The sequence below is a fragment of the Psittacula echo genome, assembly GCF_963264785.1.
Source record: "Psittacula echo genome assembly, chromosome: 4".
Classification (NCBI taxonomy): domain Eukaryota; kingdom Metazoa; phylum Chordata; class Aves; order Psittaciformes; family Psittacidae; genus Psittacula; species Psittacula echo.
In genome coordinates this window covers 111,797,649-111,854,278 of record NC_137738.1, presented here as the reverse complement: position 1 = coordinate 111,854,278, position 56,630 = coordinate 111,797,649, and the positions used below count along the sequence as shown (strand labels likewise).

The window sequence follows — 56,630 nt, the reverse complement described above, 5'->3', positions numbered from 1 at the left end:
GGCAGCTGAACAAATGAAGCATATAAAGCAGGATTAATAAAGAACAGAGGGAAAACTACAGTGACATCTATTTTAGTGCTAACATTGAAGTGCAGAGCAATGAGCTTCAGTGCCAGCAGCTGGGCAGCTTCAGAGCTTTATCATTTGGTTGCTTTTCTGGATAGAGCGGAAGGATTTAGCCCAAGAAAAAGCTCAACTAGACATTGCACTTCTCCTTTCTGGCCACACGATGTACCCATCACACCACGAACAGCCTGGATGGACTGCCAGCAGCAAGAGACCCGGCTACAAAGGCAGGTGTTTGAAGGTTGAAGGACAAAGCCTCTCCTCGCCTCTATCCAGCCCCTCTATAGCACCCCACAGCCGCAGATCAGGGCTAGGGGATGAAGGGGATGGAGTTCGTGTGGTCCGGGTGCTTCAGCTTTCCTCTTGTTGGATGAAGGTGACACATTGCTGTGAAAGCAATAGGAGCCAGATGGTCGGGAGTTGGTGGCAGCGTTTGATCAATGTGAATTATAATGGAAAATGAATAATTGGAATTATTTTTGCTTTGTAAACGTGAGGTTTTACTGTGGAGGATGTGAGGGACTTATTTTTCACTTTTAATTACTGGAACGTTTTGGTCCTTTGTCATTTGTATGTGGTCATGAGCAAAATCCAGGGGTTCTTCAGAACCAGAGCTGGGATCTGCAGGACCCAGTTGTCAGTGATGAGATTTGTAAAAGCGGTATTGGGATTGGTATGAATGAAGACCCGTTTCTGTAAGTATCAGAAGAAATAGCAGGGCAGGGAGGTTAAGGACAACTTGTGTCCGTAACTAATGACACCATTCCCAGCAAAACCAATTGAGACTATGTTGGTTTTGTCAAGCCCAGAAGGACTGCACACTGATAAGCCCATAGTACACACAACTCATTCGTGAAAGACGCTCTGTATCACATCTCCCATTCCTTCTCCTGGCAGCCCAGCAGGAGCAGAGACTGCAGCCAAGGATCACTACGAAGCAACTGTCAATTCTTAAAGATTATTTAAGAACTGTCCCAAAATTGAGAGGTTTAGTGAAGAGCTGACAGCTGTCATCCCTTGTTGTGTGTGTTGCGTGCAAGTGATTGGGGCCAGACCACTTGAACAACCATGTTTCATTGCTTGTGAGCATCGAGTGAATTGTATCTATAAGAGAACAAGTGCAGGCTAGTAAAATCAGCTTAAAATGTAAATAAATACTGCATTCCCTTCTGTAAGATCTCATATTGCGTTTGGCCACACTGGTTTTCTATCTCAGCAAGAATGGTACTGCTAAAAGCTCAAAGCCTGCTGTCTTCAGGATGCTCGGTGAGTCAAATTACTTGAGCTGATTAATGCTGCAGTACCAGGGAAGCTTAATCTTAATGATTTGGTTGCTGTTGTCTTAACCCACTGAGTTGTGAATGCTGGTAGGCCTCCCTCAAACTCTAGTAGCTGTAGGCATTGCCATCTGGTTATCCTCTAGCACAATATGATGAAGAGAATCCAGATCTGCCTCATTGTGTACATGCTTTGGTGACACAGTGATTACAGTCATTTGCATGGCATTGCTGATCGCTATCCTGCAGGGACAGCAAAGTCCTGTTACCCAAGCCTGTGGAGTGGCTTTGCGTTGCATCTCCGGTCCTAGGTTTCAGAGCCAGTTTGTAATATTTTGGCAAACCCAACCCTTACAGTCATGAGGATAACTTTCAAAATGTGGAAATAAATTCCAGCTGCCACCCTGCTTGCCCAGTTTAAAACCACAGGTGTATTCCATAGCACGATGGCTTGACTCTACCACCCATGATGCAAGAACTTGCAAGAACAGCAAGTTAGCCATAAGCTTGTCAAGCTAGTTTCATGCATGTCACAGCTCACAAGACACCTGAGAGGTACAACATACTTGTACATTCACTTGAATGCTCATAATGGGGAGGTAGCAGAGGTCTGATTTTCAATGAGATAACATCCATCCACATGTTTTATAGATGACCTGTTAGCACAGCTCTACCACACTAGCTGTTTGACTCAAACCATTCATTTCACAGCAGAACAAAGTGGTGTTGTCTTCCCTTTAACTAACTCACAAAGCACTTCTCTGTGGTTATATCTATCTTAATCAGACAAACTGGGGATTCAAATAAAAGAACTAATCAAAAAGGGCTAATCTGCTCCTTGGCCGTAATTGGATTTCCTCTGCAAATATTAAGTTACAACAATAGCAGCGGCTTTTGTTATATATTTAGTTTGAAATGCTTCTCTTCGTGTGAACTAGACAAATGTATATTGTCTGCCCAGACATTTTAGAAGGCAGAAATGAGGAGCACATGGCCAAATTGGTAGATGGTGGTAGAAACAACCTCTGGGGGTTGGAACTAGATGATCTTAAGGTCCTTTCCAATCCTAACTATTCTATGATTCTATGAAAACTGAATAAGGTCATTGAGCTGTAATTAGAACTTCTTCCCACTTTTATCTCTGTTGAAATATTGCAAGAAACTTTACCTATTTATCTGTAATGATGCGTAGCAAGCTCGAATAATGTCTGGCTTGAGCCAGCTGGGACTCAGTCTAGGTCTTGACTCAGTTCTCATTAAAGACAAGTGATCATTCCACATTTTTCCACAGGTCTCATGAAGCTTCGTGGGTTTCAAATGGCAAGGCGCTACAGCTCTGACAACCACCGCTTACCTGCTTGGTTCAGGCAACAGCCATCTCTGTATCCAAAACTGACAGAGGCTAAGGTGCAAGAGGACAAGAGGACATGTCTGTCAACTGCTGGTCTAGGATTCCTCCAGGTATCTCCTTGGGGTTTCAGCCAGGAAGTGAGAGGACAAAGATATGACCATGGGTTGAGATAGGCTTTTTGGAAGCCACCACATTGATGGCTTCATAAAAGGTACATACCAAGGCACACCACCAGTCACAATTTGTAAGTCATACATGGGCAGGTCTTCAAATTACACTTCTTTCTTCTGGTGCTTGCAATTCTTGCAACTATTGCACTATTATTAGTTCTGGGACCAGAATTTCATGCTTGAAATTAACCACACTACACTTTGAATAGATTTTCTTCAGGATTTGTGATGTTCTGCTTTGTGCATCTCAGGATAAAATCTATCCTGTGGAGATCTGTAGGCTTTTAATGGAAAAGCTGTATCAAACCCACCTTGATAGCGAACCCAGGCCCTCTAGTCCGGGAACCAGCACGCTGCTCACTGTGTGTGTCGAATGCAGAATTACCCTGACCTTACCACTCCAGTTGCCTATTGCAAAGGAGTTGCTCGATGATTTCTCCCACTCCTCAATCCTCCTCCAGGAAACAAAGTCTGTTTGGTTGGCAGAATAGGCAACAGGTCTGTCAGCCCTGCTGCTCCACTATGGCACACATCAGTACAAATACCTACTGATCTGGGCTCTCCCAAAGCCCCTTGAGAGCTGAGTACCTGTGCAGAGGGCTTGGAGAAATGCTACCCTGGGTAGGCTTGCCCTGGATTCCAGGGGAAGGGGTTAAATGGAGTGGAATGCTGGTAACCAGTGACACCAGCATGCAGGCAAAGGGGGCACGCTGGCAAAGGGCACAGTCTGGGAAACTGAACTTGAGTACTAAGTTACAGTTCTCATTCAGGGGCATTTCCAAAGGAGTCACAGAGAGCTTGCTTGGTGACAGAGCCCAAAAGCCTGGTTCAGCAAGGCAACAGCTGCCTATGGAAGGCTGACCCAGCTAAAACTCTGGATCTTCTCCAAACAAATATGGAAACGTAAATTCTGTTTGGAGTGATTTTTATTTCAGGTTGAGAAGCTACACAAAGAAAGAACAAATATACATTTCCATGAGAGAAGGGAAAGAAGAGAGCATCCTATTGTGTCACCCTTCTAATACAACAAAGCATCTCAACCTCAGCCACAGGACTGCTTTCTTCCTGGGCAGGCAGGGAGAGGTTTTACACCAAAGGGTACACTGCACAATAAACATCTGTAATATCTACCCCAGGGTCACACACCCCCAGACACAGCAATATGGTTTGTTCTTGCATATATGCACATACATCTGTTCTTGGTAGATAATAAAAAGGCTGATACAGAGCCACATGGATCAAACCCATAGCTTTTACAGAGGAATAGTTACAGATGTTCACAAGGATCAATACATCCACATGGCACAAGTACTTATTCAATGGAGTGGTTACTCTAAGCACTAGGGTTTATCTGAAGGCCGATACCTTCGTATCAGTGATAGTGAATTGTACTGGAGCAGATGGCAGCGAATTCCAGAGTTCATCTGTCTGTCAATTTATTAAAGTAATTAATCAAAATGGCTTAGCATATAAAAATACAAGAATCCTCCCTCCTAATTAGAGCAATTTGTGTTCATGTAGAAATAAAAGCACGCACACGCATACACACATCAGAGGCAGGATGGCTGACAGAGAGCTTATGGGATAAAGAAAAGAAACTCACTTTCCCTGTCCCACACCAGGACATCATGTTCTCCCTCCTGTCTCCAGGGATAACGGAGTCTCTCACCTTTGGTGCATAGTTGTATTCCAAAGCCAAGTAGCAACTTGGAATTTGTCCTGAAGGGAACCAGGACAAGGCACCTTTAAGGATAGTAAGGCAGATTGCATACCTCTGCAGCAGAAGGAGACTCCTCATGTCCTAGGGATGGTCCTGCTGTCCCTGACTGTAGAGGGATTAATCAGAACCTGATCAAAATCCTCACCCTCACAAGGTGTGGGTGAGTCAGTCTCAGTTTGCTATAACCATGAAGCTAGTCAGACAAAAGAGGCTCATCTCCCTTTAGCAGAGATACGCTCAGCTGTTTGTAGTGCTACAAGTGGTCTCCATCACCTACAGCATGTGGATGACCTTACGAAAGAGTAGCCAGGATAGCAACGGAGAAAGTCTAAATAAGATTATATTCATACAAGATTGGAATATTCATGGATGGCCAACACATTCCCTCCACTGGTCTTCAGGGAAATAATGCCAACAGAGGGGCAGGGACATGCTGTGGGGCAGCGCAGGGAGGCAGCCAGGGCTGGGTTAGCTTGGCAATAGTTACTTGACTTAACTGTAAAACATCATGAAGGTACTGCCTTAATTAAGCAGGACCTCCTTCAGCCCAGTCCCTCCTCCAAAGTTTAAGCTACATCTTCATCCCCTCGTAACAGGGTGTGAGACAGCCTATGTCCTCACATGGGACTCTAATATCTTTAATGTATGTACTATAGGAGCCTGGTCCTGCTGGGGCCTGGGCAGACTCCCAAGGACCACAGCAGACTCTGTAGGAGGGATACAGAGAAGGAAAACCGATTAAGAAATGAGGAAGCTTTGCTTCCACTTCAACACTATCTAGGAAAGACAATGTGCTTGAGGGCACCACAGCATGAGAATACTGTGAGCATGAAAAATGACTCTAGTTACAGCCAGCGGGTTTTAAACATGTTCCTTTACTGCTGCTTTACTGAACATGACCATCTTAAGAGGACCAGACCAAACCCCTACGCTGCTAAGTAGGTATCATCTCCATCACAAGCCCCCAGGCCATTGAAAGCTCAGGAAATTACATTCATGCACATTAGTGAAGGGCCTGGCCCGTCCATTTTGTAGCATTCCTTCTGGTTCTTAAGCTACAATTCAGTCCAGTTAACTCCTGCAGTATTCTTTTCTGGCTAAGCAGAGTTCTTTCTGTGGGAATGTAATCCAGGGGGATTCAGGCACGTGTAAACAGCTTCCTACGGAGGAGTTTTCCCCTGGTGATTTCTTTCTGCAGCCTGTAACTGCAATTAACTTCAGTCACATCACCATGCCATATGCAGTTTAGCTTCAGCTGCTAAGTTACATGCTTGCAGGAGGGTTTTACTTTCTCTGTGTTATCAGAAGGAGCAAGTGAAAGTCATCCTAAGGATCTGAATCTAATCCAATACCAACTTTCTTGGTTTCTGTGGCTTTAACCCACACTGTTAGCTTTGCATTACAACAGGCTTGGCTCCAGATTCATTTCCTCATTCTGGTTCCTGTTGCAGGCAAACAGCATCTGTGGCCTTGGGAAAGACAAGTACAAATGTTTCTTGAGCAGGACTTCAAGAGCGCTTGGTCTGCTGAGATGCCCACAGTCCTCACCTCCTGCTGGCACCGAGATGAGTGGTTAAACCCAATGAGATTTCATTGCTGGTGAGGATGATGCAACTGCTGACACTGAGACAGGATTTGATAGGGAACCGTACCATGAACTCTCAAATGAAAGAGATTTCCTTTTTCCTTTTCCATTAAAGAAACATCCTAGAAGGAAGACAGCTCTCTTACATCTATACTTCTTCCATTCCTCCAAAAAAGGGAAGGTATTACCCTGCACTAACACTGCTATTACTGCTATGTATCAATACTCAAATGTATTTATAAACCTGCAGACGTTAGTTTTTTTTAGGGAGGTGATAGTTAAAAATGAACTTGGTTTCAGGATTCAAGATTGCTCCTCGCTTGCCTGGCAACTCCTCACGTGACTCAAGGAAGCATTCTTTCACCTTTTTCTGCCTGCATTCACTGCTGCAGCTGTGAAATGGTGCCTGCTGGTCACAAATGTCTGTGAAGACCCCATGCAGAGAATGAATACCACGTTAACATGCATTTCCCAAGCTGGTGCTTGGATGTGAAGACAGAGAGCTACAGGAGCCAAACAGGGCTCTTGATCACTTCTCAACAGACTTAAAGTACTCAATGGCAACTGTCTCAATGTGTTGCCCAATGCCTGGAAAAGGTTGCAGCTCATTTGCCATACCCTTTTCCCTCCTCCCTGACACTGAAGCAGCAAGTGAACATGGCTTTCATCAATATGCTTGCATAGATAACAAGGTCTTTGTCCCCAGAGAACAATGGCTACCATGCATTTATCTGAGGAGCATTTGTCCTAGCTATCCTGCAAGGAGGAATGTGGGTCAATCCCTGATCCAGAACTGTACCGTTATGTCTGTGGTCACGGCAGGCAGCCGCGAGCAGCTTATCAGAGCTCCACGCTGACACGCTGGATGCTTCGTTGTGGCTCAGTGACGATGTGCTTCAGAAACACCAGCACTCGTGTCTGCCTCTCCCTGCAAATCCCTGGGCAGGGATGTGCATCCTCTGCTACATGCTGGACAGATGCCTGCGGTCTTCTTGGTGCTGTCTGTATTGAAATGCCAAGGGAGAGATGCTTCCTTCAGGCCTTAGCTTCTTTATCCATTTCGTTACCCTGCCTTCTGCGATGCTCCCCCTGCGTCCTTCCAGCTCTTCCTTCTTTTCCTCCACTGTTTTCACCAATACTGTCAACAAGACAACTTGTTCTTTTAGTTGAAAAGCACTCTCTCCCACTGGAACTAGACAGAAACTAAGCCGTCAAGGCTCCTAATTAATGTTGAATTCATGGTGAGGTCTGTTAATTTACCTGAACCTGTGCTTTCATGGCACGCGAGGTGAAGATGGAAAGAGGCAGATATACAGGGCACTGTGCCCCTTGACGTAATCACATCTGCCTTTTGAAATGCAGTTCACACTGACACTAGCTCCCCTGCTTCCCCTGAGTTAGCCCAGCAAATGCATACACTGTATCTCCTTTCCATCAGTCCTTCATACTGTAACACAATGCAATCCTGACTTCATGATGCACACTTTAGCTATTTGATTCCCTTCAGTGTTGGAAAGTTCATTATTATTTAAGATTTAGTGCTCTTTGTCTTAGGAGTGCTCTCCAAACACTGCAACTCGCTATCCTCCACACTACTGCCTGTGAGACACAGGTAAAGCATCTGTAAACTTAAATGTCCTGTCTTTTGGTCCTTGGACTTCCTACCTGAGGCTCGTTGCTCACTGCCTGTGGGAGGCTCAGGATTAAAAATGATGATTCCCAACAGGAGGTGCTTTCCAGAGGCTGGTGGAATGTGCTGTGCTAGCAAAGGAGCAGAGCGAAGACTCAGGAGTGGGGACTGCAAATCTCTGCAGAAAGAGGAGGTGGGTTTGTACCTTTTCAAAGCACTCGAGGACATAACCTACAACATACGGCAGAGTGCCCAGTCACAAAGATACCAGGGCCTTCAACTCGACTGAAAGAGGAACTGCCTGAACATCTGTGTTCTTGCTGTAAAATACAAAGGAACCACAGCAGAATGAGTCTAAGAATGGTGACACTGAGTCACATCCATCTCTGGCACTGGCCACAGCAAATGCCCAGGCAAGAGTATAGGAACAGAGCAAGTACATATGAAACCTTCCTGCCCCTCATACTGTCCCTCCAGCCTCTTCAGGCAGCAACAGGGCTGCCTGGAAAAGACAAAGCAGAGGTTATTTCACCAGCTCCTGTGGCACTTTGGCTGGCTCCACATTTCTGTTATGTCCAAAGAGCACAGGCGTTTGTCACATCCCTGCAGGGGAAGCTCTGGGCTTGGCCCTAGACTGTTCTCAACACAAAACCCACCCTGATTGCACAAGACACCCCCAGAAGGGTTTAAAGCCCTTTGTAATTACTGCCTCTTGTAGTGTAATCACCAACACACCAGCGAGACCCAGCTGAAGTTTGGTTCCTAGGAATAATGGGTCTTTACTGAAATACCAAGCACATCATAGCAAGGCAGAATGCAAACTGCTTTTCCAATGACCAGCTGGAGCCCTCAAAACTTTATCCACTCTCCTGTTTATACCTGAGCATCCTATACATAAAACCAGCATCGGGCATGCCAGGAAATGGGATGAGATAAGGCAGTGACAGATAAAGCATGGAGTGGAAAGCCAGTCCTGAAGAAGAATAAATAAAAGATGGTCCAAAATAGTCAAATAAACTTCACTGAAAAAGAGAAGGTAGAAGTGGAAGAATAAACGGCATCAGAGACAAAATGGGAGTGCATATGCCAAAGGCTTGCAAACTCGTCTCTCCCATATACCTGTATCTTTCTCCCCAGAAGCAACTGCTGTACTAGAGTGCAGGACCCCAGCTGTTTGTCTGCTTTCCTAAGGAGAGAATTTGTACCTTAAAGAAACAGACTAAAACCAGAAAGAAAAAAAATTAGTGTTTTCTTGATGGAGTTTATTTCCTCTTGAAAGAAGCAGCAACTGACTAAAGGTTTCCACTGTACAGTCACATTGGGAGAACATAAAACACACGTCCAGTCGAGAGGCATTGGAGTGAAGTACCACACCGGCACCAGGCTCTGGAGTGCTTGGGTGAGAGCAGAGCAGGTACCACCGGCTGTACCTGTACTGCTGCTGAGCACTTTCTGAGCTCAGCCTCTGGAGTGAGGCTGAAATAGGAAGTTCCCAGTGTAACACACTGCACTGCAGGTCAAGGACAGCAGCCGAAACGCACCCCTTTCAACAGCCCTTTCAGTTCTCTCCCAATGGCCTTACCTGAAGACCTTGACCACTTGGAGTGCATAGCAAGTCTTCTATCTCATCGGGCTTTCAATCAGGATTCACATCGTTACAAGGGCAGTTCTTGGAATGTGTCAAATATCTTACAGTCCAATGGAGTGTAATGTTGGATATTTCACATCCGTACCTTAAGAAAAAAACAATGTGAAGCCGGGTGGAGAGCCCTAGGAGATGCAGCATGGCTATCATGAGGAATGGGAACATCACAGAAAACCAAGAAATGCCATTTCTGACACAGATGACACAGAAAAGACAAAGAAGATCTTTTGACAAGCAGTAGCTACCCAGCATTCCTGCTTCCATAGATCCCTCTTGCTGTGCAAGAACAACAGAACTGGCACCTCTATAAGTCTAAAGCACGGCGTACAGCTTCGGTAAGATTACAGACTTCTGGTTAAAACCCAAATACTAGTGATTCATGTAAACCCCACAGCACTTGTTTCCAGGAGAAGGAGTGTTAGGTTTCCTTGGTTAAATTCTTGCTATGAGAAGGATTTGACCTCCTTAAATCTGACTGCTGTAACAAGCTTTACATGGGACTAGTCATTCCCATTGATGCAAAATGTAGCAATCCACTAGTAGGGACTGGGAGAGGCATCCTTCAGCAAAGACTCTGAGATTCTGCATACTGGAAAATACTACAATGACTCTTAGGTATTGGCTTTAATTTACCATTTCCTGGGATCTACTGTCAGAAGGACATGGGTGACATGGTCTAGTGTGAGGCGTCCCTGCCCATGGCAGGGGGTTCGGACTAGATGATCATAAGGTCCTTTCCAACCCAAACCATTCCATGATGATTCTATGATGCAGGAATGTGCCGCAGCCTACGGCACACTATTACAAGTGAGGTGCAATCAAGCTGCAGCACCACAAGGAAGAAAGGTCCACACAGCAATGGGAAGGCGCTGCCTTTGAGGAAGCCCAGCCTTTGGACTTGTCCAGGAGAGTACTTTTAACTGTGGGCAATGACAGCCTTTGGGTTAAAAAAAGTGAAACTTGGGAAATATTCTAGTCTACAATGGTGCTGTGATGCTCCATGGGAAATGTCGTGAGAGTGCTGCCTGCTCTCACGTCCTCATCCCAGCTGCATGTGCCATGGTGAGGGAGAGCATCAGAGGAGCTAAGCTGTCTGATGGGGGATAAAATGCAACTACAGAACCCAGCCCACAAGAACAGTCTTGTTTTTCAGCTTCCTTGAGACAGACACATACTACTTTAAAATCAAAGTATTTGGGGTTCTGGTGCATTCAGATTTTTCAAATAAATACTTGGTTTTGGGTTTTTTTTTTTTTAAAAAGGGATTTGAGACCCATTTTTTCAAACTTCCAACATTTTTCAAAACACTTCTTATTTGTTGACTTTCACTGTCAGCTACAAAGAGCGCTTTTGGTTTCCTGAGTTGAAAGGAGTTGGGATGAATCTAATGGAAGGAAATGCAAAGTTTCAGCAAGTCTTGATCTGCTAAAAATGGAATAATAAATAGTGGGCAATGGACATCCCTAGAGAAAATTGTGTTTGTCTCCTTCCATTCTGAAGATGAGCCAAGGAATGACCAAATTTTGTGGACATGCTTATAAATAAACTGGTTAAAAAGAAAGTCCACCTGCAGTTGCTCAGTGGGCTGACTAATGCTTTCCTACTTCAATTGTTTGCACAGCCCTCCTGCACATGATTCAAGAGCCACGTTTGACGCACTCACTGAGTTTTCCCTCAGAGGCAGCAACATCTCACTCTGAGCATCTTTTTTGCAACGCTCATTGTGTCCCTTTACCAGGAAGGATGCTTTGCAAATTAAGCACATGAAACTGGAGGTGCCTTTTCCTAGTGCCGTGAACATACGCATCAGCAGCTGGGTATCCTTTCAAGACAGCTTCCTCTGAAGCAAAACAGGAGAAAGAAAAAAAGGGAGACTCAGCATTACTTTATATCAAAGCTAAGTGTAAATGCGTATTGCTGAATTAACAGTGTGGAGACTGACTTTACGCAGTCATCTTGCTAAAGTAGCCAAGGGGAAGTGTCGCAAGTCCAGGCAAATCTTGGCATATGCACAGATATAATTTCATGACTATGTGCTGTCCAAAAAGCCCAGATAAATCGACAGGAGTTTTGCAATGAGTTTTGCTGGACTGTGTTCAGGTTCAGGGTGCAAATTCAGGAAGTATGTTGTAAAGGAAAAAAGGAGGAGTCAGAACCCAGAAGCGTTTTGCTCAGCCTCAAGCAAAGGTTGCCATCTGCCACTACATGTTACGCTGGCCCAGCACCACCCAGAAGTACTGAATGTTAAGCTGCTGCCAGAAAAACATTTATAGAAGGACCAGACTCCAGGAACAGGTACGCAGCTGCCCCAACACACACATCACTGACCTACGTGGGGTTATAAACCCACCTCTTTCCCTTTGCAGCTATCACTCAGAGTTCCCTGTCGTCAGTTCCCACATGATGTGTGCTCAGATTTTTTCCTCCCCTGTTCAGTTTTGCTGGAAGAGGGATATGACGTAACTTGTTTGGACTGACCCATTAAATAAACAGGAGCAGCACATAGCGTGCTAGCAAAAGAGTTTTCATGAAGGGAACTGACTTCTTGATCTCTTGATGCTGTCACAGGCAAGCTTCTTTCGGACCTATTTATGCTGGAACAGACTCTACATTTTCTTCAGCCCCTGAGGGATTACTTTAGCAAAATTTGTGTTTCTTCTGGATTTTGTTCCTTAACAGCTTGGTTAAAGGAAAGGAGAAAACCAGTCCTTGATCTGCGTGAAGATCTGCTATGTTTGGTCCCAAAGTTTGGGAGTGACTTACCAAAAGGCAGAAAAGCTGCTATGAGCTGCGCTGCAGGGGGGGAATGGAACAAGCTATTAATTCAGATATGGAAAAAAAAAAAAAAAAAAAGCTATTTTTCAGGACATATTGGATGTTTTCAAGGGATTGGAGAACAGGAGAGGAAGAGGAGGAGGCGAAAAATGTTGCTTCATATCGTGTCAGTAACGGTCAATACGTGTTTCCAGGCCAGAAACTAAGTTCAAGCAACATTTTCTCCCCCTCTGGAGTTTCTAGCCTGCATCTCCATTCGAACAGCAGCACAATAAGCTTACTAATTTTTCCCTATCACAAGCACATACTGGGTTTGTCTACTTCCTCACCTCCAACCCATATGAGCCTTTACTAACAGAAGCCTTGTTAAACCAGAAGTTTCAATGGCAGTTTCCACGTACATGTACATGTGTGTGCGCATGCAGCACATACACGTGTACACACAGGAATTATCAAAATACTACTATAAAGGGAGTGCTCTTTCTCAACACCCCTTCTCTGCCCACCCCACCTCCCTCCCCTTCCCTAGGCCAGCATATCCCAAAACAGACTGGAACTGAAAGCTTTCAAGAGCCATCCAGCCCTTGTTAGCACTGCAAAGGTCTAGGTGCGTTAGCAAGTTCCTGGTCCACCTCTAGGACACGTGTTGACAAACGGCCTCATCACAATACTGATTCCTTGGATTCAGGATCTGCTGTACTGCTCGTGTTGGAGACTTGGTTTTTGTGGGTTACCAAAGGCGATGTTTCCGCTTCCGACTTGCTGTTAGCAACTGCTTCTACGTTGACTTCCTTTAGCTCCTGCTCTTTGTCTTTCTTTTCCTTTTCATTCAGGTAATTGAGGATGCCTGCTCCCAGGGCATCCCCTTCCACATTCACAACTGTGGTGGTTCGGTCCCTGGTTAAGATCAGAAACAAAAAACAAAGCAGCAGGCTTTAAGCTTAAGAGAGTTACAACACAAGAAGGGGAGAGAGCTGATTCAGCCCTGCTGATCCACTGGCTTCAGTGGAGCTACACAAAGGGGATGTTGTCACAACAGGTATTTTCCACAGAAGTATCACCACCATTTCAGAACCAAAACTGTGCACCACAGCTGGTTTAAGGTCAGCCCAACTTTACTATCAGCTGGTTCTGGTCTCTCAGTGGGTTGCAGCAATGGTACTACTCTTTCTCAGGCATCCCGCTTTTCCCAGCCCAACTCCTTCCTCTTCCCCTTCCCCAGGTGAGCAGTTTTCAAATGCAAGTTCAGAGCAGGAACTTAATTTGGGCTTATCCAGAAGGTGACTCAGAGCACCCAGCTCTCTTTTTAACTATAGGGACTTGTACCTTAACCCAAACACCTACTGAAGAGGAGCAGGCAGAAAGACTGCGTTCTCTGGATTTCTTGCCAGTAGTAGCTTTGGTCCTATGTCACAAATCTACTGTGTCCTGGAGTCTAATGGAGGCAGTTTATGGGTCATAAAGAAGAACAATTTCTTCACGTGCCTTCTGAGACTTCCGTTGGTCATTCTGGAGCCTAACTTCAACATGTGCTCAACTGGTAACTGTGGTCCTTTCTGGTGATCACACAGCTACACTAAAACAAGACACGGGACTCTGGGACTCTCCCTCCCTCCTTGCTCCTTTTGTTACCACAAGGCTGAGTTCCTTGATTAGAACACTGTTGACCACAGAGGGATGCTACACATTTTGAAACGAAGGCAGCCAGCACACACAGGCTGAGGGAAGCCAGAATGAAAGGAAGGGGAAGGGTTTCACTCTTGCCTCCGAGCACTTGTGGAAATCAAATCTAATACTGTAACCCCTTAGGAAGATGGGACACAAATGGCTATCCACTGCTTTGCCTGTGTCTCTTGCCCTTTGGAGGTGGCTGATCCCCAAAAGGTGACAGCCGTAGCATTTGATGGCCCTAACGAAGCCATAGGAATATGATTACACTCCACAGACACATGTGGTGTGGGAAGGGAAAGAGAGCTGTTGCCTTCCCCAGCTTCGGGAATTCAAGTGTCCTCAGGCATCCTAATTTCCACATCTGCTGTGGAAGTGCACACCTATACAGAGAGGCTGGTGTTTCCAAAAAGCAACGCAGAGGGATTATGTACAGTCTAAACCAGGAACTGCCCAGTAACCCACCAACTGGAAAAGACCCCAATGGGATTCACATCACTTGACCCACGCTGACCAGTCATTTCAGCCCACTGCTCAACTTCAACCAGATGGCTTGAAAGCAGATTCTGTGCTTACATTATCAGATTATGCTTACTCCACTAGCATTCAAACTCCAAGCATGCTGCAATTCATGAGTGCTCAGAGAATCCTTCCAGTTTGATTTCCTGGTATTTGAAGAACAGCAGCCAGCCAGGCCTGCTCAAGGAAAAGCAGATAACCCTTTTCCATGGGGCTCATCTAACATAGAAGAGATCATCCCCATGTGGCATTCACATTCACCATGCACTTGCGGCTGGGTCCTCAATATTTAAAGTCAAACAATTTTTCTAAGCTTTCCTTAATCTAATTTAGGTGGTACAGAAGGTAAATTTAATCCTTAACAAGGACCTAAGTACAGTAAGTGGTGAGATAAGCTCTTCCAAGCAGAGCTGAGCAAGGAGATAATCTCCCATGTTTCAAGGAGAGGGAATGGGGTTTGGAAAGAAGAGAAGGAGGTGAGCAAAATCCTGACCTTTTACCCCTTTCCCAGAAGATGGAAAGGAAAGGTGGCAATACTGTGTATTAAACTTGGGACTCCAGCAGCATGTTCCAGCTGTGACACTGTGATGAGTGTCATGAACCCTCTGTGTCCCTACCCTGCCAATGGATGGCACCTCTCTGTGACGTTCTGGTTGTTGCTTTGACCAGTCTTGAACTCTAAAAATAGTTCAAACAACAGCTGACAACCGCTTCTGATGGAAACTGCTTCCCATCTGTGACAAACAAAGCTTGCCACCACCATGCAGACTCAATTTCCTTTTCCCCCTTTCCACCTGAATTTCCAACTAATTTCCAGCAATACCAACACTTTCTGAACAAACTTTTAACGATCTTCCTAAGGAAATTGAGACCAGGAAGAAATACGTTTTGATTTTGCAAAGTGCTTGCAGGGGAATGTTTAGCAATGCCCATCCAGTTCCAGCTGCATAAGGAACTGCCTGCTCAAAGGCACCACTGTGAAAGCAGAACAGAGTGTGCAACCACATTTAACTCACTGGAGGGCTTCAGAACTGGCAAGGCCAGGTTGGATGGGGCTTGTAGCAACCTGCTCTTGTGAGGTGTCCCGGCCTATGGCAGGAGGCTGGAACTGGACGGACTTTAAGGTCCCTTCCAACACAAACCATTCTGTGACTCTGTGATTTTAGCATACTGCTTTAATTGAGAAGGGACTCCCTTTTCCATTACCTATCAAGAGTTATCTGTCCTGTAGGCAACCATATATTGTATGGTTTTATTTTATACTGCACTATTTTGACTACAAAGCTCCATGTTTCCAGCTACACATCATTAACAGCAGATACGTGTGGCCTGAAGTACTTACACAATCCAGTCCACCGCTAATATCAAGGAGAGATCGTTGGTCGGAAGTCCAATGGCCTCCAAGATGATGGCGATGGTGAGGACTCCTCCGGCTGGGATCCCAGCTGCACCCACACTGGATGCAGTAGCTGTCACACTGCAGATCAATTTGCACACCCCGTTAGCAGCAGCTCCTCTTCCACACTTGCGTCCCACGCTTCCCCACTATGGGAATTGTAAACAAACTCTCCAGCATGGGATATGCAGGTCATTCGCTTCCCAGGCAAATCTTTTCCTGCCTGCTGATGCAAAGTAATGGGTGCAGAGCACAGTGGCTCAGCAGGCATCCACAGCAGCTACCAAGGCAATGGCTCTGTGTTTAATACAGTGATTGCCCTTTCAGAAAAAAGCAAAAAAACCCAACGCACATGATATCTCCTGCCCCTAAGTGTATAAAGGTAAACCCTGACGGCAGAGTACTGCCCCTTCTCTGTCTCATTTGCATTCTAGCACAAACCCTACATCAGGGGCTGGAAACCTGCAGTCCATGTGGTATAGACATAGACCACACACTTTTTCACGTACAGATGTCTACAGCTGAGTTTTCCTTGGACGATCACTGCATAATCCTCAGGCCTGTGTTAACACCTGATTCACTAAGAATGCCTGAAAGGCTAATTTGGCCATCTGCAAAGAAAATAATGGGCCAGCCCTGCCTTAGATAAACAAATAATATACCAAGAAATGCAATAAGGAAGGAAATAAAACCTGGCCATGGAGGGTAAAAAATGCCAGGAACCAGCCTTAAGAGGCATATGGTGGATACAGCTCTCACTTCTTAGCAGTGAGGGGCTAGAACTCCTTGTAGGATCCTCACTTCAGGAGCAGGGAAATGAAGGGAATGACACTTTATGGGTTACGGGACATGGGAGGGGAGAGAGTCCTAGAGAAGGAGGCAGGACTGAGGTGGTGGAGGGATAGTGGAGCAAAGCAGCCAGGAGGGGCATGATAGTGTGTCTGACCTGGGAAGACAGTGACATCATGGTAGGAAGGGCAGAGGTAAGCAGGAGCAGAGTCTTTCATATGAAATCAATACATAAGGAACTGAGGAGGTGGCAGGAGGATCTTCCAAGACATCCAGAGGATGAATCAGGGGTGGCTTTCTGGGTAGAGCAGCATGCCTCCATTACCCAGCTTAATGGTGAGTGAGGAGTAGGGAAGTGAAATGCTTAAGGAAGGAGAGGAATTTAATGTGAGAAACAGCTTTAAACAGCTCCAAGTCTGTTTCGGAATTCAATTACCCTTCCCAGGTTCCACCTTTTATTGTATCGAGATTCTGGCAAATCTTATCAAGTTTGAAAGACTCAATCCTTTAATCACCCTGTAATTATGTTTCATAGCAGTTCACCAACTTTAGGTCAGAGATGTGGAATGCAAACTGCTAGCTATTAACAGAGAAACCACAGGCTTGAATGTGTCTGGAGGCCAGAAGGACGTGGTTGCAATAGTAAGCAACTTACAGAATTGTGAAGATTTGCCCAGCGTTGAGGTCCACATTGTTCAGCTGAGCAATAAACACAGTTGCCATGCACTGGAAAATAGCAGCTCCATCCATGTTTACAGTTGCCCCGATAGGAAGGATAAACCTGCTGATCCTCTTGTCAACCCCATTGTTCTCCTCAATACATTTGATCATTGATGGGAGAGTGGCTGAGCTAGAAACAGAGAACAGGGAAAAATCAAACATCAAAAGCATCAGGGTGCACCGAATGGAAAGTCACTGTCTCATGGCTTTCATGTTTCTAACATGCTGCAGACAGGGCTGTCAAGACAATGATGCCATTTCAATAGTCCCTCTCTGACATGACAGCAATGAGGGACCTGCCTTGTTGGTCTTGAGCAGTGATATTTAATAATCTGCTTCCGTTCAGAAATAGCTGATAAGAACTCTAATCTCCCAGAAGCAAGAACTCATGACTTAACGCAGTAATGCAGCCTAACAGGGCTGTAGAATGATCAAGTTTCAAACCACAAAAATGCACCAACAGATGCCAAAATAAACACAACGCATGCAACAGCAATCTCTGTTAATGATGTACGAGTGCCTTCTCAAATGAACTACTAGAATAAACACTGTTGCATTTATTTATTGCACTATAAGTTACTCTCTCCTCCTTGATGTACTTCAGCTCCTGTGGCAGACATGCATCTGCTTTTGGAGATGACCTGAAAAGATTTTGTACAGTTATGGTATTTGATCAGGTGTTTGCCTCTTGAGAGAAGTGTAAATGACATACCTGACAGCTTGGGTATGACAAATGAAAGCTGATCAGGCCAAATCTTTGACATCAACAATACGAAGTCCATTTACACTAGCTAATATATCACAGAATCATAGAATCATGGAATAGTTAGGGTTGGAAAGGGCCTTAAGATCATCAAGTTCCAACCTCCCTGCCATGGGCAGGGACACCTCACACTAAACCATGTCATCTGCTTTGCTCCTGCAAAATAAGTCTAAACTTGTTCCAGATTCTTCTGAACCTGGAGAACTGAAATTCTCAGGACAAAGTTCCTCACCACTGACCCGCACTTTACTTAAAACTGAAAAGAGAGCTGGCAGGATCATTTTTAAGGCCAATTCTTTCACCTTTTCCCCAAAAAAAATCCAACTCAGCATCATGCTACAGTCCTAATACTTTGAGGAACTGTTTTCAACAGCTGTTTACCAGTATGTGCTGTGTGGCAGCTGCTGACAGCAGTGAGACCCTCTATGTTCACAAGTATCTTTTTGCAACCTCAGGAACAATATTCACACCTAAATCTCAACACAGTTTGGTGTTGGGATATAACCAGTTTCCAGTGACAAATATAACCAGACTATAATCCCCAAAGAAGCACAGAAACCCACCTGGAGCAAGTGGCAAAAGCAGTGGCAAATGGTGTGATAAGTCCCAAGAGAAAACGATATGGATTTTGACGTGTGGATGCAAAATAAATAAGGGGCAGAATGATTCCTCCATGGATGAAGTGGCCCAGAATAGAGGCGAAGATGTATTTTCCCAAACTGGTCACCAGAACCACAATATCTTCCATTTCAACGATCTTGCTCCCAATAAGGAACATGATGCCAATAGGTACATACCTGTGCAAAGAAACAGTGTCTGTCATTAAGCATAAACAAAAAGGTCTTGGAAAATATGCCATTTTCTGTCCTGGAGATAGCATTCTCCTAAGGAATATGCTGCTTCTAGTATAAGGCATAAGTAACCTTATTCATCACACACTCAGGTTAAGCAGATTTGGAAGGCTTCTCTTAACACTCTTGCTTGGAAGAGTGTCAAACTCAAAGAGCTCTGTTTCAGCTAGGAGAGTGCTGAGGGAAGCCAAGTGGGAAGCAGAAATGCTGGCAGAAGCCATAAGCCCAACACACTGGTGTGGAGTTTTAGTCCATCAGGGAGGAAGGCAGGCAAAGACCTAAAGCTAAAGTCACTGCTGAAGGGACAGCGATGGTAGGAAAGAAAAAGGAGATGTTTCATGTCTCTGGAGCACAGAAAGGGATGGAAGAGTAGGATCTTACAGACGTGGTGACTACCAGCAGAACTATGAAGTTAGGTCATTCCAACGGCAGACATACTGGGCGACAACATATTTAGTGTAGGGAAAGAAAAAGCTATGCCCATAGCAGACAGCTCAGCTGAAGGCTGTGGATGCATGTGCCGAAGACAGCAATTAACTCTGCTGTATGCCTACAAAGACTAAGTTATATGACCAGGCTTTCAGAGCTCCACTCAAGCCAACAGCCACATACACACACATTCCCATGCCCCCTACCTAGAAACATGCCACGTCTTAGGACGTCAGCATTTGTTTGAGGTTTCCTTCGTCAGGAGCGCTTGGAGCTGATCCAGGGGTAGGGCCAACCTGCGGGCCACAGCCACACCTCTGGTCCCAGCAGTGCAGCTGGGAACAGCCCTGAAAACACAGAACTGCCCTTGCACCTACAACAGCACAGCTACTAATGCACTGCAGGAATCACTTCATGGGCAGGGTCAGCTCCTCTGGAGTTCCACTTGGGAAGCCTGTGGCTGAGTACCTCTGCTAATGCTGTCCATGCTCCATAGGTTTCTGCTTCTAAGACTGAGAACACGAAAAGATCACCCAGCTCCCCAGAACCCTGCCCCAGGCACACACATGACTACAGGAGATCTGCCTGTACATTACAGGAGTAAAGAATGGTTTCTCTCCCACTCTTCCCTCCAATCTGTTGCCCATGTTCAGAAAAGCTGATCTGTGAAGTCAGGACAAAACTTGATAAGGTTTGGTTAAACATGCAAAGGTTTGGAAAGAGGCAAGCCTTAAGGTTACCCACATCACTCCTTCTAAGCCTGCTTCTCCTTCAATGAGCAGAGAACAGCTCCTCAGGGCCCATGTGGGCACACTCCCTCTGTCCTCCCTCGGTTAGATCTCATGGAGAACCTCTTGACCTGTCCCCACTTAGCCTCTGTCAGTTCTGCACATACTGCCTTTGAACCACACTTCTTAGCACCCCAATCAGCCAGATCTAGCTGAGCCCTGGCTCTGAGCAAGCTCTGCAAACATGAACACTGATTCAGAGCTGAGACTGGATCCCTGCCATTGAAGAGGGAGGCTGGACAGGAGGGAACTAAAGCTGAGACCAAAGTGCTGCTGTTGTATGGGACGAAATACAAGTTTAAGCTGCCTTTTTTAATTAGCAGTATGATTTCCCCCATTCCAAAGTATCCTTTGGGAGGTACATGCAGCTTGACAGACTTTGAATAAATACCAGGACAACACAAGAGCCGCAAATAAGGAAGGAGAACAAGTAAGGGCTACGGTGCACCGCAGTGTTAAGAGTCAGCTGTGGTCCCAATAATCCACAAAGTAAAGGATTATATACCAACTGACTGGCTTCAAGTGTTAGCACTGTAATCAGCTGAATACAAGAACTGCCTCTTATCAGTATTCAGTGTCCAAGGAATTACACTCAAAAGACTTAAGCTACTTTGAGACTTTGAATTTTTCAATCCTTTATGACAGCAACTAACAGAGATCTGCCTGTGTAAAATCAGGTGGTTTGTTAAAACCTTTTTACTTCTTAGAAGGAAGCAAACAGCAGGAATGAAAAATGCAGAATGAAGGGAATAAAAATACCTCGGCTAAGATAAAGCTCACAGCTTTTCCAGCAGCTTTAGAAAGGGAGCGAGGAATGTCCCACTGTTGATTTGTTAGCTAGCTGTCCTTATGAATGTGTCTATTTTTGGGGGGGGGGGGGGGATTAGAACTGTTGGTTTCACAGGAGCAGCCTAGACCCATCCAGCTGCACAAAACCAGCCATATCACTGCTCTGAGGCTCAGATTCACCCTACCTGACACAAAACCCAGTCAGGAGGCTGGTCCTACCCCAGCTGAGGTGGCCTGAACCACTCTCTAGAGGTGCCTGCCTCCTCCACTGCTGGTTTCTTGCTTAGAGAGAAAGTTCAGTGCACTCCAGTTCCTAACATACAGACTTTACTCAGTGCCAAAAGCTTTATGAGATTGGTCAGAGCAACACTCAGCCTATAAACGTGTCTGGAGTACAGGGAAGTAAGTGAAATAATGGATTTGCTCATTAATAGCAGGAGACAAAATAAACGATCAACCTTAGGAAACATCTACTCTCAGGGATGTGAAATGGAAAGGAGAAGAATCTCTGGAGAAACAAGCACAAACGATTGCTGCTGGGCGCATTAAATCCTGCTTCACTCAAGAAAATGAGGGAGATCTTAAAAGAGGAACAGAGATTTAAAATCCACTGTGTAACTCAGACTCTGCTGGTAACAATGACAAAACACTCAATAGCCAGCACTACTGCTTCAGAGCATAGCCCTGGAGACTGTTTCTCCCTTCTATACAAAGGGATGTAGGTTCTCCATCACCCTTTGATGCAAGCGGAGAGATGGTGCTCTGTACTCATGCACTCAACAGGGTTTCTCTCAAACCCCTTGGATGTCTTTCAGGTCACTGACCAACAGAAAAATGAAGGCATGAAGCCGTGAGTATGATTTTAGTTACACACTGCATTTGCAAGTGCACTCCAAGCACAAACACTCCTGGCCTTCACATAACCATGTTCCTCACTTGCTCTCATCTCCTGTATTCATTCAAGGTCAGTGCCTTTAGGCACATGATGGCAGCTAGCCATCGGCTTATGCTGCTTTGAAATAGAAACCCACATTTCCACTAATTAATCAAAAATGAGTCCTGGAGAGCCTCTGAAGTGTTCCAGACTGGTACCTTAAGCTATGTCTGACTGACTAATTACAAGGCACAAGCAAGAAGGAAGGACCCCATCACGTGACACCGTGACATTTGCTTTTGCTGTGATGAGGGATCTGCTAGGAAAAAGCTGGAAAGATGGATAAATGGTGAGATTCCTGAGCTAAACATAATAATACACTGCAGTCACACACTTACCACATAATCCAGGAAACCACGACCATAGTTGCCTCGTTGAATGAATTAAAGAAGCGAATCAGATCTTCCCCTTCCTGGCCAAGCTTTTTCAGTGCTACTCCTAAAACCAGAGCAAACAGCACCAGTCCCAGGATATTCATCCCTTCAACCTCAGTACCGACAGGGACCTGTAGAGGCAAAAACCCGGCGGTTTGTTAGATGCAAGACCAGCATGAAACCCAGCAGAAGTATCACCTCATTTTGTCGCTGTCCAATTAATCTGAAATCAACAAGCAGAACCTACCTTGGGAAGGAAGAACCTATTTGTTGAAGGAAACCAAACAAGATCTGGACACAGTCCAGATACAAACCTTCCTAGTTATGAGCTGGCGTGGATTCACAGGAAAAGGAAAGAGTCTGATGTTACCTTCCCTCATGCCCTTCAATATGATAAGTGTGCTTTCAGTGACTTGAACAGCAATCATCCCCAGTTTACTCACAACAAGCTCCACTGCAGATGCGGAACAGTACGGGCACCAAATCCATTTGTGGTTAAAAGACTGAAACCCCTGTTTCCCCATAAAGGAAGATGGGTGTTGGAGAGACCGCAGACATAAATGGCAGATACTGGTCATACTGCCTTCCTAGCTCTGCTTATTCCACAAAGCATCATTCACTGCTGACACTACGATATTCTACTGCCTAAACAAATCATACCTCCAAGAGGCTTGCAGTGGTCTGGCCCCAAACATCTCTTATTTCTGACACCTCTGATAGGAATCTGCTCTCAGAAACTGCCAGCTCCATCCATTGCTTTAGTGCAATATTTATACCAAGGTGAAAACCAGGGGAAAACAACCAATGTGATGAAGCAGAAAGGCAGGAGAGGGGTAGAGAAAGGTAGCAAACTGAGGAAACTGCTCATTCATCTGTCCATCTGTGGGAGATGCAGAAAGAACAGAAGAAATACCTGTTCCCCTTCTCAAAAATCGTGTGGCTGCACGATAAAAGAGAAGAAAACCAGGATCCACCTATTGACAAAAACCAGTCTGATTACAAGTCTGCTCTGCTGCTCCTTCACAGTTCTCAAAGACAACTGGAGCTTGCTTGCCAGGGTAGTATCCTACGAACTGAATGAGTGTTCTTGTGGCTACATAAAAATACAATTGCTTTGACAAACTGGGTTTTTTTCTCCCCAACTTGGCAGTACAAGCTCATGTCCAATTGTTGTTTCATTTGGAAGAGCTTCTGAAACAGATTATGTCTGTATACAAGTGTTGGCCTTTTGGCTGGTTTAAGTAGACACTAGCTCAACACTAGGAAAGAAAAACATATTCTGAGCTAAAAGCTTGAAATGAACATTGAGTAAAGAACTTGGGATACTGAGCTGCTAAACTTGATATGCTAAACTGCATGAAGATAGGCTGAGAAAGCTGGGGCTGTTCAGCCTGGAGAAGAGAAGGCTGCGTGGAGACCTCATAGCAGCCTTCCAGTATCTGAAGGGGGGCTATAGGGATGCTGAGGATGGATCATTCATCAGGGACTGTAGTGATAGGACAAGGGGTAACGGGTTCAAACTTAAACAGGGAAAGTTTAGATTGGATATAAGGAAGAAATTCTTTACTGTGAGGGTGGTGAGGCACTGGAATGGGTTGCCCAGGGAGGTTGTGAATGCTCCATCCCTGGTGGTGTTCAAGGCCAGGTTGGACAGAGCCTTGGGTGGCATGGTTTAGTGTGGGGTGTCCCTGCCCGTGGCAAGGGGGTTGGAACTTGATGATCTTAAGGTCCTTTCCAACCCTAACTATTCTATGATTCTATGAATCCAGCCTGCTCGAGATGATGTTTTTGCTGGAAGTACTGCTCATCTGGCCTCTTAGTGGCAGGTGGAAATAAAGTACTGCAGGGAAGGGGGTAAACCATAAATTATACACAAAAGCATGAACTCTGAACTGCTGTTAACAAAAGTGTTTACAAACACTGAAGGTTCTGGCTTTTTTATTAGCTACCTACAAAATAATCAGATATAAGCTCTGCAATATAATGTTAGTTACTTGTTCAGGGCTAAATTGTCAGCATTCCAGCTGAAAGACCTGCAGTCATGAACAGGGTATTGAGAAGGAGGCGCAGTGTATTTCCAAAGCTATGAGAATAAATGTGCTGTTTTCTCCATCACAGTAACACTTTTCTCTCTGGATAGTTTTGTCTATATTCCATTTTCTGTGCCTGAAAGCCCTAAACTCCTCTGTGCTTCGAAAAGTTAAGACAAAAAAATGACACTCTTCTATTTACTGAATGAACTGATTGTGTACACGGCACGCACATGTTCTTCTGTATTTCTCTTTTGCTGGCAAAACATAACTCTAGGTAGGAGATATGGTTTACCATGAGACTGAAGAGAAACTAAGAATTTCAGTGATAACTTATCAGTACAAAGTACAAATCTACGTACGAGTCTCAAATTACAGGACTGATTCATTAACAGGAAGAAAGTCATTGTGGAGTAAAATAACACTGCCATGTCCATTCATCAAAACCAAAGCTTTCTCTGGGAAATGGGAACTTGGGCAAAATGTGATCGTTTTTACACCAGAAAAGAAACACTTCATGCACATGGACTGAATGCAACCCTTTCTCATTTTGACACAACTTTTCACCTTGTTGGTTTGGAGGGGTTTTTTGTGGGGTTGTTTTAGGGTTTTTCCCAACTCATTATTTTATAATATAACATCTTATATCGGGTTCATTCAATACAAGGCTAATATGAAAAGCTCAGCTTGGAACTGAATTTTACCATAATGGACCCAAATTTTTTCTGCACGCACACACACAAAATAGTCTTAAAAACATTGAGTACTCTTCTGTTTTGATTCTCAATCAGACAAAAAAATATACATCAAACTTTGCTATGGAACAGAAAATCAGTGCTTTAAGCTGCTGGAAGTGCCCAGCATTCCCACATGGATGTTACTGGGAGGGAATTCCATTATACTACTTTATACGAAAGCTTTGCAAAGCATCTGTCCTTTATATGCTCCTTCTACTGGAGATTTGCTTCTCAACTCACTGAAACCAGTGGTGTGAGTCTGTGTGAGCCTGAAGCAACCTGCTATCGTTTGGGCTTTCACAGATCTGCTCTCAGGAACAGGGCAGAAGTGCACTGAATCTGTAAGATTCAGCTCAGCTTCCCACCAGCTGTGTAGGGCACACAGGATCACAGAGCAGGACAGAGCTTGGAAAGCACATAGGAGAACCATGGCCAAACTTCCTAGTGCTTAATTTGGAATGCCACTTCCCTGACTAGACAAGGCCAGAGCTATTCTAGGTCCCTCTTTTCAGGTCTTGCTCTCCTTTTATCTCTCCTGACCCAATTTCTTTATGACACCCAACATTCACCGTTGCCTCCCATCACCACAGATGTGGGCAGAAGGTACATCATTTGCACAGAGTAGTAACTTACTGCAAGAAATCGCTCCCCTGCAAATCAAGAGGACAATCTGCCAGCGTCCACAGAATTTCACCTCCTTGGAGCACAATATGGAAAGAGTCCAGCAGTAAATCTTCAGCGGAAGATTCTCTTAATCCCAGCCTCTAAAACTGGCCAATGCTGAACAGCCTTTTTGTACTCTAACAGCAGAGTGCATCACCCCAAAGGAGCTGCCAAACTAAGCAGCATTGTGGACACCAAACAAAAAGAGCTTTAATGAGAGCTTTGTTCCTGGATAAACTATGGGACACGTTATTGTTTGCTTGAAATCATGTGCTCTGGTAGCAAGATGCAGGGAGCTCTTCTGGTCCTTGAATTTCTCTGAAAATCCTATTGTTTCTTAGCTCTTGAAACGAAATGCTTATCAAGGAAACAACTGCTGCCATTGAGCTCTCCCAGTAGTAGGTAGCTGAAAAGAGAATGCAGCGTGTGATGTGAGGAAGAGGAGCAATCACTGGTTTGTGTATTTTTACACAGGAGGAACCCAGAGTCCCCCCACAGCTTCCCTGTGCTGCAGATGGGGAACTGAGATAGTCTGTGCCCCAGGAAACCTTGCTGCTGAGGGGACGGAGAGGATATAGCCATAAAAGCAAGGTAAACACAAGGGGAGCATGTGAAATAACAAAAAACACATGGCTGAGCAGACATCTACGTGCCCCACTATTCATACCAACAGCAAGAGAAGACAAGACCTATTAACCAGTGAGGGGAAAAATAATATAATCAATGGAAAATTTTGCTCTACACTGTTCAGATGGAAAATAGAAAACATTACTCCTTTTCAATCAAGTATTCTGCTGATGAAAGAAAACATTATATAGGAATAGCATCATTTTCCTGGAACCCAACTTCTATCTCTATGATATTTATACTACGTATTATCCAAAAATCATAACTCTTCCTTTCCAAACTTAACCCTCATCTACCCATAAATAACATGGTCAGAGCAGTACTGAAACTGAGCTAACAAAACTGAGACAATGCTTTCTTTTTATTCGGTCCTTTCTTCCCTAGGGACAGTCGGGCGTCTTGTGGAATTAAAGCAGCTCAGCTCCGGTTTTGCTCCAACAACCGAAGAAAAGTTTTGGAAAAATAATAGCAGAAATAGCCTTTACATCATTACCCCTGGCAAAAACAGGTGCTGGTGACAAAGTTGGAGTATGTTTTCTGATATTGCATCCAACAGGAGCCTGATAAGTGGGAAAAGGAAAGAAGAAAACCGGAAAACCATCTCCCGTTTTAAATTGCCAAAAGATGCATTCCGGTATCTTCAAGAAGAGTGATGGCTGTGAACAAGCATTAAAAAAATACTTGACAACCAAGTCTGTGTCCAATGGATATGGTTGGCCCTGATCCATGCCTGGTTGCCAAGGAGCCCTTATCAACTTGACACTGAAGGTAAATAAGAGTCTTGGGCAGGGGGAAATGAAAAGTAACTGAAGAATAACTACACCCTGCAAACTCTAAGTGCACACAGTTATAGCCTTTCACACTGAACTTGATTTTTAGCAGCACAAGGCTGTATGGGAGTGTATTGTCCAAAAATGTAATGGCATGAGAAGAGAAAGTGCTCTTTAAGGATCACACGTCCCTTCTGCTGTGCACCCATGTCAGATGGAGTGAATGCCTATTTGTAATGTTCTGTCCATATCAGACCACTTGTTACTGCTTCAAACAAAATTTCAGCAGCATGGCAACAAAAAAAACTTCTCAACTAACCCTTAAAATAGCCTTGGGTGGTGGAAAAAAGCTCATTCTCCCCAAACTGTTATTGCAGAGTAAGGTTTGGGGGGACATACTCAGCCAGCCTGGTTGCTGTTTAATTCCAGGTCTACAGAAACTTATTTGGAGATAATAGGCAGAGTGACTAATCAAAATTTAGATCAAGTGAGATCAGGTCTAACAAAGGATGCCTAAAAATAAGGTTTCAAGGGTAGGATCAGCTAAGCCCAAGTCTCCTGCCCATGGCAGCTTTATTGTGTGGCTGTGTCTAACTCATCTGGTTTATGTGTGTCTCAGTTCCATGCAAAGAAAAGTACTTGTTTCTTTCCAATGACTGCTGGAAAGGGTTAAAGACTGTGAAGCAGTCAAATATTTCAGTTGACAAGGGTTTGTATGGAAACTTGAGAAGTGACCTTACCTTTTCCCATGTGACATTTCCAGAGGTAGTGTTTCTGGACAGCATCCTGTAGTCTGTCGCATACTGCAGGTAAGAAAAACAAACAAAACCACAATGTTTGCTGATCAGACCATCGCTACGACCATATCATCTAGGATTGCACAAGGAGGAGACTACTGTTAGGAAGATCTATTCTGGACACCATCCTTACAAAGGTAAGGAGCCTGTCCTGTGCAAGAAAAGGGAGTCACAGCATATGCAGCTCCTTCCCCACGTGGCGACAGAGGAAGTGCTCAGTGATCCCCTGAGCTCCCAGGCTTGGGCAGCAGCTAAGGAATTGCCCTGCCCTCCACCCTGCTGTTGCTCACACACCACGCTGTCACACTGGCTCCTGCAGAAGGCAAGCGGCACTTTGGCTGTTTCACTGCTAGAAATGGCAAGGCAGGCATTAAAATTGTCAGTAAAATGCCTAAAATCTAGGGCAACAGTTTACTTTGATAAATGAGCGAGACACCTCGCAAAAGCAGGCACTTCTTTGGGCTTGCTTTCTTTAGATCTAAAGTAGGGGAAAGAAAAGCTTATGTGACAACCTGTGACAACAGCAGCACAGAGGAAAGGAGTACTTCTTTATTTCAACCCTGAACATACAGAACCCTGACACTCAAGATATCACAGAATATCCTTTTCTTACTTGTATTTTTGTACTGCTCCTATTTTTATTTATGGCATAGACTTGTACAGTATTATATAGACACTAAAAATGGAACTTGATTGTGAAAGCTTGACCTTGGTTTTGATACAAAAGCAAACCCACAGAATACCATGAAGGCAAAAACTACTATTCTGCTCCTGTACCATATAGAATCACTCTGCCCCACAGCAATATTCTCAATATTCTCAACAGTGTTTATCCAAACATCTAAAATTAGCAATAAAAACTAAATGAAAAGCTTCTTGGAGCCCCACAGCTCCTATCCACCAGTTTCAACCACTCTATGTTCTGGTGTCAGTACCACCCTACCACACTTTGTCCTCTGCCAGAAGAGAAGCCAGGCTGAGCAATTAATCCAGCAAGGGATACAATGGAAAATACCAAATAAAAGGAGCAGGCAACAGGTAATGCTTACACGCATGGCAGCCTAAAAGTCTTTAGCTTGTTCTGAGCTCAGCTCCAAACTATGTACCCAAGGGTTTCCCTGCAAAGTGAGGAAAGGCTGTCCCAGCAGCCTGGCACAAAGCAGAGTTGCCATTGCTGCCCAACACAGCACTCGTAGTATAAAGGTTTAAAGAACATTTTTGGTGGCGGTACAGAAATAGGCTATGAATATCCTTTTGTTTGAGGACTATTTTTCAAAATCAAACCGTTTGCCGTGGAAGTGGTGACTGACTGCATCAGGTGCTTTCAAAAACCCAACCTACTGTAAGTAAATTAACTTTTGCTATCTTCTACACCATGCCCCTCTGCTCTCGTGAGACCTCACTTGGAGTATTGTGTGCAGTTCTGGTGTCCTCAACATAAAAAGGACATGGAACTGTTGGAACAAGTCCAGAGGAGGCCACGAGGATGATCAGGGGACTGGAGCACCTCCTGTATGAAGATAGGCTGAGAAAGTTGGGGCTGTTCAGCCTGGAGAAGAGAAGGCTGCGTGGAGACCTCATAGCAGCCTTCCAGTATCTGAAGGGGGGCTACAGGGATGCTGGGGAGGGACTCTTCATCAGGGACTGTAGTGACAGGACAAGGGGTAACGGGTTAAAACTTAAACAGGGGAAGTTTAGATTGGATATAAGGAAGAAATTCTTTACTGAGAGGGTGGTGAGGCACTGGAATGGGTTGCCCAGGGAGGTTGTGAATGCTCCATCCCTGGCGGTGTTCAAGGCCAGGTTGGATGAGGCCTTGGGTGACATGGTTTAGTGTGAGGTGTCCCTGCCCATGGCAGGGAGGTTGGAACTGGATGATCTTAAGGTCCTTTCCAACCCTAACTATTCTATGATTCTAGTCCTTTTCTACAAAAGAGGCATCGCTTTGTCTTTTGTGCACTGTAGCTTATGTCCGAAGCCCATACATATCTTACCGTTTGGAAAGCTGCAGCAACAAGATTTGCAGGGAACAGGTTTCTGTAAAATACAAACAAGAGAATGAAATATTTCTTGTAGAACATCTACAACAAATACAGCACTTGATTCTACCCTCAGAAACCAAGTTCCTTTTGGAAAGGCAAGAGTATTGGCATCAGCGAGACACACACTGCGTAAGATACTGTGGCAGCACAGGGCAGATGTCTTGCTACATCTCCAGAGGTGTGAATGCCATCTTCTTTTGCTCACACAAAAAGGTCCCTGCCTGTCTCCACACCTGATCATGTGGGTAGAGACACCAGAGGCAATCAGACACGATGCTAGTTATACATCAGCCAGTGGTTACAGAAGCTGGCTTAGCCACACCAGCTGCAACAGCTCCAGAGTCAGGCAGACTTTTAACATTACTCATGTGATTACACTTTGCTCACTGCATCAACATGAAGAACAATCCAGTTGGCAAAATCCACTTAGAACAGCTCAACACCTCAATACAACAAGGTCAGCTTCCCTGAACACTGCAGTAGAGCAGAAAAATGTCATGGGCCACAGTTTTCTGCAAGGGCTCGAGTAATTAAGCAGAACAGATGAAAGCAGGGTAGCTCATATGGAAAGCTGCAACATCTGAATTTCGTGATGTCTTCATACAGAAATGCAAATCGAGCATCAGGCTTGTGTGGAGGAGACAGCATGCAAAGTGATGTACAGTTCCACTGGGCCTCCAGTGTTACGTGCATCTGCGAAGCAACAAGGACAAGAAAAATGCTTAACGGCACCATGTAAGAAAAAGGTTGTTTCTTGCTGTACTTTATAGTTGGTTTAATGCTATGCTTCCTTTCTTCCCTTATATGAGGCAAAGAGCTTGTGCTCCCTTAGCCCAAATGGCAGCCTTTTTTTGCTGTGTCAAAAAGCAAATAGGAATTAAAGCTGATCTCTGGGGTCACAGCAGGACCCTGCTGGCGAGGGCAGGAAGGTTACGGGTATGGACTGAATGTACTCCTGGCCAAATGCATCACGGAGGCGTGAGAACTTGTGGAAACAAAAGACATTACCCAGAGCAGTAAACCGTGGCAAAGAACATTAGGGTAGCTTCTTCCCATCCTTCGCTCCTTGTGCTGCTCCGAGGAAGCTGCAGCTACCTGCAGGCTGTGCCCTGCCAACCTCCCTCTGGTTTTTGCCATAGTTACTCTGACAAACCCAATATTAAACCAGGCTCTCAGTTGTGATCAGCCCATGAATGACATGGGAAGTGCAAATCCAAACTGCAGCAAGGAACAGAGCAGCAGAGTCCAGCCTTTGAAAGCAAGAGGGAGATTAAGATACGGCACAGATAAGGACTTGGGTCTTCTTCATGGCATAGCTCCATTATCCTGCCATACAGTGAGGGTTTTCCCACAGCCTTGACAGCAAGGTAAAGTACATGGACCTTCATCAAGCAAGTGGCTGCTGTGAACTACCTCAGCCTCAACCTGTTGCATTACAAGTGTATTGAGAGGCAGTTGCAAAAGCCAAATTGCTGTAAGAATAACTTGGCTTCTGCAGCCTGCATTCCACTGAGCATGAAAGAAACAGCAACTTTTTCCCATTAAAATCTGGGAAAATAGCTGTCTGTCTGAAAGTGAAAGAGTGAGCTCTAACGCTGCAAAGACACTAAGAACTGGCCACGTAAGAGCAACAGAGCCACTAACATGCATCAATTCTTGCACAGCTGGAGCCATCTGGTAGATAAAAACCTCGTGTAAAGTAAAAGCAAACTTACTTTTATCAGGAGTAAAATATCACGTATAGAAATGCGCCCAGCTCAGGGAACAGTTCTAACCAAAAGAAGGAAAACATGCTGTTGGGATAATGAGGATATTTTTTCCCTCTACTTTTCACAGCAGGATGATTGCTTTGTATGAGGAAAGAATTGACTGGGTTTTGAAGAAGCAAAGAGATGAAAAAAGACTGAAACACAACCAGAAATCAAATCACTTTATTTTTTTTTTTAATCAGCTTTTCCATCCTGACAAAACAAAGCCAAAGGAAGCAATCCTAAAGCCTAAATAATATGGTTCTCCAATGTTTGAATGTGGCCAAGAAACCAAACCCTCCATAATTTACACAGTCTGTCAGGCATGGGCCTCAGTAATTAAACACAATCTTAACTCCAAGCATATACTTAATGCACATACTTGAGTGGTGCCAACAGCCCTGCTACGGCAAGACAAGGGGCAGGTTCTTGCTTCAACTGTGAATAGTACTAAAGCTATTCAAATACAAGCGTATAGCACTCACTGCTCTTTATCCCTGGAGCACCGGTCGCAGGACTCAACTCTGAGGATAGCAAAGAGCCTTTCTGACAATCCAACAAGTAAAATATATGGATCTCAGTTCAGCAGCTCAGAGGGAGCTGTGTGTCTTGTTCAACCCAACTTGTAGGTACACCTGACTGCAAAGTCCCAACAATACATAATGATTTGTTCCTCTCCGCTTCAAATCCTGGAGTTAGAGAACAAAATGCGTCAGCTCATTAAAAGCAACCAACAAATAAATGGCTTATCTCAGAGGCACGAGTTCTGCACAGACTACACTCATTGCTCACCTAAGATCAGTCAACATGCAAATTAAATTAAGCTTTAATTACAGGTGGGTCAGACCACAGGATTTCACCTTAAGACAGATGCATGCAACACCCCAGCAGCGCCTAAAAAGAACAATGGGTCAGGATGCTGCGTGCTGCAGCAAGAGGCAAAAGCGGGCTGGTGACCTGCCTGGGCTCATCATGTGCTTGTGCCTGCAGGCACTGCTCATCACACACAGCGAGGCAAAGTTCAGCCGCTGCAGAAACCCAGACCCAGCTCTGTTCCTGCGAGCTGGCATTCACCATCCACTATGTCCCCAAGCCCAAGCAGCCCAAGCATGGGGAAGTGTGAACATCCCTCCTGTCCGGATGAACCGGCACACAGGAAAGCTGATGAGCTGGGTAACTGGGCATGCAAATTAAATGTGGGTGTCTGCCAGCTGGTTTTGCAAATGTTGAGAAAGGGCTTTTTTGCTTCGAAAGCCTGTACCAGATGTGAACATGGAGCTTAAGAAAATCACCATGGTTGTATCACTGTACTGCTGACTGTTGCTGCTGTTTCTAACGGCCCCATCCCTGCTGCTGCCATGCCATGGGCCACAGAACACAATCACCTTTTTGAAGCAGATGTGGGCTATCTCAAGAGCACACCACTGAGGAAACCCTGAGTCTGGGTGATAAGGAGCCCAGCACAGGAGACTGAGATCAGGCAGCCTTGGCCCCGTGATGCAAACAGACAAAACTTGCTGTACGGGGAAAGAATGCGATGAGCCAGAGACGCATGATGTTATAGCAGAGGGACAGATGGGCTGCATGCACCCCAGTGATCCACTGCTGCCAGGACCCTCTCCACAGAGAGGGATGGATTAACCACCTACAGACCCAACCGCCTTTGTGGCAGAAAGGCAAAGTAGGTGGTACAGAGAGACTGTACCCCCCTTGCCAAGCACCAGGGAGGAAAGTCTCTCTCTGCCTGTTGCAACTTATACAGAGAGCCTCCCCCAACCAAAATCAAACCTGTCAGAGAGCTGTCAAGGGTGACATCTGTGTCCTGGGGCTCAAGTGGCAGCTGGGCTGAGTCAGGAAACCTTCATGTACCTGTGCAACACAGTGTGAGAAAGCACCCATCTCACATCCTCTTAAAACAGGAACCAGAAAGTCGCAGGAGTTTCAGGGTCTGAATACTTTCTGCTTGAACGTTGTGCTCGTCACACCATCTCCCCATGCACAGCTGGATAAATGCAGCTTTTTTCTCTTCTCCAGTGAAAAGCTTTTCCTACCAGTCAAAAAGGGACCGTCACTCCCCTAATTTTGCAGGGAAGTCTCACTGTATTTTTGCTGTAACATCCACTGCTGTGAATTCCAGATGCCTAAGGAAACCTCAAGATCTAATGGAAGCAAAAAGGGGCTTTAGGTGCCCTCCTTCTCAATTTTGCTATTATGGTCGAATTCCTCTCTTCTTTACCCTGTAGCTTCCCACCAGTGGGATAAGGATGGCACAGGAACTCCTTCATTGCATGTGTAAGGGATTATCATTAATAACTGTTTCTAAGCGATTCTTTTGCTAGAGCTCTGCAAACAACTTTGCTCTGGCAGCAAACGCATGAAGGGAAATCCAGGCAAGCAGAACAAAACCCTAAAATACTACGCATTCCTCTTGCATTGCTTCTTACAAAAACGTTCCATTTCTGAGGCCAAAACCCTTGCTGCTGGAAAACACACTTTTGTGAGGAAGCCTAGGAAAAACTCCCTGTTGTGTTATCTCCTGTTTCTGTCTCAATGAAGTGTTTTCAATGGTAGGAGCCCACAGACAGCAACTTCATTGCCATCGGTGGCAACCTGCCAGAGCCCAGCTTGGATTGCTTCAGTACCTTTAGGTTTTTTTCTGTCTCAAGATTTTCATTCAGTATCATACGCCAATCCTTCTCACCTGCTGTTTCACATGTACGTGAGTGCACGACGCACGCCCTGCACAGACACATCTTTATGAGTGCGTGCGCCTGCTTTAACACAGAGAAACCTGAAAATGTATTTACTTAGAGCAGATCATTCAATATTTTTTTTGCCTTAATGGTGCCGTCTGCATCTTCGTTGCTTGTAAAATAAAACATAACTAGGGGGAGTCAGTAGTAAAAGACAAGTAATATAAAGAACAAAAGGAAAGAGCAGAAATGTTCAGAGGCTCATTAAAAAACCCCACCAGACAGTGCTGGCACATGAATGAGAAAGCTGAGTTCTTCCTAGAAAACCCAGTCAGGAACCCCTACACTTCAAGAGAGGATCCAGGCTTAGAAAATGACACAAAGTGGACAGTAACATTTACTGCTGCCCTTTTTTCTGAGGGTACCCAGAGTTAAGATCCAGCTACAGACCCAGTGGTGAGCCTATCTCGGGGATGTGCTGTGGTGTAACTGCAGCTGTTCCCCAGCCGCTTCTTGCTCTATCACTACAAAGGTGGCATCTCCCCCTCCTCTCCTCAAGCTTTGCTCTCTTTCCACATTGGGATTCCAGAGCCTTCATGGTTGCTGCTTTTGAGTGACTCACCAGGAAGACGAAGGCTATGAGAAACAAGTGCTACTGGAGCGACTGGTGCCTGAGTGCTCTGGATGCCACGGTCCACCCTGGCCATCCGCTCTGCAGCCCAGCCAGCGGAACACGACCTATGCTTCTCATTGCACTCAGGCTCATCCTGCCTCCCTCCTGCTCCCAAGGCACACGGAGCCAATGCATGGGCTCGCTGATGGTGCTGCGGGTACTCCCTTTGGCAGCACCGCTGGTAAATGCTGGCAGAGAGAACGGGCAGTGAGGAGCACTAAAATGTAAACTGCTTTTGCAGACTTGCCTGGCAGGCTGAGGAGCCCTGGCCCTATTGCTCAGGGCAGACACCTGAACCTCTGAGTACCCTCCTTTTCTATAAAAAGCAGATGATGCTACCGCCTCCTTCTCTCCCTAGACTATTACAACTAGGGCTGGATTAGAAACAGGATTCCCTTCCCAAAGCCAGCCCCACAATTTCAAAACATGTTTTCATCCCAACATCGGGCAAAGAAAGCCACTAAAAAAAATGTATTATAAAATATTTTGTTCCTTTTTGATGACTGAGATTTTCTACTTAAGTCTTTTGTACAAAATTACAGGAAAACATTGACCTCACCAGAATGAGTCGCCAGGATCACCCACTGTTGGAAACTTTCATAGAATCATAGAATAGTTAGGATTGGAAAGGACCTTAAGATCATCCAGTTCCAACCTCCCTGCCATGGGCAGGGACACCTCACACTAAACCATGTCACCCAAGGCTCTGTCCAACCTGGCCTTGAACACCGCCAAGGATGGAGCATTCACAACCTCCCCGGGCAACCCATTCCAGTGCCTCACCACCCTCACAGTAAAGAATTTCTTCCTTATATCCAATCTAAACTTCCCCTGTTTAAGTTTGAACCCGTTACCCCTTGTCCTGTCACTACAGTCCCTGATGAATAGTCCCTCCCCAGCATCCCTGTAGGCCCCCTTCAGATACTGGAAGGCTGCTATGAGGTCTCCACGCAGCCTTCCCTTCTCCAGGCTGAACAGCCCCAACTTTCTCAGCCTATCTCCATAGGGGAGGTGCTCCAGTCTCCTGATCATCCTCGTGGCCACCTCTGAACTTGTTCCAACAGTTCCATGTCCTTTTTATGTCCTTTGACAGGATCAATATGTTTGTGTGAAACTGTTTGATTTTGTTGTATCAGCAAATACAAAATCAGAGCTAAACCAAACTCTGACCTTATCAAAACATGCAGTCTTGACAATTGCCCATCAAAAGTAGTCACAAGTCAATAAGATTCTTGCACAACACTTGACCCTGCTGGTTTTCAACTGCTTTCCAACAAACTATATGGGTTGTGTTAGCTGGTAGCTGGAGGCACCTCCTTGTCACCATCTCTCTCCTCACCTGCTTCTCTCTGGTTAGACATCTGACATGATCAGAGCCGAGCTGTCACCTACCCAAGCGGATGCTGAGCCCCAAACCCCACAGTATCACAGCTAGCATTTTCCTCCACCTGCTACCCACTTTGTAGCCAAGCTGGCGAGCACTCTTTATTCTCCACTGCTCTGCCTTCTCCACCAAACAAATGAGTAAGGGACAAAACCAGTTTCCCCCCGTTCTCCTCATCTTTTGCTGGTGCTCGGCACTTGCCTGTTTGGTACAATCAAGCTGCTCTTCATGCCAGATGCTCTGGAGATGCTCATGAGGCCCATCTTCAGTTAAGACCCTGTGGAGCAAGAGCACTCCAGAGCCTGACCTTCTTCATCGATGTGAGACAGAGTTAAGGAAATCCAATGTCCCCCTCTTGGGTTCAGAGCACACCCCTCTTCTTTTGTTGTTGTTGATTTTGGCTTTTTTAAGCCACCAGCCTTGTGGAAGCACTTCTGAATTGCTGGATCCCTCCCATGATCACTAAGCTGCAGCCTCTTCCTTGCCTTGGGCCATGCTCATCTTTTAGGGAGCTCCAAGATCTGCTGACATGACAGAGCCAAGATGAGATGAGATGAGCTGCTGTGGGGCATAAAGGCACCTCCAGCACAGCTTTACTGTCCCCACCCCGTGTCTCAGGGCAGAGGACAGTGTGCCTAAGCCCTGGCCAGACACACTCAAGGCTTGCCTCCTGCACGTGCCAGACGGGAAGCTAGGAAGGTGCTCCATCAGACAAATTAGAGGTTATGGTCAATGGACAAAACAAAACAGAGACAGCTTTTCAGTTCACCAGTGAGTAACCATTCATTTGCTATCAAAGCCCAAGACAAATGTCTTTTCCAGAGGTCATGTCTGCATGCGTACGTGTGTGTTTATGTGGAAGCTTTAGATCTGGAAATGGAAAACTGGAAAACCATAACCAAGAGTTAAGCTGGCCTCCAGACATTGCTGTGACAATGGAAACCAATGTCTTTGCTCATTAACTAACACACTTCCCAAAAGCAGAAGAGATCCGTATCCTGGGAAAGGACACCCTGTGTCATCTCTGAAGGAGCCATGACCCCCAGCTGTGATTGCCTCTGCTCTTTCTTCCTTGGTCCACGTTTTACATCTGCTTTCAGTGCTGTAGAGGGACTCAGTTTACCCATTAGTGCCTCATTTTTACCCATTATCTGAAACTGAGCAGTGAAGCTTCGAAGGACACAGCCACTCTTGTGACACAACTGAAACCAAAGCTTTTTGCCTTTTTTGGTTTTGTGACCAAAAGAGAGAAAAGGAAAAGCAAAGAGTGGGATGCTGCAAGACCCACTCACACTGAAAGAAAAGGTTTCAGCCCCGCAGGCCCAATAGGCTCAAGGGTTAAGTGAAGATGAGGTTACTCTGGTACCTTCCACCACAGCAGGGACCGAGATCAGTGCTCAAACCAGAACACTCACATTTTCAAGAATAGTTAAAAAAAGTAATAATAAATTAAAAGGCAGAAGGAGAAAGATATTATTTCTAGAAAATCACATCGCTCGCTGTTGGGGATTTGTGCTAAGTGTCAGACTTCTAGTGATGGTTGTGTCCAAACACGTCTTTTCTGGACTGGATTTCGCTGTTGCTGCTGTGACACCTGGACTGGCCAACAATGTGGCTGCAACAGCCCTTCCCTGGGGCTCCAAAGAAAAGCTGAATTCACAGTCCATGTACATGCACTGGGGGAAAGCCCCCAGCCCTTCATCTCCCAGAAGGAAACCCCTCTGCAACCCACATGCTTAACCAAAGTTTCATCATTATGAGCATTACTTTGGAGTTAAGGACTCAATCCCACCACCATTATAACCCCTTCAAGATGAATTCTCCACCTGCATTTACAGACTAGAGCAAGATGCAGCTTTCTGCTCCCAACTTCACAGATGTTACCCACAGCCTGAAGCTCACTGGAGCATCCCTGCCTTGTTTCTCAGCTACATCCTACTCTGTGCTGCATGGCAACAAAGGGCTGAAACACCAGCTACAGCAGCCACGCCAGGATGCGTCCGAGGCAGCCGCTGCTGCAGTCGTCTTCCCAACTATCCCGGTTGTGCTGATTCCTTTCTTTTGCAATCTTCCTTCACTTCCCTACATTTCCATTCAACTCCAAGTCACCTCCACCACCAGCCCACCTACTCCCACTGCCCTGATACACTTCTCAGTGTGCTCTGTCAGGTACAAGAGGTGAGTTGAGGACATGAAGCACGTGGTTGCCAATGGTACAAAGCAGAGCTTGCTTTCTATGCAAAGGGAATATACTTCTCTCTGGGAAAGAAAAGGGCATTACCATGGATTTATAAACACAGTCTGCGTTACAGCTTTGTAATTACCAAGATACTTCCTAAGCACAACTGTCCAGCCACTTTGCTCGTATGCAGGTCACCTCCCTTTGCTCTTCTGTTTGCATCTTCATAACAACATGCGCTACCTCCAAAGCTGTTCATCTTCCAATGTTTCAGCAAAACCTCCATGCTCTCTATTGATGGCTATCACTTCCCATCACCCCCTCAGCTACACTTAGCGGGAGAGACCCAGTTTTCCTTTATTCCATCGCTTTTCTCAGGCGCCTGTAATACACTTTTCCATGACTGCTCAACACTACTTGGATGTGAACAAGCAGCAGAGCCAGACATGGGATAACAAAAACACATCAGCTGTTCACATCTGGGGCTCTGCACCAAGATTCATCAAAGCACAAGAGACTGCAACTGGAAGTCCGGCACTGAAAAAGCTGGCTGGATGTTTGCCTCCTTTATGTAAGTGTTCCTCTCTTACTTAAAGAGCTGGACAGAACTCAGCTCTGGGAAAAAACAATGGTGAAGTCTGCAACTTTGCAAGGAGCAATAAGGATAAACCACGACTGCAACCTGGTTAAAGTGGAAGCCTTGCTTCCAGGTAGTTCTGGTGAGTTTTTACAAGGTGCAGAGGTGGGATGAAGCTCACCAACATCGTGTCCTCATACTGGACTATGTTTGGGTATGTTGGAAACATGGGGCTGCATTTCCATGCCCGCACAAACGTAGAGGGTGCTGCAAGAGGCAGGTTGCCATGCCCCATCCCTGGACAGCCAAGTTGGACAGGGCTTGGAGCAACCTGCTCTAGTGGAAGGTGTCCCTGCCTGGGCCAGGGGGTTGGAACTGGATGAGCTCTAAGGTCCCTTCCAACCCAAACCATTCTGTGATTTGTGTATGAAGACTAAGTGAAGGGTGGGGGAATAAAAGAAAGAGGGATGTGGAGAGCTGCCCTGCCCTGCCTGCGGGACACGGGCAAGGCCAGGCAGCGGGACAGGGGAAGGTGCCAAGCGAGCCATGCCTGCCCTGCAGCGAGCACCCAGGAGCCGCTCTCCCTCCAGGCGGGACTAAAGACGGGCCCAGGCACCCCGATCTCCGAGCAAGCCCCGGCTCATCCTCGAGCCACAATTAAGCATAAAGGAAGGAGAGGTTCAGCACCACTCAGCTCTAAACCTGACCGGGTACCTGGGCAGCAAGCGGTGCCTCTGGGAAAGCCAGACGGAGGAGGGAGAGGAGGAGGGGGAACGGGGAGTGTTCAGCATGCAATACCGCCGGGTCTGTCATCATCCTCCGGAGGGGAAGGCGGGAAAGAGGGGGAAGGGGAGCGGGGCGGCCTCACCTGATGAGGTCGAGGAAGGAGTCCACCGTCTCCTTGCTGGTGGGCACGGCGCCCGTCAGGCTGGGGGCGTTAAGGCCGGCGGCTCCGGCGCCGGGACGGATGATGAAGCCGAGCGCGACGGCGAGGCCAGACGCCAGCAGAGTGGTCCCTAGGAAATAAGCGACGGCGATGCCTCCCAGGCGGCCGAGCGAGCGGGTGTCCAGGCTGGCGGCTCCCGACACCAGGCTGCAGACCACGAGCGGCAGGATCACCATGCGCAGCATCCGCAGCAGCAGCTCCCCGGGGAAGGCCAGGTAGGCCACCTGCGCCGGGCTCAGCTCCGCTCCGCGCACCGCGGTCCCCAGCGCCACGCCGGCCACCACGCCGGACACGGTGAGCAGCACCAGCGCGTTGCGGCGCAGGAAGCCGCGGCAGCCCCGCAGGCGCCCCGGGCCGCGCTCCGCCGCCGGGCCCTCGGCATGGCCGTTGGGGCCGCTGCCCGCCTTCCCGTCGCGCGCTGCCTCCATGCTGCCGAGCGGCAGCGCCGGGACTGACAGCGCGGCCCCCGCCGCCAGGCCCCGCCCCGCCCCTGCCCGCCCCGACACGCCCCGCGGCTCGCGGGCGTCACCCGTGTCACACGTGACCCCATCGGTGTCCCCCCAGGATCGCACATGGCCGGTCGGGGACTCCTCGGTGTCCCCATCAGCGTCACCGTGGATCGAGCGTACGTGTCCCCTCCGTGTCCTCATGTTCACACACATCCCCATCAGTGTCCCCATCAGTGTGCCCACAGCTCACACATGTCCCCTCCGTGTCCTCATGTTCACACACATCCCCATCAGTGTCCCCATCAGTGTGCCCACAGCTCACACATGTCCCCTCAGTATCCCCACAGTTCACACACATCCCCATCAGTGTCCCCATCAGTGTCCCCACAGCTCACACATGTCCCCTCGGTGTCCCCATGGTTCACACACATCCCCATCAGAGTATCTCCACAGGTCACATATGTCCCCTTAGTATCCCCATGTTCACTGATGTCTCTGTCAGTGTCACCAGAGCCCACATATCTCTTCTCAGTGTCCCGCCCAGTGTCCCCATAGCTCACACATGTCTCCTTAATGTCCCCACAGATCATACATGTCCCCTTGGTCTCCCCATGGTTCATACACATCCCTTCAGTGTCTCCTTGGTTCACACATGTGGCCCCGTATCAGCATCTCCACAGCCCACTCGTCTCCTCTCAGTGTCCCCTGCAGTGTCCCCATGGTTTGCACATGTCCCCGCAGTGTCCCTTTTGTTCATACACATCCCCTCAGTGTCCCCCTCCTCTTTCCAGGAACCCCTCAGAGATGCAGGTGCCATCCTCTGCACCAGGGCAGGTTGTGGCTGTGCCCCCTGTCCCACAGTCCAAGCCATCCATCCCACAGGCTCATGGGTGGCAGGCAGCATGGAAGCATGGGCCCTGAGCATGTTTCCTTGAGGAACCAGGCTGAATCTGGTCTGAGCAGGTTGTCTGAGGGGCAGATGATGTCTCTCATGGTACAAGGGGCTGACAGAGGCACCTGGGGCTTTCAAATCCACAAGCGCCGTGAAGGTACAGCCCTGCTGTGGTTGCACAGAGCCCATTGCCCAAGCTTTGCTGATGTTTGGATTTTAGAAGGAGCTTCATTTCAGTTCCTCCCCTTGGCACCAGCAAGGCACAGCCTAGCAGAAAACACTGTGGAAACAGCCAGGCACACATCCACACACTGCTTTTGGATTAGACCAAGCTAAAGAGACTGGCAGGGCATGATGGGGCCATAATCATAGAATCATAGAATAGTTAGGGTTGGAAAGGACCTTAAGATCACCAAGTTCCAACCCCCCTGCCATGGGCAGGGACACCTCACACTAAACCATGTCACCCAAGGCCTCATCCAACCTGGCCTTGAACACTGCCAAGGATGGAGCACTCACAACCTCCCTGGGCAACCCATTCCAGTGCCTCACCACCCTCTCAGTAAAGGATTTCTTCCTTATATCCAATCTAAACTTTCCCTGTTTAAGTTTGAACCCGTTACCCCTTGTCCTGTCACTACAGTCCCTGATGAATAGTCCATCCCCATCCTGATTTAATAAGACTCTTTTCTGCTTTCCAGCCTCGTGGACAGACCTGACCATCTCTACGCCATGGCCAGAGCTCCTGGGAATCATCTCTGTCTAAGTAAGTAACTACACCATTGACAAGCAACTGCAACCACCACCACCCCCCCCAGAGCTCAATGCAAAGTCTTGACCCCCAGCTTGCTCTTGCACCAAAATTTGACTCAAGATACTAGGCATCTTCTTATTGGTTTTATATGCTTTTTTTGCTGATAACTTTCCCTCTGAGGAACATTTGGTTTGTGGAATTCTGGGAATGAATATTCCACCAAATTAGGATAATCAGAGACAGGAAACAGACTAAACTAAACAGGAAAGCAAGTACCTGCAAAGTCTGTCAAAGACATTCAGTTCCACCAACCTCAAAAGCAACAAAAAGCTATGTGGTTCTTTTAAAATCAGTTTTGATTGTTTTTTCTTGTTATTAAAAAGAATTAACCCTCCAAAAGAATTGTTTCTTTCCCCATCGGAAGCGTTTCTAAAATGGATGTTTCATTCCTATTTTGAGACTATTCCTCAAAACATCATGCTTCATTTTTTTCCCTTGTGTTCTTCCCTGCTGTTCTCGACCCATCTCACCCTTTTCTCTTTCCATTTACCTGTGAAAAAGGGAAGGGAAAAGGGGAAAAGAAAGCACAACAGGAAAATATAAAATAAATACAAAAATATAGAAGTCTTTATTCTATGCTGCAGTTGACAAAAGATTCTAAAACCATTGGGCAGAAATGTTGTTTCCATACACAAACTGAAAAGCAAGGGGAGAGATTCAGGATAGTCTGAACATGAGGAACATGCTAAATAGGAAAACTCATTCATAGCAGCACATGTATGACACCAGCACAAGAATTTAAACAGAGTCTCTTCCACCATGTGAATCAATTGATCTCTTTTGGAGGATCTCTCCGTGTCCTTGCAGGGATGACTTTGATGAGAGCAGTGCCATGAGCACAGCCAGGAGACCTGCAGGAACACACACCTCCAGAGGCTTGGATCCCACTGCATAGTTTTCAACCTGTGCTAAGGTTGGTGATAGCCAGCCCTTCGTGAGGAACACCTTGAGGTAGGGATGCTCACATCAAGCTTCCTGGTCAATGACACTGTGAGAATTCAGATTCCCAATTTCTCCTCCTTTTTTTTCCCCTCTTCATTTTCTGATTTTAACCCTGATCCAAACAGTTATCCTTCTTCTCTTAACAAGTCTTCAGATAACAAAGCTTTTGCCAAGAAGAAATCAGAGCATGTGGGCCTCCCACCATAGAATGGACATCATCCCAAAGGCAAAGCTGATTGTCCGCACCCTGTGAGAGTTCACGGATGGCTGCGGTGATTAACTCTGAAGCCCTCTGACTTATTCAGTAGTAACCATTGACTGATCTGTTATGTCATGTTTTCATTTCAGCGCTTGTAGGTCTTGGGTGCTCTCCAGTGAGTGAGGCTGCATGTTTCCAGTGTCCACCCTGCTGGTGCTTCCAAATTAGGGGTTTGACTTTCCCTGTTGTGACTTGAAGGATGTTTTTGGCTTTCACCTGCACAGCATTAGAGTGCTTCCTCCAGAAGTCAGCAGAGTGGTCACAAACAGGCAACAACAAATCAAATCCAGTTCCTTTTAAATAAAATGTTAACATTCCTTTTGCTTTCAGTGAAGAGACAGCCATTGTTTTCACCACTGGCCCAGGAATGAGAAGTCCTGGGATTTCCAGTCCAGTTCTGCTTGATATAATTTTTTGATGGTGGTGTGCTGGTTTGGGTGGGGATAGAGTTAATTTTCTTCATAGTATCTGGTATGGGACTATTTTTGGGTTTGTTGATGGTGCAGAGGTGTTATAGTTATCGCTGAGCCATGCTTACACAGCATCAAGGGCTGTTCTGCTCCTCACCAATGAGTAGGCTGGGTGTGCACAAGGAGTTGGGAGGGGACACAGCCAGGACAGCTGACCCCGACTAACCCAAGGGATATCCCATACTACGTGACACCACGCTCAGCAGTAAAGCCGAGGGAAGAAGGAAAAGAGGAACACTGGGAGTGATGGTGCTTGTTTTCCCAAGTAGCCATTATGCATGACGAAGCCCTACTGTCCTGGAGGTGGCTGAACACCTCCCTGCTGATGAAAAGTGGTGAATTAATTCTTCATTTGGCTTTGCTTGTGTGCGCAGCTTTTGCTTTACCTATTAAACTGCCTTTATCTCAACCCATGAATTTGCTCATTTTTACCCTTCTGATTCTATTCCTTATCCCACTGCAAGGGAGTGGAATTAAAACTGTGTGGGGCTTAGCTGCTGGCTGGGGTTGAACCATGATAGTCCATTTTGGTGCTCAATGTGGGGCATGAAGGGCTCAAGATCACAACAGATTTGATTGGAATGTTAAAGATTGAATTTGTAGCTGTTGTTGCTGTTTAGCTATTAGTTGAAAGCCATGGGACTTGCCTCACTGTCTGTCAGAGTCTGGTGCTCATTGGTTTCACTTCCACTGCTTCCTGTAGTGCAGTGCTGCTTATCACCTTACTCTGCTGTGCATGGTGACGTTTTGATAACAGCAATGGTGATGTGTCTGGGCTGGCAGATGGCTGGGGTCTCGCTGCTGCTTCTGTGCTGCTGTACTGGATAGGCTGGAACTCCAGACTGAACTGGAGTCGAAGGGGCTGTGACCTGAGAATGAGTTCATGTGGGACCAGGACACCCTGAAAGCATCAGTGTCAGTGGATAAGACATGCTAGAGCAGGTACACCTTGAAGCCTCCGTGGCTGTAGTTATGTCTGTGCTATAGCAGGTACACCTCTGAAGGGACTGTGGCCCAAGTCCATGGTGGAGAAGGTACACCTTAAAGTACCAGTGGCCATGGTAAGCCCATGCTGCAGCAGGTACACCCTGAAGCATCAGTGACTGTGCATGAGGTCGTGCTGGAGCACCTTAACGCATTTGGCAATGGATAAGCCCATGACAGAGCAGGTATACCCCTGGAGGGCCATGGGTAAGGCCATGTTTTGAGCAGGTCTATTTCTGAAGGGACTGTGGCTGTGGATGGGTCTATGCCACAGCAGATACACCCCTGGAGAGACCGTGGCTCATAGACAAAGCTCCATTTGGAGCAGGTACAGCCCTAAGGGACTGCAGTCTGTGAGGAAGTCCAAGCTGGAGTAGGTGCAAGGGAAGGAGTTCATTGCAATGTTAAACCCTATGCTCTGGTGCAAAGGGACCAGGGGTGAAGATTGTAATGGAAATACCTTTAAATTGCTGGAACCTTGATTTGAGTTGCATGTTATAGGAATTACTGTGGCAGGAACCACTAAAATCAGTGGAGGACAAGTCTTCTGAGAAGCAGTGCAAGTCCAGCAGTGACCCAACCTGAGCTGACTTAGATGCCCAATAGCTCCATGCAATGCACCATTTCTCCTGTCTCATCTCCCAGTCCTGGAGATGGCTGAATACCTGCTTGCTGATGGGAAATAGGGAATGAATTCCTTGTTTGGCTTTGCTTGTGTGTGCAGCTTTTGCTTTTCCTATTAAACTGCCTTTATCTCAACCCACGAGTTTTCTCACTTTTACCCTTCCAATTCTATTCCCCATGCCACTGCAGGAGAGCGGAAGAGCCTTAGTTGCTGGCTGGAGTTAAACCATGGCAGGTGGGTGTTTGAAATTCCAGCCTCAGTGAAGGGAATGAAAAGATCTTGATGCTGTAAGGGAATCAGGTCCTTCTCTACATTTGAGCACCAAGCAAGTAGAGCACAGTACTTAATTTGAGCTGTTTCACTTAGAAAAGGTCCTGCTTTGTTGAGTGAAGTCTATATCAAGATCTACCTGAGGACAGGCCGACAATGCTTTTTTCCTGCTGCTCATCCATTCCCACTGTTAACTTTTACCACAATCTTGCTGCAGATCAGTGAGACAGACACTTAGGATGGGATCTATGTGAGCTGACTGTGGCCATCTAGAAATTTAATGCCTAATTCTTGCTTTTTCCATAGTCAATAGACATATAGGGAAGGTCAGCCCCCCTTTTAAAAGGTGCATCTGAGGCAGAGGACGTGAGATTCCCATGGTCCATTGAGTATGGAGAACACCTAGACAATTGGTTAAGGATACCCAGGTTTCAGGCAATTTCCATTGTGTGACAACCCCGTCACTGACTTATAATGCAGGTCTCACAAAACCAGGCAATATCATAGCAAATCACTATTTTTGTCCCTCTGTGACTTCTGTATGTATTAGACTCACCCAACATTACAAACTCAAGATGATTTTCTGTTCCTCAGAGGAGATCCTGGCATCCAAACTGCATCCTACTTTTTTCTGCTCTGACCTCCAAAATATAAATGTACCCTGGCCCTGAAGACATCACATCTGGAGCTAGCTCTGAACTTCATGGTGGCCTCTGGGATAGCATCAAACCTCTGGATAGCAACAGCTGTGATCTTGGAAAAAGTCAGATTTGACCTTTAGCTGCACAGCACTGCTCATCTCAGCCAGAAACGAAGGTATTAATGACAGCTTCTGCCTTGTGGTTTTTGGTTTTGGGGAAGGAAAAAGTGGAATCCACTTTACATTACTACATAGCATCTGTCTGTTCTACCGCATACGTTAGGTATTGTTATGTACTACCATGAAGCATAAGTATAATAGACTACGTAACAAATACTTCCGAGAGAGCAAAGCCCATGACATAAAGAAGTAATTGCTACACCGTTAGCTTTTGATAATCTATGATGATAATAAACCCATCTGGTGGGTGTTTTCTCTGTCACTCATACAGTTGCATCAACACATATTATGCTGCTGGCACAAAAGAGCTTCAGTGACATTGGTTTCAGAGGGTGGGAACAGAGGAGAAGGTTTTCCACACCTGGGGAAGGTTAACACAAAGTCTGAAAGAAATCAGAGTTGAGTTTCTTTGCTAGGAGAGGAGAAGGTGTCTTTCAAAGCGCTATTTCATCTCACGCATGCCATTTTGGCACAGGTTAGAGTAGCCCTTGGGCACACATACCAGCTGTGCGCAGCAGGAGTGCAGTGAACACCCACAGTGCCACCTCTGCTTCCCTCGGTCCTTCTGCCACTGTCTCCCTCTTTGTAAGGCCAGCAAGGTCATCTGCAGCTTTCAGGAGCTTCCTTGGCTCTGGCCGCTGTTCAGTCCCTGTTCTTGGGACACCTAACAGAAACCTCTGTAGGCTTTGAAAGAGAGCATCAATCAGCTCATCTCCCGTGACTGCTTTGAAGTAGCTGGAAGACTGATGCCTAAAAGCCATGGTGGGAGGCAGAGGGAGAAAGATGAAAGGGAACAGGGCAGGAAGGAGGTGAGATTGGGCTTCGTGTTTTTCAAGAGAAGCTTGAATAAAGGCGCTCCCGAACATCTCGAGGGAGATGTCCTGGGCAGCCTCCATTATCCTCAGGGGCTGTATTACAGGGTGGCCTTTTCCTGAGGAGAATACATGAAAAGCATGTGGGAGAGACCTTGTTTTCCCACAGGCCAGATTGAGTCCTCGGAAGAGCCATAGCATGCTGGCCGAGGCTAGCTGGCTGAGGCTGGCTGGCTAGAGCACTTCCTTGGTATGCAGACTTTAGCTTGGCAGGAGGACTTTGTTGCGCCTGGGATGCCAAGCAATTTGAACAGGCTCCATCCCCATTGCAGAAGTGCTCTCTGCCTGCCTCTGGGAGGAACATGAAGCGTGCTTTTAGCTCTTCCCATTCCCCCTGACCAGCTTGCTCCATTGCCAGCTGGATGCAGGACCAGCCACCTGGATTATTGGAATGAGCCTGATTTCAGAACATGCAAAACCAGGATAAGAAAACCCCCTGGCCCTCAGTGATGGCAGCTCCCAAGAACAGTCCTCAGGTCCTGCTGCACATAGTTTCCTGTCTAGGAACCAAGATAATCCAGTCCCAAATACAATGCTACCACACTACCACACATGGATTCACTGTATCTCCAGGCTAGGGAAGTCCTCACACCTGATTGATTGACACTATTCTGAGGATGCAAAACCAAATAAAGGCCTTGGTGAGTGCATTGTCTAATAGCAGAGGCAGGCAAGGAATGGAGCAAATACCACCTTGCTTGCCCAAACTCCAGCAAAACATAAACTCTGCAGCCAGGAATGGTTGACCCAGGGTAAATGTTTAACTTTATCCTCCAAAGGCACATGCAGTTCAACAGCAAGAAGATGAAAAATATAGAATAACCCACACACACAAATACCTTGCTTACCATAAGGCTCCTTTGAATGGCTTTGGAAATAAAGTCAAATTGAGACAGGAGTAAATTTATAACTGGGTGTGTTGTCCCCTTTTTGGATACCGTAATAATGTACATAGATGAAGAAAACCAAATTGGTACATGCTGGAAAAGAAAGGCCCTTACTCACCTCCCAAAAGTAATGGCGTTTTCTCCTTTGTCAGGTCTCCTTGGGATTTTCTTTGAAGGAAAAGTAGGATAAAAGGGCAAGAACAAGTGCAGATGTTCAAGGTCTTGGACGTGTCACATGCCCTGCCCTAGCAGGGGGCATTGCCTCTAGCTGGTGGGGAAAATGCAGGGTCAGGCTTTTCAAAACAAGCCGTGCTGATCTGCAAACAAGCTGCGTGATCTCCTCTTATGGTCAAGCTTTGCTACTGAAGAAGCCAGGGAAACGATGGGAGGGTTTCAGCTATGGGAAGTGTCCTTGAATGAAGAACTTGTGACTGCTCCAAGCAGCAGCGCCTGCTGATTTCTCCCATGGTTGTGGGTTGATAAAGCAGCTCACTGGTGGCAGGAGGTGGGTAAGTGAGACAGCTGAGGATTTGCCTGGCATTCAGGGATTAACACACAAGCAGAACATGCCTTGATTTACATCAGCTGTATGGAGTATGCCATAAAAAGCTCCGTTAGGGAGAGAACAAAGCATGAGTAATTTCTGAACATTGCTTGTGATTCAGTGGCTAGAAGCAGCAAGGGGAATCTCTGTCCTTACACATTTTATCCCTGATTACGGCACGACAATGAATACTGTATCCCTGCTTATGGATGACAGTAAACTGGGATGACAGCGAGCAGCAGGGGTAAAGCTTCTGCCAGGGAATGCAGGGGACCATGCGGCTGTCCTTTGCCCACTGGCCTGTGAGGGTGTTCCCCATGCCCGAGCTTGCTGCAGGAGAGCGACAGTGGTCATGCCGAGGGGCTATGGGAGCACACACATGGACCAAACAGGTCTAAGAAGTAACTTCAGCTCTAGAGATCCCTGGGGCCTTGCAGAAAGAGCAGCAAAATGTCCTAAGGACAGTCACACTGGAAAGGAAGAACATCATAAGCAAAGCAAGAACACGAGATGTTTTCCAAGAATACTTTCTAAGTATCCAATGATCTGCAGCTCAGCAGCTTCCAGGTGCAGTCCTTGGGATTTAAAAGCCTTCTATGCAATTTCCTCCTGCAAATTTGTCTGCTGGCTTTCTGGACCCAGGCATCTCTTTCCCAGAGACATTGTTAGTCTCATACAGAGCTCCTTGCTTGCTTTTGTCACCCTCTACACCTTTCCTGGTCCCTCTGTATCCCTTGAGATCAGAGCACAAGAGGGTGGCACAGATTGATGATAGGTAGAAACTCCTCTCTTCCCTGCCAGCTACAGCCAGGGCAGCAGAGTTTACCAAAGGCAGGCTGTTACAACCAGAGAAGTTGATTCCCTTCTTGACACTGAGCACTAACACTGCTGCCAAGGTCTGTGGCCGCAGATTCAAGCACAGCCAGTTATTATAAGGCCCCTGATGGCTGTGCATGATTAGAGAGAAAAGTAACCAGCCTGGAGAAAAGAGCGATTGCTCTGTGTGTATGTGTGTGTGTTGCTGCAATGCTGTAGCAGGAGCGAAAGCACAGAGAAGAAAGCAGACACTTCCATTTCTCAGACTGCTATTTTAGCCATGTACCACTTTGCCTGAGTCAGATGTGGTGTTTCTCTAAGGGCTAGACTTCATCACTGGGGGATCCGAAATAGCATCTATGTCAGTGGCTGGTGCAGAGCCCTCTCCCCCTCCCTGAAACATTAAGTTTTTACCTGCTTGGTGTAAGTAGAGGCTGTTGAATAAAAAGTACTTGGTTATTTATGCAAGACCCCAGGAGTGTGCAGATCTCCTTTAGGGCAGTAAGAGGCAGGTAGCTACCAGGGCTGCATCTGACCTACTGCAGGAGATGGCACCTGGCCAGTGATGTGTTCTGACATGGTTGATTCACCAAGTGAGTGTATTAACCAGATGTGTAAAGTCCCAAACCACCACAAACTTGCTGTGTTTGCTGTATCTGTGAAGCACAGATTTCAGGAAGCGTTACAGCTTCTTTGCCTCTGTCCTCCGAGGCTGCTGTTCAGCCACCGAGTGTGATTCCCTTCTTTGTGATGAATGGAATTCGGCATTCAGGCCCAGGAGATGCTCAAAACCAACCCATCTAATGAGATGGTAGGTGTCCAGGGCTGTGAATCCTCTGCTCAGCGGTGATTTGACAGCTCCTCAGTGGGGGTTTCTCTTCAGCCAACCTGCCTGTTTCTATGAAACTCACAGAAATACACTGCCTGTGAGATCTCAGATGAAGAGCTATCAGTGAGGGTCGGATATAGGGAGCCACACAAGGACACATCTCCCAGGGCATGCGCCACTGGACAATTCTTCAGGAACCAGGCTAAAGCTTACCTCATGTCTACCATTGTCCCAACACTCTGTGTGAATCACAAAGTAGTTGTCTCAATATCAGAGGAAGGGGGGGGATGTATAGATTTTCTTTTTAATCCTTAAACAATATATAGAAACATCTGGAGATGTCGGGGAGTCACATATACATAAGGGAAATGGTAAACACGTGTCAGTGCTTTCCTCTGCCAGGAATAAAACCCCTGAAGTTAAGAGAAAAGGCGAAAACAGAAGAGAGACGGCAGGTTAGTGTGAAAATAACCTTCAATTCTTGATAAGTGCCAGCAGCGTGCTGCATTGCCGCTCTGCCCCTTTCCTCACTTCATGTTTGCCTCAAGGAAAATGAGCTTTGTGCTGCTGAAGTCCACAGTTTCAGAGGCATTTCTTAGCCAGACCCAGACAAGCACGCAGGTACTGAAGGCTTTTCTGGCAGTTGTCATTCTCATTGATCTCAAAGCCTTTGAAATCTCAGTTTACACTTATTGCACAATGTTCAAGGTTGGTTAGAGTACCTGCTAATGTAGGTGTCTGAGATAACTGCTGGGAGCTCCAAAGGTCCTTTTATTAGCCTGAACGAAAGCAATTCTGGATCCCTAATTAAGCAGCATCGTTATGAAATCCAGGAGAAAAAACCTAAACTACATGCAGAGTAGATTGCATACTGCTGTGGCTGTGTACGAGTCCTGTTACTGCAGGCTTTGCAGTAACAGCCCTGATGGGAATTAAGATGAGACAAACAAGCAGGAGGAACATGCACTTTCCATCTGCCTTAAACCAGAGCCAAGACCTCCTGCACACAATGATAGAATCATAGAATGGTTTGGGTTGGGAAGGACCTTAAGATCATCTCATTTCCTCTGTCCCCATGGGCAGGGACGCATTACAGTAAACCATGTCACACAAGGCTCTGTCCAATCTGGCCTTGAACACTGCCAGGGATGGGGCATTTATCACTGCTTTGGGCAACCCATTCCAGTGCCTCCCGCCCTCACAGTAAAGAACTTCTTCCTTATACCCTTATATCCTTATATATATCCATATAGCCTGAAAAGTTACATCAAGGGAGTGCAAGTTCAGTCTGTGGCGCAGTGCAGCCACAGAGCCCAGGCTGAAGCCCCCTGATCCTGCATGGGGGCTGCTGACTGCAGGGCACATGTGCTTCTTGGTGGGGGGGTGAAGAGGTCCTAACTCAGCCTTGTAACCCCCAGCTCGCAAAGGAGCTTTAAGAAGCACGAGCAGAGCAAAGCTGTCTTCCACCCTTGCTCACACGCCACCTCTTCTCAGAGGTGGAACAGTGGCTCTGTGAGCGGCAGAGGATATGCTGAGCAGAGCCACCACAGCTTTCTTGTGGATAAGGAGAGGCAGCAGAGGAGGCAGCTGGAGCAGGCTGAAAGCTTTTTCTGAGTGCCACAGGAAAAGAAGCCGTTATGAAAGCGCACTAAAAGCCTATTCATTGCTAAGGAAAGGGCTAGTGAAGAATGTGGGACGCATGCCGAAAGCTGCCAGCCAGAGCAACAGGGAGATTGTTAAAGCCCTTTGCAAAGACCCCTGTCTCCTTCCTTTGGCAGTGGCGATTCTGGACATGGAGTCATTTCGGACCTACCCATTGAAACCCCGTAAATAGCTGTCTGCAGGAAGGGAGAAGCTGGGTTACCTCGTGTGGGAACTGTAGGTAAAACACCCATAGTGCAGCCAAATACAGTTAGGAAGGAAGGCAAATGCACACCCTGGAATTACCAGACCTTATAGGGAGTGACTTGAACTCCTGAAGGAAGCAAATGTGGCTGTCTTCAGTGACAGTGCTGACCTTCTCCATGCTGGCTGCTTCTGCAGGGTCTGTGCACGCAAGAGGCTGGAGCTACAGAAGCTTTTTGGTCTTCAAATGGGAATATTTTGCCCTGAGCCAGCAGCTACCTGTTCCGACAGACAAGAGAGCTGTCTGCTGCTCTCTGTCTCCCGGTTTCTGTCTTCTTCTCCTACCTGCTCTTTCATTTCTTTCCTTTTCCCCATCTCAGGTTTTTATCTCCTTTGAGCTGTTTGGGACGAGTGCCTGTGGGACAAACCCTAGCCAAGGGGCACCCATCCAAGGAGCAAAGCCCCTGAGAAACGCCTCCAAGTGCCAGGCTATCCCCTTATCACTCATAAGTTGATGCTTATGAGATTACCATGCCCATAACTATCCCTTATTTGGACCCGATTCGGTCCCTGCCTGCATGGCACAACCTGGTGGGAACCCTGTAGTGGTAGATGCTGTACAGACACGGCAGGGAAAAGTTCTCTGTGCCTGACTGCTCTTGGCTGCAAGGAGACTCCAACACGACTGCTTTCACACCCAAGGGTTTTAAAGTCATGGGTCCAGTCCCTCCAAAGTCATGAGGCTTTATGGTCTAAACCCCACAGGGTTTAAAAGAAAATTAAGTGCGTATTCTTCCTTTGCCTTTGGATGTGGAGCCCTTGGCTCATATTTTTGAGCTTTTCCCCCCAAACCCACAGTATATATTTGGATCTTTGGTTAGAAAACACAGAGCATCTTCCTTGTCTCCTCACTCACACATATGCATGAGGCTTTTCAGGACATGAAGCCCTTAAGCCCCTTAACTCTCTATTCATCTTCATTAAATTTGGCCAAGGAGTTCAAGTTATGAAGGAATCAGCAGGCTGGTAAATAGATACCCATGCATAGCACCATGAAATACAACAGGCCAGAAGCAGAGATGTAAAAGTTTACTGCTACTTTTTCTAAGGGATAAAACTAAATCTTCTAGGAGTTGAGGAGAGAAAAGACATGGAAACACTTAATGTATTGGAAAAACAGCCCAAGGGCTGGACCAGGAGCCTCTCTGGAAAGAAGAAAGTACATTCAATAACCGAGCTCAGCTGAAGCAAAACCATAGAAAACAAACTGCCTGTGCCAGGAATTTGGGGAAAGGGCCAATACTGGGAAAAGGGGAGAAAAGAGCACAGAGAATTACTTAGTTCAAGTGAAAACAGAGCAGGACATCTGAAGAACATAACAGGGAGGTGCGTGTTACAACCGGCCAGGATTAAAAGAATCAGAAGAGAAAGGAGAGGCAAAGACAGCTTTAGAAGTAATGACAGGGAAATCAGATTTCCAGGCAGAGCTCAGACATGTCAGCTAAGTGGAGCCTTGTGAGTGCTGCATGATGCTTAATCCGAAAGGCATCCCAAATTCCAGTAACAACATCCACTTTAAGCCAGCAGATGCTCTGTCTCACCTACACCCTGGGGGCAAGTAAAATACTGGTGTTTGGAGGTTTGCCCTTCCCTGCATCCATCCCGAATCCTGACTTACCCGTGCAGGGGCACAGCTCCCAATGAGGCAGGTAAGATGCGCTGTGTCCAGTTAACGAAGGGGTTAGAGACCTGCCTGCAAAAGCCTCATGGCATTTTTGCCCCAGCACGACCAGAAGACGCATGTCTGAGATGGGATTGCAGGTCACTTTGATCTCCCCCAAAACTAAATGATTGTGTTCTCATCAATTCACCTCCATGGCACCACGTGTGCTGCCAGAAAGAGCTCAGACAGCTACAGTGCTGCAGCACATTCATGCAAGTGGTGGTTGGATGGTATTCGCTCCGCTAATGATACGGTGCTTAGCAGGAAGAAAGGGGAGCAGCCAGGGCACCCCAGGACCTGCACAAGGATGAACTACCTCCATGAGCTCCATGACCGGAGACTGGCTGCCCCTTGCTCCCAGCTGGAAACAGCCAGATTGTGGGATCCAGCCTGAGCTGACAAGGCAAAGCTGATGGGGACAGGAGGCCAGTATGGTGGGTCTTGCAAGGCAGGAAATTCCTCTGTGGTAAAACACCGCTACCTCCTACTTCTGCTCAATCCAAAGTGCAGCACGAGTGGCCAGGCACAGTCACATCCCACCCTTGGCGTCATGCTTGCCCAGCTTGTTGATTCAATTCATTCCCAGTGAGGCAGGATGGGGCAGGATTTGGCCTCTCAATCTGTGGTCTTGCAAGCAGTGAACTATGAAAAACGAGGAGTTGACAATTCAATGCTCAAATGCTAGGACTTAGTCCTGAGTGGGCTAAGCAAACAAGTATAGATGGAGTGACCTATGGTCTGCACAGTTAAGGGTGCACTCTACACTGCTTCATTTCTTTTAATCACATTAATTTACAAGCCAGGCTTCTTGCTTAATTAGTCAAATGAAGAATGAAAAGTGAATGCCCAGAAGTAAGCCTCGACTTGTTCAGCTGGCTCATAACCTCCATTAGTGTGCTGGGAGAGTTGTGTTGGTTTGGTGTCTGAAGGTTTAACATGCCTGTTCATGTGGTGTGGAAAATGGTGAAGAGCTACCAAAGAAAGGGACTGAGATGCTCAATACCCCTCAACCTCAGCAAAGACTAAGGCAGTGACCATATGATGCTCTTGGCAAGACTACTTTGGATGAAGGAGGATGCAAACCTTTGCGGTGCTGCTGAGCACAATGCAGCCTTTTGCTGCAGCCTGGAGCAAGGTTCCTGCTTCATCCCTGGGTAATCCCTCCAGGAACACAAACTGATCACCAGGGATTAGTGTCTTTCACAGGAGAGCATCACCAGCCAGCTCCAGCAGGTTCTGGATGCATTTTTCTTCACGGGACATTGACAACTGTTGGTGCTGCTCATGTGGAACAAGATGGCACCATCTCCCTTGTGCTTCCGGGCGACTAAAGAGGACTGCAGGGAAAACAGCAAAAAATCTTCCCTGGGTCAGCACTTTCAGGCAGAAAACCGTTTTCCAGGAATGAATTCTGATGATGAGGCAGGGTTGGGGCTTTTTGCACTTTGAAACCAGATTTTTTCCAGCTTCACAGGATTGCTCCCCCCATTCTATCAAATGTGGAAAGTAATAAGGAAAAAAAGATATCTAATGCAAATGCCTCTATTTTCTCTTTTCCTCTGTCTTTTTCTTTCTGTTGCTTTCAATTTTTGAACCGACTCTATTATTGGATAATTACATTGGCTGAACACATTCAAACAGCTTTAGCAGGATTGGGTAATTACATGCAGAGCAATTGGGCTGAAAATGCACAGAATCTGGTGGAGGTATTTCACAATAGGCTGAACCAGACAAACAAGAAGGGATGTGTCAGTTTGTGTGAGGGTACCTGCATGCACATAGGGTAAAGGGGTCCAACCCTGAAACTGGGAAATGCTGTATTGAGGACCCTGAGCCCTTTCCCAGGACCTGGGCTTGATGGATATATATTCTGACTGGCAGTGAAGGAGCTTATGAATCTATGCTTAGACTTTTATTAGCACCAGATAAATCAATTCCAGAAGTGAAAACTCCACAAGCTTCTCAGGAGATTCTCTTGTCATTGTATCAGGAGCCTCAGTGGCAAACACGGCTTTCACCAAATGCATTCAGTGAAATTCAAGCTTCTGATAATTCAGCCATGGAAACAAGGTGTGTAACTGTATTCTTGGCTCTCTTGTAACCAGCAGGATTACAGCAATTCCCCTTTAGTCTTGTGCATATTCAGAAATCACTTCCTGGGAGCTTATCAGCCGCCATGTGTGAAGCAGGTATCCAGCATGAAGAGGACATGGGACAGTTTTACCGCCTTCTTGCTGCTGGCTCCTTCCTTAGCTCTCCCTGCAGCTGACTGATAACTGCACATGGAGTTTCCTCCTCCAGATCTCAGGCACATGGAAAGGCTGGTGGGAAATGACACAGGTACTGGTAAAGGGTTTCTAGACAAACCCAGAGGTCCCCAGCCATACGGAGAGCTGTGATGGAGCCCTGTACACATTGCATGGTCACGCTGCTTGGCAGGCCCTAGTGGCACACAAGCAAGATGGGTCATTTCATCTTCCTAGC

The 56,630-nt window shown here is 46.5% G+C and overlaps 1 protein-coding gene and 1 long non-coding RNA gene across 4 annotated transcripts; one reads left to right on the top strand and one right to left on the bottom strand.

The window, feature by feature from the left end:
- Positions 1-3,792: 3,792 nt before the first annotated feature.
- On the bottom strand, positions 3,793-40,533 carry SLC1A4 (solute carrier family 1 member 4; the record flags this gene model as incomplete). 3 transcript variants are annotated; one of them, XR_013956679.1, is made up of 9 exons in its annotated part: positions 3,793-9,275; positions 9,382-13,116; positions 15,749-15,883; positions 17,247-17,441; positions 18,638-18,871; positions 22,204-22,370; positions 27,807-27,869; positions 29,858-29,900; positions 40,028-40,533. XR_013956679.1 is itself a non-coding variant. In XM_080616460.1 (8 exons), 8 exons carry the CDS (start codon positions 40,531-40,533, stop codon positions 12,882-12,884), a joined length of 1,578 nt encoding a protein of 525 aa, XP_080472586.1. In that variant the 3' UTR covers positions 3,793-12,881. The 3 variants fall into 3 exon arrangements, 1 of the variants encoding a protein (XP_080472586.1); XR_013956680.1 differs by having other exon boundaries at positions 3,793-9,532; positions 11,108-13,116; XM_080616460.1 differs by having other exon boundaries at positions 3,793-13,116.
- Positions 40,534-44,059: 3,526 nt separating this feature from the next.
- Positions 44,060-55,756, top strand: LOC308220020. Its single transcript, XR_013956629.1, has 4 exons — positions 44,060-44,263; positions 45,729-45,774; positions 46,405-46,626; positions 48,542-55,756. It is a non-coding gene; the product is annotated as an uncharacterized lncRNA (long non-coding RNA).
- The last annotated feature ends 874 nt before the right edge of the window (positions 55,757-56,630 follow it).